General features: G+C 32.5%; 3 protein-coding genes across 5 annotated transcripts in view; 2 read left to right on the top strand and 1 right to left on the bottom strand.

Annotated features, from left to right (window-relative positions):
• Nucleotides 1–14,575: 14,575 nt before the first annotated feature.
• Nucleotides 14,576–17,292, top strand: LOC112805795 (uncharacterized). The gene is made up of 6 exons (XM_025848126.1): nucleotides 14,576–14,600; nucleotides 14,715–15,062; nucleotides 15,313–16,437; nucleotides 16,662–16,860; nucleotides 16,981–17,102; nucleotides 17,186–17,292. The coding sequence occupies exons 1-6, from the start codon at nucleotides 14,576–14,578 to the stop codon at nucleotides 17,290–17,292; spliced, it is 1,926 nt and encodes a 641-aa protein (XP_025703911.1).
• A 28,111-nt stretch (nucleotides 17,293–45,403) lies between these two features.
• Nucleotides 45,404–48,807, bottom strand: LOC112697130 (uncharacterized). 3 transcript variants are annotated; one of them, XM_025750165.2, is made up of 2 exons: nucleotides 47,953–48,807; nucleotides 45,404–45,799 (listed from the first exon to the last, which is right to left on the bottom strand). In XM_025750165.2, the coding sequence occupies exon 1, from the start codon at nucleotides 48,590–48,592 to the stop codon at nucleotides 47,963–47,965; it is 630 nt and encodes a 209-aa protein (XP_025605950.1). In that variant the 5' UTR covers nucleotides 48,593–48,807; the 3' UTR covers nucleotides 45,404–45,799; nucleotides 47,953–47,962. The 3 variants fall into 3 exon arrangements, with proteins under 3 accessions (XP_025605950.1, XP_025605952.1, XP_025605951.1); XM_025750167.3 differs by lacking the exon at nucleotides 45,404–45,799 and adding an exon at nucleotides 46,230–47,807 and having other exon boundaries at nucleotides 47,953–48,796; XM_025750166.3 differs by lacking the exon at nucleotides 45,404–45,799 and adding an exon at nucleotides 46,230–46,492 and having other exon boundaries at nucleotides 47,953–48,796.
• Nucleotides 48,808–71,134: 22,327 nt separating this feature from the next.
• The window catches only part of LOC112697129 (long chain base biosynthesis protein 2a), a 5,363-nt gene continuing 4,408 nt past the window's right edge, over nucleotides 71,135–72,089 (top strand). Inside the window, exon 1 of the mRNA XM_025750164.3 lies at nucleotides 71,135–71,615. Coding sequence (XP_025605949.1) covers nucleotides 71,424–71,615 — 192 coding nt within the window. The 5' untranslated portion in view covers nucleotides 71,135–71,423. The remainder of the gene's footprint in view (nucleotides 71,616–72,089) is intronic.

Below are 72,089 nucleotides of genomic sequence, written 5' to 3'. Positions count from 1 at the left end.
AATCACAGGAAACACACTCACAAACAAATATGCACAAACAAGTATGATGCATGTCTATTCCTATCGCAGGTAATGAGCTCATTTGTCGGTTTCGACCCGCACCCGATGCAATTCGACTCGCAAGTCAGCTAAGGCATTCCAGCGGCATAACCTCTACAAGTTTCTACTTCTTGCAGGCGCTAAATCTCCAGCTGAAATATGCCAAACATGACCTCTGCAAGAACTTGCAGGCGCTGATTCTCCAGCTGAAGCATGTGCCCATTTCTCCTGAAAGCCATTCCATACACACGGGCATTCCTGCACAATCATTCACAAACAAAGCCCACGACTTAACATTTTCACATCGACACCATAACTATTTACTTTCTGTCACCCTCTCGTGACCTTTCAATCATTCTCATAATGCCGATTTATCTTCTCTTTTTCTTTTAAAACTAAAATAACATCTTTGTGATATTTTTCAAAACTTTTAAAATAATTAATAATCCAATCACTTCCAAAATAAAATCGACTCCAGCAGCAAAATCATTTCTTTAATAATTCAAAATCAGTTAATATAATTCTTAAAACTTTTGAAAATTTCATTTTTACTCCTAAAATAATCAAAACACCCAACTAGTTGTTCATACATAAATGAATCAAAATCTCAAGCAAATAACAAGAATTCAACATAAACTTATTCGAATTCAAGCAATAATCAACCAAATCAACGTTCACTTATCAAACTCACATTTAATTATTATAAAGTTACCAAATTCTACCTTTGTGCATAAATCACAACAAAAGAGCCTCCAGAAAAGCTTTTTGACTGAACTGTTAAAGAAGAAAACGTCAAAAATTGTCTGTGTCTCTTAAAACTCCAATTGACTGAACTCAAAAAAAAAGAAAAACTACGTCATTATCAATTTTTATCGAACAAAACTAACGCCAACATATAAAAAAAAAGACATAAATATTTTTATCGGATTAAACTTTTAACTGGAGTTACGAATTATAAGAAATCAAAATCGAAAGTTTCAAGGGTTTCACGGTTTTTTCTTTCTCTGTCCCACGGTCATTTTTCAAGAATAATGAATACTGACAAGGTGTCCAATTATTAAGTAAAGGAACATTTAACCATTATATAGTTTGGCTTTCTTAATCTTTCTTTCTTTCTTTACTATATATATATATATATATATATATATATAGAATAGTGTATACGTGTATCTCTTGGCCGAATAATAATAATAATAATAATAATAATAATAATAATAATAATCAATTTAATTATAGTTTTATTCAAAATAATTTTTAATAAATAATTTAAATTAATAGAATAAATTATAATTAAACTAAACTATAATAATTATAAAATTTTATTTAATTATTTTTGTTATAAATTATTTTTTAAAAATAAAATCTCAATATAATATAATAACTCATAAATAACTAATTATTTAATTTTCAAAAATACAGGATGTTACATCTTACTTCACTTATAAAAATTTTCGTTTTTGAAAATTAGCATATTACACAAACATTACGTAATTTTAACACTTTATATATATATATATATTGAAATACCTTATAAAAAACAAAAAGTTTCAACTCATATTGATACATATATAGTTTTAAATACTTGAGTTTCATATGACATAAAGATGATAGAGTTGAAGTGTGGTTGCAAAGTAGAAGTTACAAAGTAGGCTTGATATCTCAAGAAAAGTGGATATCTCAGGAAATTCGATCGAACATATGCAGTTTAAGATCGAATGAAAAATGCATATGAACAAGGAATAGGATTGGAGAATAATTAGTCCACTTTTTCAAGAAAGAAATCTCAGACAACACTTAAAGACAAACCATGGAGGGACAAGATATGTAACCGAGCAACCCCGAGACACAACTGCTAACGCTTCCAAAACCCACAATTTGCGTTATCTATTACTTCTGTTTCGTCCATGATAACTTATTAGTGTTCTCGTATACACAAATCATCAGTATTAAGTTAGCCAGACTTAATACCATGAGAAATGCAATGGTCAACTAACAGCATTAATCAATAGATATTCATGCATCTAAAACTCAAAATCTTGTTATTAGGACAAGTCCTATTGCATGACAGACACTCAGAGTATGCAATGAAGCATAGTCAGTCCATCCCCAAGGCTCTAACAGGAACGAACTACTCTGATACCATAATGTAACACCCTAACTTTTAACACATCATGATTGCGCTAAAAGTTCGAGCGCTACTTACCTCAATTTCTTTAATTATATACTATGTTTATTTAATATTGAACTTTCGTGAATACGAATTGAAACTTCAGTTAAGAAAACGAAAATTTTTCACTTTAATTACTTGATCACAAAGATATATATTCACATAACATTATTTACATAGACTTATTTCAAGATACTCAAATACAAGTCCTACCCCCTCTAAAACTAAAAACAATAAACGACGAGGGAAAAAATAAAATCTAAGAACTTAATTTGCAAATATAATCTTCTATGTTCCTGTAATTTCGCACTAAGCCTTCGCACCTGTAGCTGAAAGAGGTGGAGATAGGGAGTAAGAACTGGGGAGTTCTTAGTAGGGTCGGAGTTCGAAGTTAAGTTCATTTTATATATACTTGGTTAGTAATAGCAGTCAACAAGAGACAATTCAATTCAACAATTATAGAACACATAATTCAAACAGCCATTTAGCACACCGACAATTACAGGAAACACACTCCCAAACAAATATGCGCAAACAAGTATGATGCATGTCTATTCCTATCACAGGTAATGATCTCATTTGTCGGTTTCAACCCGCACCCAACGCAATCCGACTCGCAAGTCAGATAAAGCATTCCAGTAGCATAACCTCTGCAAGTTTCTACTTCTTGCAGGCGCTGATTCTCCAGCTGAAGTATACCAAATATGATCTCTGCAAGTACTTGCAGGTGCTGATTCTCCAGTTGAAGCATGTGCCCCTTTCTCCTTGAAGCCATTTCATACACACGGGCATCCCCGCACAATCATTCACAAACAAAGCCCATGACATAACATTTTCACATCAGCACCATAACTATTTACTTTCCGTCACCCTCTCGTGACCTTTCAATTATTCTCATAACCACACGTGCCGATTTATCTTCTCTTTTTCTTTTAAAAATAAAGCCATATCTTTGTGATATTCTCCAAAACCTTTAAAACAATTAATATAATCCAACCGCTTCCAAAATCAAATCAACTCCAGCAGCAAAATCATTTCTTTAATAATTCAAAATCAGTTAATATAATTTTTAAAGTTTTTGAAAATTCTATTTTTACTCCCAAAAAATAATCAAAACACCTCAATTAGTTGTTCATATATAACTAAATCAAAATCTCAAGCAAACAACAATAATTTAACATACACTCATTCAAATTTAAGTAATAATCAACCAAATCAACATTTACTTATTCAAACTCACTTATTAGATGGTGAAGAATAATAAATGCTGACAAGGTGTCCAATTACCATTATATATGTATTTATGCACGGCAGCCACGTTTCAGCCACGTTTCTATATATATATATATATATATATATATATATATATATATATATATATATCCTGCATTAGCAATGTCAGGCCTCAATTTGGCTTTGATTTTGCTTCTTTTGTGGTGTTTAGGCATTAGTGACTAGCTTCTATTTGTAGTAATTATACTAGTATCTTCAGAATAATTGTGTGGATTTTGTAGAGTTCGATGTCGCGGTTGCGTGACCGCAAACGGTGCATCAATCAGAATTCCAGATTAAAAGTTGTGTTCAATTGAAGGTTGAATTGATTTGAAATATGCATATCTGGGTGCCAACAACACTTACCCAATGATCATAAATTCAAGTCTGAATATAGAACAAGAAGAGAAACATATCCAAGTGCTGAGACAACACAAGGATGCCTATGAATAAGTATATGAAAAATTGATAAAATCCGCTCAATTAAGCACAAGATAAACTATATATAAATATATATATATATATATATATATCTTGCCAAATAATAATAATAATAATAATAATAATAATAATAAATTTAATTTTTTATTCAAAATAATTTTTAATAAATAATTTAAATTAATAAAATAAATCATAATTAAACTAAACTTCAATAATTATAAAATTTTATTTAATTATTTTTTTATAAATAATTTTTTGAAAATAAAATCTAAATATAATATAATAACTCATAAATAACTAATTATTTAATTTTAAAAAATACGGGGTGTTACAGAATGCTTATGTGGGTAGATTGTGTGATGAGCTTAATGTTGTCCAAGAACAACTTGGAAGATTGAAAGACAATATGAAAAACCAATGTAAAATGTAATATATATTGTTTATGTTTTTGATAGTCCTAGTAATTACAATGTGGTTTGTAAGGGTTTAAAATTACTTGTGTTGTATAAGGTATTATTCTAATATAAGGGATTCTATAACTTCAATCCAATTACTGTTAATTATATTTAGTTTGATTAAATTTTACATTAATGTCTTCTGTTGTATAAGGTATTTTTTAAAATGGTAGAGTGCATCTGGTTTTATATGCGACAAAAAGTACCTTTAAAACTTAAAGGTAAATTCTATCGCACCACTATAAGACCGGCTATACTTTATGGTACGGAGTGTTGGGTGGCCAAAAGGGAGCACGAACATAAGCTGAGTTGGCAGAGATGAAGATGTTAAGATGGATGAGTGATCATACACGATTGGATAAAATAAGGAACGAAGATATACGGGAAAGAGTTGGAGTAGCACCTATTATGGAAAAGATGGTTGAATCGCGTCTCAAGTGGTTTGGACATGTGAGAAGAAGACCGATAGAATACCCAGTCAGGAGGGTAGATAAGATGGAAGATGGACAATGGGCGAAAGGCATAAGAAGATCTAAGAAGACCATCTTTGAGGTGGTCAAACAAGATCTATATGTAAACGGTCTCTCTGTAGACATGATACATGACAGAGCACAATGGCGTCGTTTGATTCATGTAGCCGACTCCACCTAGTGGGACAAGGTTTTGTTGTTGTCGTTGTTGTCTTTTGTTTGAATATAACATAAAACAGAGTTGACGAAAACTTTAGAGTTCAATCTTTAAATTTAAACCATATATCCACAAGTTATACAAAATAAGTGACCATATAATATGTCACATATCTAGATAGTCATTAAATAATGGTCCTGTAAATCATATGTCTACAATATATCACAAAATAAATAGTCATATAATATGCCACATACCTAATCTAAAATAAAAGTCCAGTAAATGCGACATTTAAAAGTGATCCAACCATAAAACAAAATACCAAAATAATGGTCCTACCAATACCAAAACATTGGCCACAAAATTACAGCATAATCAATAAATTCTATACAATTCATCGTAACATATACTATTGAATAACAACCTCAACAACTCAATGGAATCATGCTTTATTCGTTAGTTAGGTCTATATGTAGGCTTGGTTGGCCTGTTGCCTTCCTCACTCCTAATTTGAGTCGTCCACTTTTTCTTACACCAAACACCTTTGTCTTTAGCAAGGCTTGAGAAGATACTCTAGGTAGTTACTGAGAATATGCAGCTGCAACAGATGTAAGAGGATGGGAGGATACAAAAATAGTAGGTAAGACAACTTATAAAGATCAAGGTGCTATGATAGGAACCTCAAAATCTCCAACACCAATAGTTGTGGTTGGAGGTTGAGAATCTGAAGTAGCAACTATGGGAGGTGGTTGAGAAGATGCAACAACAAGTGTGGTGGGTAGTGATTGTAAAGATGCAGCAGCAAAGGTTATTGTTGGTTGAGAAAATGCAGCAATAATCCTTCCTTTGCCCTTTTCTCTACCCCTGTCTATTTCAACTTGTCTTTTTCTCTCAGCTCTGCGAATATTTACATCAGATCTATTATCAGCAGTAGCAGCATCATTGTCAAAAGTAGCTCCATTAATCATATCACCCAAATCTCCCTCATAGCTATCAATATCTTCAGTTTCATAATCTTTAAAAATTTCTCCAACTTCAACATCCTCGTCAACAGTAGCATCATGAATAGCAACATCATCACTAACAGCTTGTATATTATCATCTTGGTTTAACGGGCCATTGAACCCCTTAAAAGCATTTGAAGCTCCAATATCATTTCCATCTTTAACCTCAAAACCAAAATTGTCCTCATGATCTCAATCATCGGCACTATCATCAAATCTATCCTCCTAACTAGATGGCTCTGATTCACCTTCAACTTCTACTTCTATTAAACTACTACCATTGTACTTAGCTTTAATTGGCACATAATCTTTATCATTTGAAATTATCTCAACACCATTACCTTCTCTACATCCATCAACAATGTACACCAAGTAGTGCTTAATATTTTGTGACACTAATAACTTACCAATTCTCATGGCATCTCCATCACTCATAAATTTTCTAAGAGTTGAGTTCAACTGACAGCCTAGTTCATAATACCATATCTTACCATAACCATTGTACCCTAACTTCTTTAACTCACTAACTATTTTTTGCAGACTCCATTTATCGAGCTCAAAATGCAAGTCTTTCAACACCCTTCTCCTCCCTTCCCCTACCAAAAAATACTCTAGATCGTGTCATGTATCATGAAACTTTCCACCATAATGTAGGTATATAGTGAAACCCAATTCCATCACTACAACAAAAAGAAAGAAAAAACACTAATAAACCAGCATCATCACAACAACAATCAACAATCAACAAAATTTATAATCAGTGAAACTAATTTAATAATTAACAAAATTCCTACATATTCATATTTATAAACCAATTCAAAAATCAATTCAAGATTTCAATTCAACCAGTGCCATTTTTTTTCCTAATTAGTTCATAAACCATTATATCAATAAATTCACATATGCTTAAAATAAAGGAATTAACCTTGAAAAAAATAGGAAAAAAATCAAATTATCACCAGATGTTGCAAAAGGAGAAGAACATGGGGATGAAGAGCAGCATTTAGACAGCAAGGGAGGGATGGAGGCGCAATGCAGCGAGAGAATGGGTTTAATGATTGCGGATGACCACTGATGACGAATGAGCAGTGGTGGCGGATGAGCCACGAACAAGACAAAGGGAGACGCGCACGGAAGGGACGATGAGTACGTCAGGGATGACGACCACATGATGGACGATGACCACGCTACGGATGAGGACCCCACGACAGATGACGAGCGGAGGAGACGCAGCTAGACAAGACAAAGCCATGGACCCGTTAAGAGCTCCGAGAAGAACTTAGGGCTAGGACTCTTTGACTTTGGGACAAAATGCCAATGGTTCTTTTAGTGTTTTGGAAATATAAAGATGTCCTCAATCAAGTCTCTAATAGTGAGAATATTTAACTTTTAATAGAATATTCTATTATTTCAAATATATTTGTTATGACAGAACTAAATTAAAATAAAATTATAGTATAAAAATTCAATTAAAAAAATATAAAAATTTAATTAAAATTTCGATAGAATTATAAAAACTTATAAAATAATTAAACTTTATTATTACTGTCAATATTATTTTTACTAATGTAACAATCATATTTGCCAATTTTTAAATCGATCAAAACAAAATCATTTAGAATAGCTCATGTAAGGATAACAATCCATGTCATGTCAAAGATGGTTAAATTAAATCATCAATGTACATTGCATTACGCTTGTATTAATAAAATAATATTGTCTCATGACATTATCAATACATAAAAAATACACTTTAGAATATATATATATATATATATATATATATATATATATATATATATATATAATCCGTGCATGGACTATATATGTTATGTTTTTATGGGCGACTAAATCTCTATTTTGGTATCTGAAATTCACGCAATTACTTATTTTGGTTTCCGAAATTTAAAATTACCTATACTGGTCCTCCAGATTTAAGTTTGGGCACCAATATGGTCCCTCGACTCTTTTCGGTGATGATTAGACAAATAGAGTGCTGAAATGACACCCTTCCTATCACATTAGACGCTGTAACAGCTAGTTGATGTGGCGAAAGTTGTATTTATATCCAATTTAGTCTCTTATTGTTAAAACTTTGTCATTATAACTCAGATAAATAATAAAATAATTAGAATTTTAGGGACTAAATTGGATTTAAATACAACTCTTGCCACGTCAATTAGCCGTTGTAGCGTCCAGCATGGTAGAGAAGGTGTCATCTTAGCACTTCGTTTGCCTTATCATCGTCGAAAATAGTCGAAGGACCACATTGGTGCCCGAACTTAAATCTAGAGGACCAATATAGTTAATTTTAAATTTCAAAAAACAAAATGAGCAATCGTATGAATCTCAGATACCAAAATAGAATTTAGTCTTCATGGACTATATATTATTTATTCAATAGTGTGTAACTAAATAGTCATATATTATGTATATATTTTTGTTCATCACTTCTTCAAATATGATTTCAAATATGTTCACTTCATACCTAACAAAAATCTATATGAAAATTATCGGTTAAGTTAGCACACTTTATAATTACAATTAAAGAATGTGTTTAATTAGTAACCTAGTATAAGATATAAATATAAGTATAAACTTAGATTACAAACAACTAAAAAATACTCGTCTAAAAAAAGATTGGATTTTACAAAGTAAAAGATATAAATCTGAGATCTAAAACGATGAACACTTGGAATTTCTTAGCAGCACTTTATTTTTTTCTTCTAGACTTCCTTTTAACTCATATGTAACGAGAGAGATTCATTATTCTTTCCCATTATCTATATTGTCATAAGTTGAAAGCTCAATGAAGTAGCCTATGTAAGTATCTATCACATCCTCAAGCTCGTATTATGTTGTGAAGCTTTTCTTCTCCGAAAGCGTAGATGGCTTGTTGCAGAATGATGCCATCTTTAGATGCTTTTGATTTTTCGTTTCTTTTTATTGGATAAATCACAAAAAATATATTCAAATAATTTTGTCGTTAACAAAAATATATTTAAATTTTTTTTAAATAATTTGAAAACAAAAACACTTAATATTAAATATGTAGTCTTAAAAAATGTTTTAAAAATTGAATTTTGATAAAATTATTTGTAAAAATAATTAGAAAAGTGAAATTTTTTATTCTTAAAATTTGGTAATTTTTGTTAAATATATATTTTTTGTGATTTTTTTATCAACAACTAATAATATTTTTAAAAATTAAAATAAAAATATAAAGATCAAATTTTTATTTTTTTTGTGTGTATTTTTTTAAACAAATATCTAAATATTCTTTTTAAATTTTAGATCAAATACATAAACGGTTTATTAAATATAAAAATCATTTGTCACTTAAAAATAATATTTTTTTAGACATTTTCTTCGTATTTTTAAATTATTTAAAAATATTTTTGTTGATAATATATTTTAAATTTATTTTTATTAATGACAACATTGTTTAAGTGATTTTTTTGTAATTTACCCCCCTTTTCTTTTGGATACTTTTACACTTTGTGGACGGATTGGAGACTCCATGCCAACATCTTCACTTGATCCAAACAACCATCAATCGCCAAGCCCATCGTATTGTGAACATTGTGGATTTGAGTCTTGGTTTCAGAAGCTGGGGGCATTGACCCAACAATACTTGAAGATATTGATAAGAAGCCTCCAAAATTTATTGCCACGTGTCATTCACCATGAAGAGATTGGGACTCTGGAAAAGTATGTTGGAGTTGCTCTTAAAACATAAGGAAGAGGGTGAAAACCCGCCAAAAAGTATGGTAATAATTGGCAAATGTTAGGGTAATTGATTCACACTCATAAATGGTTTTAACTTTAAAATTATATCAATATTTTATTTTAATTTTCGTTACATATATATCTCAAATAATTTTATGTAAATCGAAACAATCGAACTCGATTTATATTTTTTTACTATAAATCAAATTAATTGACGTTGATTTAGGGTGATACATGATAAATCGAATGATTTAATAGAAGAACAATTCATTCGATGTCAATTGATACCACTAGATTCAATTTACTGTACTTTCTTAATAAATCGAATCTAATTAATTCAATTACTACAGCACAACACATATACAGTAAATTAGGATTAATCTCTATGTACAAGTGTTTTGTGCTTATAAATTTTACAATTCTGAAGAAAACAAAATCCACTAAACACGCTGCTTATGTTACGTGCCTCTTTAACAGACTTTTAAATCAATTTAAATCAATTAATGCGTAAATATATAATTTTCATTTTTTAAAAGATTTCGTTTTTTTTCGAATTTCTTGCCAAATTTGTTGGAACTCCTTCTTGCTTCGTTTTTTTTCGATTTTCATGATTTCTGAAACCAAGCTTTGAAATTGTTTTGAAGATGATGGAACTTCAGAAATACACCCAAACGATTACAGAAATACCCTCAAATGATTACAGAAATACACCGAAATGGTTACAAAAAGGATTACAGAAATATACCCAAACGGCTACAAAAATACACCCAAAGGATTATAGAAATACACCCAAAGGATTTAAGAAATACACCCAAAACATGGGGGAGACAGTATATTTCTTCTTAAAATCTTTTAATGTTTTGCTGGTTAAGGATGATGCACATGGCAGAGACAATCTAGAAAAAAAAACTAAAAGAACAGTGAAACAGTACCTTGAATAATGTTTCTTCGTTTTTTCTTGTGATTTTTTATGGATATTTGTATCTTTTTTTTCTTGATTTCTTCTACTCTTCGCGAGGAGTTGGAACGTGTCTTTTGTTTCGAATATCGCTTGAATCTTGACGGTTTGCATTTTGATTGAGGAAGAAGAGGAATAGTGCGAATCTTGACGGTTTGCGTTTTGATTGAGGAAGAAGAGGAAGAGTGCGGCATAATGAACGTCGTGCGTTGGACGCTCGATTTTAAAGGAGTGGTGTGCCTGTTTTTTCTTGGATTTGGACCAACTTATATAACTTGTAAGTCAAAAAGACTTGTATGTATAGTAGGCCTCAGTAAATTAAATCAGTTTGATTCAATTTATATTTATATTATGTAGTGTTGAACAACAGTATTAAATTTTATTTATTTATGTTAAAAATTCTATTAACATCTTTTTTAACAATCATTGTAGCAAATATAATATTGCTATTTTCAGATATTAATATTATTTTTTATTTTTTTTATTTTTTGAGTTCAATTAGAAAATTAAAAATTTTAGTAAATACTAATCAATTTTTAATTATATTATTATTATAAAATTTAAATATTAAATTTTAAATTTAAATTTTAAATTTAAATTTTAAATTTTAATTTAAACTCTAAATTTAATCTCTAAAATTAGAGGATTAAAAAATAATTTTACAATCCAATTCTTCTTTATTATTTTGGGTACTTTTATCTATCAATTTAATTCTTTTAAGGGTTAAATACTTTTTTCATTCCTAAGGTCTGAGGTCAAAGTCAAAATCGTCTCCGACCTTTTTTTATTAAAATCATCCTCAACGTTATAAAATCGTCATTTTCTACCTTAATTTTATTTTCTTGACCAAATTACCCTTAATAATTACTAAAAATAATATTAAAAAGAAAAAACAAACCCCCACCCCATCCCACCCCACCTCCACCCTCACCCTCACCACCGTATCTCTTCACTTTCTTCTCTCCCGTCCCTTTCTTCCTACCCCTCTCTTCGGAACCCTCCCAACCACAACCCCAATTCTTCTTCTCTCTCTTTCCGCCACCGTACCATCTCCACTCCCACCTCCTTCTTCACCTTCTTCTCCCTATCCATCATCAACCTCAACCCTTTCTCCATTGACGTTGGCCTCACCTTCCTCATCTCCCACGACGACCACTTTCTCGACGATCCCGACCTCTCCTTAATCCTCAACGACAACCATGTCGGCATTGACCTCAACGACGTCATTTCAGCTCTGGCTATCGCCATCACGTCGTTTTCCATTACTGTCATTCCTATCCTCAACCACAGAAGCCATAGCGTCAGCAGCAATAGCTTCCCGCGCCGTTGTTCCTTCTCTTTTCCTCAACCGCGACAGTGACGGACGGTAACAACACCACCTCTCTTCTCTGAGTTCTTCTCTTCTCTCTTTTTTGCATTCTTCTCTCTTGAATTTTTTGTCTTGAATTTGAATTGGTGTTATTGTTGTTGATAGATTTTTTAATCTGAATATATTATTGTTGTTGATTCTGTGTTAGCTTTGTTTAATTTTTTTAAATTAAAAAAAAATAGTTGTTGTTGTTGAAGATTTGGGTGGAATATGAATATATTGTTGTTGATGTGGTGTTATTCTGTGTTAGCTTTGCTTGATTTTTTTGAAATTAAAAAAAATTAGTTGTTACTGTTGAAGATTTGAGTGGAATCTGAAAATATTGTTGTTGATGCTCGTTAGCTTTGTTTAATTTTTTGAAATAAAAAAATAGTTGTTATTGTTGAAGATTTGGGTGGAGAGAGTGGAGTAGGAAAGAGGGAGGAGGGAGGAGTTGAGGAGGGAGGCTGAGGTAAACAGAGGAGAATAAAGGAGAGAGATGATGATAAAAGATAATATAGTCCAAAAATTTGAAAAAATATGATTTTAAAACGTTCAGTAACGTTGAGGATGATTTTAATAAAAAAAAGTCAGGGACAATTTTGATTTTCACCTAAGATATTAGAGACAAAAAAAGTACTTAATTCTTCTTTTAATATAATAATCCAATAATACATCTTAAGTTCATAGTTTTAAACATTATTAGCTAATTAATAATAAAATGTTAATAAATTTTATTTACCATTTCTCCCAATGTATGTGAACTACTAAGAGATAAAAAAATTGGAAGCCAATCCAAAATTTTTGTTCTTATATGAACGCTCGTTAATTAAAAATATTTAACGAGTACTCATTAATTAAATCTTTTGATAAGTTACTCGTTAATTAAAAAAATTTAATGAAATTTTTTAACGAGTACTCATTAATTAAAAAGATTTAATAATTTTTTTAATCTTTTATTAGTTTACAAAAATTAAGAAATATTAAAAAATAAATAAAATTTATTATTTTTTGTTAGTAATTAGTTAACATTAACTATTACAATCCGGATGTTCAAGCTGGTTTAGAGGTCGGTTGGTGTTGGACTGGTATGACTTCAAGAGTTTATGACGCTCGTAATAATTATTTGTAGCTCAGTAAGATGTTTAGTTGGGAGGATATGGGGAATTGGCTTTGGCTTTGGCTTTGGCTTTTGCGTCAACATATTTCGGAAAAGCACAAATTCTTAGCCTGGCTATGTCTTTGGAGGCTCTTACTGCTGTTGTATTTCATTTTAGGAGGGGTATTTCGGAGCTGTCCACGATGTTTTTCGAGTTAGGAATCGATTTACATTGCATTCGAGATTGCTCAAAAGTCCAGCTAGTTTGGTAAGCTTTGGAAATTTCCTGTCAACCACTGGATTTGATGAGTTAGTTCTTAAATAATAGCAAACAGCACCCCTTTAGATTCTTTTCTGGTCTCTGGTGAATTTGGCGTTCGAGGAATAACGAGATCTTTCATCTCCACGAGCTTTGGACCATGGACAAGGTGACTGGTATGACTTTGTCCTTAGAAAAGGAGTTTCGAAATAGTTTTGAGTTATAACGAGTGTCTATCCCCTCCACCATTAGTGACTCTTGGATTCTTTCTCGGTGGGCACCTTTAAGATTCAAGGTCTGAAAACTGGACCGGACCGGCCGGTTCGACCAGTTTAACTGCGAACCGGTGATGCAAACAATCCGGTCCCCCTCTAAAAACCGCAGTAGGAAGAACTGCTGAAAAATCGGTGAACCGACCGGTTGGGCCGGACCGATGACCAGCCAGTTCTACTAAACGACGTTGTTTTTATTGTTTTAAAAAAATAAAAAATGTAACCCGACCCGACCCACTCGTGGATCACCCCACCCCCCTTTTTCCCTCGACCCCCATTCATTCATGATTCATCTCACTATCTTAGTCTCACAGTGAGTGAACCCTAGCCGCCCCTCTGAAGTCTGAACCCTAGCCGCCCAGTCGCCCTCCATCGTCGCCGCGGTCTCAGATCGTCAGCGCCACTACCGTCGCCTGGTCCTCAGCCTCAGTAGCCCTCCATCGTCGCCTGGTTCCCTGCCCAGTAGCTCTCCATCTCCATCGTCTTCATCTTCTCAACACCAGTAGCCCTCTCATCGTCTTCATCGTCGTGTGGTCCTCAACACCAGATGAGTGACTCGTCCTCTACTCATCTTCTTTGTTCTTCACCTATGCTCATCTTCTTTAGTATAAGAAACATGAAGAAACATGATGTTGATACTCTGTGAACTTAGATTTCTGTTCTTTTTCTGTGAACTTCGATTTCTATTCAATTTCTGTAAACTTCCTCTGTGAACTTTCTCTGCTTATCTTCTTCGTTCTTCGTTCCTCTGCTCAATTTCTGTTTGTTGGTTAGTATAAGAAATAAATAATCTGAAAATTAAATTAATTCTGGTCTTCTATTTTATTGTATTCCAATTGAAATTTCTGTTTGTTGGTTAGTAAGTTTTTTTATTGTATTCGAAATTCACCCTCTAATATAGAAACATGGAGACTATGAAGAGGGATACTGGTATTTTAGTGTTTTGCACTTTTGCTGTTTTGTAATTGTTGACTGGCTGAATGCTGTTTTGCACTTTTGCACTTTTACACTTACTCTGTTTGATATCTGTTTTATTAATTTCAGTTATAGAAAATAGTATTAATGAAGAAGCAACTGCTGATAACAATGCTTCTGTGAATAATAACATGTCTGTCGATACTGCTATTCTGAATGATGTTGCTAATCCTAATTCCCGTAGTGTTAACGATAGTCAGTCACAAGGTTCTTCTAACCTTAGGGGAAAAACAGAGTTAGCTTGGAAATATGTTGCTCTACAAATGGTGAATGGAAAACCACAATATCAATGTTTATTTTGTCTACAAATTTTCAATGGAGGTGGAATTCACAGGATGAAGAAACATCTAGCAAAGATGACTGGAGATGTGAAAAAATGTTCTAAAGTTCCATATGATGTGAAAAAACAGATGAAAAGTTTGTTGAAAGAAATTCAGACAAAAAAAAAAGAAAATAAAAGTAAGTTTTGGTGAAGAGGGTGGTGATGAGGTAGAAGATGCAATTGATGAGGCAATAGCTCAAGAAGAATAGGAACAGCAGCGTACCTCGAGTCAGCAAGGAGTTGGAGGCGATCCAAAGAAAAAAGCCAAAGTCATTCCTCTTATGTTTGCACCAAGAACAACTCCAGGAGCTTAACCAAGTATTAAAAGTGTTCTGCAAAACAAAGAGGCAATACATGAGGTTGATAAACGGTTTGCTCGGTGGCTTTTGGATTGTAAAATTCCATTTAATGCTGTGATGTCGCCATATTTTCAAAATATGTTGGATGGTGTTGCTGGTATTGGACCTGGTTACAAGGGGCCTTCTTATGATAAGTTAAGGGTTCATTTGTTGGCTGATCTTAAAAGAGAAAGTCAAATGTTAGTTGATAGTTATAGGAGTGCATGGAAGGAAACTGGATGTACCCTCATGGTTGATGGTTGGACAGATCAAAGACAAAGAACGTTAATTAATTTCTTGGTGTATTGTTCTAAAGGTTTGTGCTTCGTGAAATCAGTAGATGCTTCCAGTATGGTAAAAAATGCTTCACACTTGTGTAATTTGTTTTCTGATGTGATTGAATGGATTGGCCCTAATGATATTGTGCATGTTGTGACTGACAATGCGGCCAATTATGTTGCTGCTGGTAGGCTTATCAATAGAAAATATGATAATATCTATTGGTCACCATGTGATGCTCATTGCCTTAATCTTATTTTAAAAGATATAAGTAGCATGGCGCATATTTCTAACCTTACAACACGTGCTTCAAATATCACAGTATTTGTGTACAATCATACGGTTTTCCTATCTTGGCTAAGACAAAAACCTCATTGGAGAGAAATTGTACGTCCTGGTGCAACCTGTTTTGCAACTGTGTTTATCACATTGAAGAGCATCTTTGACCATAAAAAGGAGTTGCAAGCATTGGTTGTAGATTCAATTTTCACTGATCACAAATTAAGAAGGAGTGCTACTGGTAGATCTGTGAGTGCTATTATTATGGATTACAAATTTTGGGACGATTGCTTTACTGTATGTAAACTTGTGGGCCCTCTGATTTACTTGCTGAGGATTGTTGATGCTGATGACAAACCATCTTTGGGGTATGTTTATGAAGGAATGCTAAGAGCAGAAGATGCAATTAAGAAGATGTTTAGGCAATCCAAGACTGCATATCAGCCGTACACAGATATTATCAACTCAAGATGGGACAAGCATTTGAAGAAAGATCTTCATGCGGTAGCTTACTTCCTGAATCCTAAATTCTTTTTTAATGAAAATTATAAAGAAGCACCTGATGTTATGCGAGGTTTGCTTGATCTTGTTACCTTATATTGCAAGTGTAACAATTTGGATTCAGTTCAGGCAATGAAAGAAATACATTTATATAGAGATCGAAAGAAAAGTTTTGATAGACAAGAAGCTATTCGAGCTGAATATGGCTGAATATTTGTTTAGTTAATAGTAACTTGTTTTATGCTCCTATGATCTTAATTGATATCTTCTAATATGTTATGGTTTTATAATTGGTAGATGAATGGTGGAGGTTATTCGGAGGCTCTGCTCCATGTTTACAAAAGATAGTTGTTTGCATTCTTAGCCAAGCATCTGCTTCTTCTGGGTGTGAGAGAAATTGGAGTCTTTTTGACCAGATTCATACAAAAAGAAGAAATAGATTGGATAGACTGAATGGCATTGTTTATGTTACCTATAATTTGCGTCTTAAATCCAGGTAATATATGTTTCATGAAATACCATATTGTTTCATTTGTAATCTTTATCATAACAAATTTGTAAATTATTAAATCTTCATATATTGTATTTAACTTTTTAGGAAGGAAAAATAAAAAAGAAAGCAAAAGACACAATATGATCCAATTGATTATGAAAGCATAAGTCAAGTTGACTTTTGGGTGACTGAAGAGGTTGTAGAGAAAGAACCTGATCTTCCTAGTAATGTGGATGACTTATTGCGTGAGTATAGTATATTTAGTTTCTAATGATTTATTAGAATGTTGTTAGTTTATAATATAATGATAACATGTCTATTTTATTAGGTGAAATTGATGCTGATTTATATCAAAGTGGCGGTGGTAGTAGTGGTCTTTATGCTGCATCTCTTGCTTCTTCTGCTCAACAAGTTCTTGCAGATTTTGATGATTGATAAACCATGATGTTGGGATTTAATATTTAGATATGCTTTTATTACTATTTAACTTTTGAGTTTGGATTTTGATAAGATCATATGTATTTGGTTGATGACATTTTATGTAGTGTTTTAAATTTTGAAGATATTTTAAGATTTATATTAGACTATAATTATATTTTAGGATGTGTATTTATAATTTATTTATTATTCTATTCTAAAACGATTTTTCCGGTTGAACCATTGATTAGACCGGTTAGACCAGTGAACTAGTGAACCAGTGACTAGAGCGGTTTGATGACCGGTTCGATTTTCTGAACCTTGTTAAGATTAATTGTGATATTAGCTATCTTGACAATGGTACTCGAGATGGTTTTGCCTCTGTTAGCAGATATCGGAAGGAAAGGTGACAACGAGGCTGTTTGGGAACAATTGAAAGACATAGTATTCTGCAAGGAGAGTTGTTTGCTATTTAGAGAGGCTTTCTTTTAGCCTGGGACTCGGAGCAAAGAGATATTATATGTGAGACAGACTATGTGGAGACCTTTATTATGGTCATAATTTACAGGATTGCTCTGGTTTTATTGATCTTTTGGTATTGAAAATTCGAGATATTATGTCTTTGAAATGGCGTGCTGATCTCTAGTTGATCTTGAAAAATGCAAACATAGTAGCAGATCTCATGGCAAAGACTGTAATGAGAACCCTTTTTTCCTCAAGTAGAACTTCTGTTACCTTAGAAAAAGTTTGAAAGTAGTATTTATCGAGACTGTCTTTTTTAAATAGTTTCTTATTTGTTTTTTCTTTCTTTATTGTTGTTTATTTTTTTTTCAGTCACAAAAATAAAGTGTAAACTTAAAACGTATTATTGGATTATTATATTAAAAGAATTGGACTAATAAATAAAAATATCGATTAAAAAATAATAAAAAGTTAGATTATAAAATTACTTTTTAATTCTCTAATTTTGGAAATTGAATTTAGAGTTTAAATTAAAAATTAAAATTTAAAGTTTAATATTTAAATTTTATAATAATAATATAATTAAAAAAATTAATTAATATTTATTAAAAATTATTAATTTTTTAATTGAACTCAAAAAATAAAAGAAAATAAAAATATGACATTAATATCCTAAATTGGCAATATTATACTTGTTACAACCAGTGTGAAGAAGGGTGTCCATAAAATTTTCGATGAAGGTAAATAGAATTTAATAATATTATTCTACACTATATATAATGTGAGTGTAAATTGAATTAATCCTGTATATGTAAATCGAGTAAATAAATTCGATTTATTAAGAAAGTTATAGTAAATAGGAATTACTCGTTCACTAAATCAAATGCAATTTATTCGATTTATTATATATCACTTTAAATTGACGTCAATTGATTCGATTTACATTAAAAAAAATATAAATTGAGTTTAATTATTTCGATTTACATAAAATCATTCAAAACATACCTGTAATGTAACGAAAATAATTAAAATAGGACATTAATATAATTTTAAAGCTGAAATTATTTATAAATGTGAATTATCCCATATTTTATATATACAATGCGTATCCCCATCTCATAAAAAGAATCCATTTATGTGTTCACGTTTGGCTATAAATTAATTATGAATCTGATTTATATGTTATCTATTAAATTTTGGTAATAAATATAAATTTAGTTTGTATTTTTCGGAAATCATAAGTCATTTCATTTCTGGTATAAAATGCCTTATTGTGACTAATTTTATAGTATTCAATTATTTATTTAGTATTTTTATTGGTAAATATTTATCTATAGTTATTTTTATATAAAATTAATAATAAAAAATTATTAAAAATTTAATATATTTAATTAGATAATTATCTAAAAATTAATAATTTACGTAAAAATAATTGAGCATGAGTTTTTACTTTTTATTATTTATACAAGTATTCTTTAAATTTAGGACATGCCCTAATTTTAATGAGATGGCCAATAACAAACTTAATCATTAAAAAATAAATAAATAAATAATCGAAATTGGACGGTCAAGACGAGAATGGAGGAGCATGCGGTATCATAACGCATGACGAATGCATGGTGGTCCTGCTTCTATGAAGTTCGATGATTAAACTATTGAATTGGATAATACTCCACTCACTTCCGAAGGGGAAAAGAAAAGAATAACCCAAATAAAGTCCCCACCTTTTGTTGCTCCAAAATGTTACCCCCAATAAATACATGCAATTTTTCTTTTTCTTTTATGGGTAAAAATGCATTCAATCTTGCAAAGGGTAATCCCCCAAAAGGCCAACAAATGCAATTGCAGGGCATAGTCGTTTCATGAGAGTGAACTGTAACGACTCTTTAGTCAAATAGTGTAAAAGCTTGAAGAAGTGTTATGGCCTATGAGGATAAAATTTTAAGTTTAAAAAGGGATAAAGCAGGTTGGATTTAGAGTTTCTGTTTTTTTTTTTTTTTTTTAATCTGTTGACTACATTTGAATTAGTGCTATTTAGAAGTATTATTTTGAGAACAATCATGGTAAGTAATCAATCACAAAAAAAAAAAAATTATGGTAAGTAATTAATAATACTTCAACCAATGGACCAAAAAATTTTATTATGGATTTATTTTTGGTGTTATCTTTGAAGATTGAAATATAGAGTGTTGGATCGGGAGTGGTGAGCTCTGTAACATCTTACCATACAGAGTCTTATACTTAAGTCGTAAAATAGAGATGGCGAGATATTATGATCTCTAAAAGTAAAATAGGTACATAAGTATAGTTGAAAGAATTTTGTAACTAGGAGCCTTGAAGAAGAAGTTAAGTAAAAACAAAAACAGAAAATCGTGTCACACTCGTACAAATAAGCATAAAACAAATAGGAAAGATCAAAAGAAGACTCAAAACATAATATACAGATCAGAGTTCCAAAACACATATATCAAACTCTAGACTTGACTTGCGAAACTAAGGCCGGCCAGAATATACATACATATATATACACAACCCAAAGTTTTTCCTAAAACATAAATAAAACACATGCTTCTCCAAAAGCAACCTCTAAGAGGGCAAAATACGAAATATACATGCGGAGACTCTATATACATATATACATAGCCTAAAATAAAATATAACAACTCAAAAGACAGTTCTTCGCTTGTAAGGAGGGTCTCCAGACGCTCAATGAGGTACTTTTCGACTTGCATTTGAAAAACAACATAAATATGTATGGAATGAGAACCAGTGGTTCTCAGCATGGTAAAGGTGTCCGCATAGTTAATATAAAAGGTCCCAAGAAAGTCAGAGGCATTCCTAGAACTCCGACACTCAGATTTCAACTTAAAGATTCAACTAAACTAGAAATTAAATAAGTTATCTAAAGTATTCAAGTTCTAAATCTAACTTTAACCTAATACTTCACTTTCTGTCTCCTTCAATCCTCTGAATCACCGATAGAACAACCCCTCCTCACACCTCCTCTAAGAGGGGTCTCTCAGAAAACATACACATACAATTCAAGCAAAAAAAACACAGATAGAGGTACAATTACAACAAGTAGAACAAGTCGCAAATAAGCAGAGTTAAGCAATTAAGCAAACTAAAACAATGCATACTCAAGAAAAACATACAAATGCACATGATGTATATCTGTCTTATAGCTGATGAGTCTCATCTATAGGTTATATAGCCAACTCGACATATCCTGGTAGCTAACCATTGGACAGTCCCTCTATGTGCGCATCCCAAAGCTCAAAAATAATATTCCATGGAGTTAAACTCCAAGTTTAATAATATAATATTCCATGGGAAAATCCTAAGATCAAATTTATATATATGCATGTCCATGGAGGAATCCGGGAAGTTTAAGTACTCGGTCACATCTTGCGACAGAGGATCAACAATTAGTCTCAATGTCATCATCGTTCATAAAAAATTCATATTTAAAACTTAATTCATTCTTTTCTAAATAAATCAAACTCAAAACGTAATCGTTTTCTTAATAACTCAAAATCAAATAATAAAATCCCTAAACCTAAATCATTCTAAATAACCACTTCAAATGAAGCCTCCAATTTTTACAAAAATTTCGACAGTATCTCCTCTAAAACTTAGGCTTTTGTCACCCTTCAATAATCCCAACCACCAAACCAAATACCTCTCAGTCATTCAAATCATTTCCAGTATCAAATTGTTTCAAAATCAAACCAATTTCAATATTAAATATTTTCCAAAAACCTACCAACTTCACTAGCAACCTGTTTACAAAATCGAATCACATATCTCTCAACTAATCCATTCAATTCAATTTTCCAAACTCTTCATCAATCCTCAACACATCAACAATCATAATTATTTTATACCCATCAAAGTCATAACCCAACACATACAAATTCGTTCATCCTTTATACATACATCATAAACCATATACACAATCCATCAATAATTCATTCAGTTCATTCATATCTTAAGGTCTTCTAACCTAAATTTTCACGTGACATTAAACGTTAACTACGAGAAATCAAAACCATACATTGGACTATTCCTTCCTAAGTTCGGAACACTTCAAAAAACTCTCCTTTCACAAGCTCCAAGCTTCCAAACGTCAATTCCTCAAGTTTAACCACCTGGATTTCGTTCCAAACATCCCAATTGAACTCCAAATCAACAAAAACGCAATCTAATTCACACAATATCACTATAATCATCATAAGGCTCACTAACTCAATGATTCACAAGGGTTCAACACTTTCTTACCTTACTCACGGATTAATTGGACAAAATCCAGTGATTTTTCGCTGCTAGAATTTACCTAAATCATCAAAATCATTCAATTCCTTAATACCCAAACTCAAAACCCATGAAATTGCAGAGGGAAAGAACTGGATGAGAAATACAAATTTCTTACCACTTTCTTTGGATAGAATTAAAGAGAATTCTAAGACAAACACGTGGTCGCTGATGACTTGTCAATCAGAATTCTGGATTGAAATTTACGTGGAATTGAAATGTTTGATGAGGGTTTGGGTTTTTTCTACGTTAATCCTCTCTTCTCAATGAGGATTTTCAGGAAATAATGAAGAAGAATACTCGTTTTAGGATTTTTTTAAATAAAATAAAAAATTATTATTTTTCCAAACACCCTTTTTCAACTTTAATTCTCTGGTTTTTTTTTGTTCATAGCAAGTTCGCCGCATTTTCGGCGAACTCTAAAATTTTTATAGAGTTCGTCTAATCCTTGGCAAACTCCAATTAAATTTTTTAAAAAATGACAAACTCAAATTTTTAACCTTCACAATAGATAATGGTAACCATTATCATCATCTCCAGAATATATAGGAATAAGTCATATTTTTATTGGAGAAATAATGATTTTTTTTTATTTGTAATGAAAAAAATTCTTGTTAAATATGACGTATTTCCATGCATCTACGTATTTTCGGAGACAATAAAAATGGTTGCCATTACCGCCAACAATGTTGAAGAAGCCATACTTATTGTGTGTGTATTTTTATGTACTCCTAGGCAGTGTTTGGTTAGTGTCTTTTATATATAAAAGCAGAGACATAAATACACAGAGATACATAGACACAAAATACACAAATTTTTTATTATGTTTGGTCATAGTGTACAAGATACACTTATCTAAATCAAATATCATTTTTGTTTCTATACTGTATCCACCGCTACATCACTTCCACCACTGCAATCTTTGCTTTCCACCACCACCATTAATTTTTCTACAATCCAAATTACTATCATCAACGTCTCTAATTCATAATCAATTCAATAATTAAAAAAAATTGGACAGAAAATCAAACATGAAAAGAAGATGAGAAGGAAGCAGGAAAGAGAAGAGTTCTAATGTCTAATTAGACTTTCTTGTTTTCCATTACCATTATTATGAAACACAAATTTTTAAGAAAAAAGTGGTGGCACATCCCAAATACTCAAGTCATGCTTCCCTTCAAAAAAATAAACTCAGATTTTGTTTTGAACATGATTTTTTTCTTAAATAAAAAAATTAAAATTTTTGAGAAAAAATATTTAATAAACTAATATTCGAACAATGCTTCATCCAAATTTATTGTCATTACGGCTGGAGAAGAGGCAGATCTAAAGGCGGCGCGATCTGAAAAACACGAAGGCGGAAACACATGGAAGAAACAGATAGGAGAGCACATACAAATCTGAAGAAGTGAGGGAGGCATCGACACGAAGATCAGATCTGCCCTTTAGGGGGTGAAAAAGAAAATGATTGGTAGAAGAAGAAGGAAGAACAGAAGAGAGAAGAGAAAAAGATGATGATGATGATTAAATCTTTCATTTGGAGCATGAAGAGGAAGATGAAGGGGTAGAAGAAGATGAAAGAAGAACAAAAAGAGAGAAGAAAAAAAAAGGATCAGAAAAGAAGAGAGAGGGTGTTAATAGTATAGGATAATTATGGAATTTTTAAAAAATAATAAGAATAGAATTGTCTAAAACTATAATTCAATCTGTGTCTCATGCCACAAATCCGTTTCTCAACATTTTGGAAAGACACAAAATACACATTTTTGTGAGTAACTGTATGTAATCGTGTCTTAAAAATTGTGTCTCAACAAATAAACGGTGAACATGTACCACCGTGTCCATGTCTCTTACGGACATGGCCAATAACCAAACGGTGCCTACGTACTTTTGGATACGATGATAATGCCTTAAAAATTTGAGTTTCGTGTATTTAAAAAAATTGAAGTGAAGTTCGCCGTGGGGTGCGGCGAACTCACCCTAAATAAAAAAAAAATCGTATTTGAAAAATTAAAGTTGAAAAATGGGGTTTTGGAAAATAATAATTTTTTTCATTTTATTTCAGTGAAAAATCCTCGTTTTAGTGGTTTTATAGGTTGGGCTTGGGTCCGATTTGAGCCCGGGTTAACCGGTAAGTCTATTGGCCTGGTTTTAGACTAAAATCTTTAAAATTAGTATTAGAATTCGTATTTTTAATATTTTTATTCCTCTAAATTATAAAAATTTATTTTTTAAATTTGTTGAATAATAATTAATTTATTGACTAATTATTTATTAATTTTTGTGGGATTTACAGGCTTACTCTTTTCGCATACTGCAAGATACTCAAATTTTTTTAAATGTTGAACTGCAAGAATATTTTTTTATTTTTAAAAAAAAATTGAAAAAAGATTCTTATCAACAACGAGAAGCATTTTAGAACTTTCTTTTTAAGTTTAAAAATAATTTTGTGGATAATGAGAAGGTTTTCTATTTTTTTAAATAGATGATTAGACATTTTTTATTTTTCGTATACTACAAAAAACTACTTTTATCAGATTAAATTGGACCAACTTAATCTCTAATTTCGCGTAAAATATTAATAATTTAATATTATTTTAAATAAATCTTATTATTTTGTAAAAAAAAAAATAAAAATTAATTTTTATTTCAATATAAATAAGTTAGCCCCACATAAATGAGTTACATATTCATTCACTCTTTTTTTACTTCTGTATTCTTGTGAATTCACTTTTAAAGTTCAGAAAATTCATTATTTTTTCTACACTTTTTGTTTTTAGTTGTGTTTTTTTTCTTATATTCTTATTTGTGATTTTTTTAAGGTTTTAGAATGTGATTGTATTAGAGATATGAAATTTTTTTAAAAGCAATGGAAACTAATATGTGTTTGTTGGTATATTTTAATAGTAATATTATACCATATATAAATTAGGGTGTAAAATTTATCTGTATGAGTCTAATATCTTTTATTATTTCTTGCACGATGTCGTTTGTAAAATTACAAAGTGTATTATGTCAACACATGCACGGTAATTTTTTAAAAAGAGTCAATAGTATTTTATACAAAAAGTTCGTGTTAGTTTTGGATGGCGTAATAAATTTTCAAGTAATGAACGTGACGGATAAAGCCACCATGATATAGATGTTAATATTCTATTGACAAAATTAAGCTCATGTGTCATGATTGAATTGTATGTTAAATTCGAAGAGTTGGATATTAGTCATGAAATGGACGAACCTTTATAAATGAATGGGATCACACATATTCGGAAAAAGAAAACAACAGTGACCATGAAGAGGAGTTCTTAACCAATAATGATATGTTGGAAGAAAACAAAAAAGAAAACGAGAGCATGGACACGAAAGTTCAGGCTATAATAAACACGGTAGGAAGCCAACATCCTTTTGGTGTATCATCTTTCATGCATACTTTGGATCTCGAAGCTATGAACGTACCGAAATTTTCTGTGTTGGCAAACCAAGGTATACCATTTTTTATTTTTTTTCATGACAATTTTACTTTTAATCTTTAAATTACAATTATACGTTTTAATTTTAAAATTATTTAAAATATAATTGTTGAAAGTACATCGTTTATTAATTTAGTTAAGGTACCCATTAAATACAACTAAATATACTTTTATATAACTTAAAAATTTATATTCTTCGTACATAGTTGTTCTTTCTGTATAAGATGGTGAGTTTGCTATTGGAATAGAATTTAGTTTCAGGAAAGTTGTAGTCACGATAATTAGGAATTACACCATTTCTAAGGGAGTCAAATACAAGGTCTTTGAGTTTGAGACTTTGACATTTTATACAAAATACTTGCAATATGGTAGAGGTTATGATTGGCTAATTCGGGCTAGTTTGATTCTGAGAAAATGTTGTTGGAAAATTAGACGATACAATGGAAATTATATCTGTACTATGAGTACAATTTTTCAAGATTATTCAAAACTGGATTTTTATACAATTGCGGATTCTACAAGACCTCTAGTAGAAGCCGACCCAACTATTAAGATCTGAGTCATGATTGCAGATGTTCTGTCTAAATTCAACTATATGATAAGCTATCGTAAAGCATGGTTGACAATAAAAAAATCGATTGCAAAAATCTTTGGAGGTTGAGAAGCCTCCTACCAGTGATTTTCAGCCTGGTGTATGGCAATGTGTGTGTAGAACCTAGGTTCTGTGGTTCGGGTCGATAATATACCACCATATCGTGGATCTGAGGTGGAGGAAGGTGTCAAGATAATGCGCCAAGTATTTTGGAGCTTCCATCTATGCATTAGAGCATTCCAAAATTGTAAACAATTCGTGTAGGTTGATGAAACACATCTGTATGGACGATACAGGGGAGCTCTTTTGGTTGCCGTATCTCAAGATGGAAACTAGAATATTGTGCCACTTGCTTTTGCTATTGTGGAAAGAGATACCGCTGACGCATGACATTTTTTTCTCGATAATCTACAGAGGAATGTTGTGAGGAGGAATGGTGTGGGTATTATTTCCGATCGGTACGACTCTATCAGTGCAACAATGGCTAAAAGTAATGGTGCGTGGAGTCCTCCTATAGCATTTCATCTATTCTATATTAGGCATATTGCGTCAAACTTTCTACGATGATTCAAGGGACCTTACTTGCAGAAACTCATCATAAATATGGGTAAGACATGTTCTTCATATATAGTTAAAATTTGTTGATTATAAATTTTTTAGGTTTAATTACTCTGTTGATCCCTATAGTTTCGCAAAATTTTCAATTAGGTCCTTATACTTTTTTTTTCCTTTTAATTGGGTCCCTGCACCAAATTTTTTTTCAATTGAGTCCTTATACTTTTTTTCCTTTTATTTGAGTCCCTGCACCAATTTTTTTTTTAGTTGGGTCCCTATACAATTAAGTCAATTACTACTAAGAGGGACCTAATTGAAAAAAAAATGGTGCAGGGACCCAATTAAAAGGAAAAAAGTATAGGAAACTAATTGAAAATTTTGCGAAACTATAGGGACCAACAAAGTAATTATATAAACCAATTTTTTTTATAAAGTCATTATTGGTATCATCTTGTAACAAGTTTTCCTGTAAGGTATTCTAAGACAAAGCAACAATACAATGAGCAGCACCAGCGGTTGCATGAGTGAGGAGAGGCATATACTCAATAGTGTGACAATATTGATCGTATGCAATGGGTGATGGATTTTGATGAAGGGCATTGTTGGGGTCATATAACAACCAACCTAGTCAAGTGCATAAATTCCATGTTGAAAGGTGAGCGTAACATCCCTGTCACAGCATTGATCAGAGCAACCTATTATCATTTGAATGAGCTTTTTACTCGGAAGAGAGCCGAGGCTCAGGAGCGGATCACTGCTGAACATGCTTTCTCAAAATTTGCCACTGCGAAGTTGCAGACAAATTTACATGCATCGAGGAGCATACAAGTGTATCGATTTGATAAACGAAACGAAGTATTTGAGATTCGTGAGATGCCTAGTGATGTTGAATACACCATTGACTTCAGGAACATAGTATGCGGTTGTGGTAACTTTCAGTGACTCGACTTCCATGTCGCCATGTTTTTGCGTCTTGTGCCAACCAGCGTCTCATCTGGTGAACTTATGTTCATGATGTCTACAAGATGGATAAAATTCGTAGAGTTTACCAGCACGAGTTTGTACCAGTAGGGGATCCAAGTACATGGCCAGCTGACACTGGACCACGGTTGATTCCTAACCCTGTACTCAGGTGAGGTGGTAAAGGTAGACCAAAATCAACCTGATATTTGAACAAAATGGATGCTCGCTAAATGCGTGGTCTACGACAATGCAACCTCTGTGGGGGTCGAAGGTCATAACTGCAGTCAATGCCCTCATCGTCTCGGATCAAGTTCAAGGGGTGCAAGTCTTGCTCTATAATGATTAATTCACATGTTAAGTTTGTCTTTGGTGTAATATTGTGGTTGTTGTTAGACTATCCTTGTGAAGGGATAAAAAAGTAACAAAACTTAAGAAAATGAAATCGAACGGTTAACTACGAAAAATTATGAAATCGAACAATTAATTATGAAAAAATACATTGCATAATACACAAGATAGTTGGTACCATAGGAGTTCAACACAAAAATCCTACACATCAAAACATACACATCAAAGTTCCTCTATATGAGTACGCTACACTAAAACATTACGTAGAGTTCATTTTTTCTTCCTTTTCCCTAGCCAACTTGGTTTGCCTGTAACAAACTTCTTTACCTTCTTAAGCATTTTCATGAATGGCGATGTGCTGAGTTTATCTAGTGGTACTACATGAGTCTAAAGAAAATATGCCCTCTCATGTCCACTATTGCATTGTTGGAGGTCGACTACACTACCACGCGGGGAGTCATCATCTTCTTCATCACTATTGTCACTCTCACCCATTCTTGCATCCTCGGATCCCTCGTCATCATCTTTGTTAAAGTCGATACATGTGTCTTTGCTACGCATTTGCCAAGCTTGTTCGTTCAAGCGTGTATCATCCCTTTCATGCGTGTAGCCGAAGCTGACGTCAGGGAAACTACTCTTGGAATCCATAGACATTCACGCATCAAATTTGCCACCATGGCTAGGACCACGACAAGCACAACCATCTAGTGACATGAGACCAGATTTTGCTTGACTCCGAACGAAACCTGCATGGTATTCCTTGTTAGGCTGTGGTTGCCGTTGCTGAGCACTACTTGTCACTGGTGTGGTAGGATTCCAAAATAGAAATCGAAACTGATCCGGTCCAAACTCAAACAACCGAGATACGGAGGAACTTCCAACATTCATTTTTTTGTTGTTGCTGCGAATGAAGTTGTTGAGGTTGATAATAGGACGGCGGTGGAGGATAATATGGTGGAAGAGGTGTATACGTAGCAGAAGTGGGTAGTGCGGTGGATACTGTGGTGGAGGTGGATACTGTAGTTGTTGTTGACACTGTGGTGGCAGAGGTCGATACTGTCGTGGCGGTAGATACTGTGGTGGTAGTGACTGTCGTGGTGGGGGTGGTTGTTGCCGTGGTAGGGATTGTTGTTGTGCATCAAACAGATCGACCCAAACTTTGTCGCATACAATCAAATGACCACCAAACTCTCATCTATACCAATTATTGTACTCAACCATAGGTGAATAAGGATCCGCATGAAAACCATCAATAGTATATTGATATCGATTTACTTCTCACCTACTGAACCATTCGATGTGGAACTTTCTACCGTCCATGTTCTGTTCACCGTGCAACCCGACGTTGTGATGCTCCTCCAATTTTTCTCCCATACCTGGTAGAGGCTGTGGATAGCCAAATTGCCGACAAACTCGATTAGCTAGCTTCCATTCTATGGTCTCAACATCAATCAATGGGCCAACGATGATCCATATCTTGTGATGAGTATATACATCTTGAGGCACATCATGATGGCTATAGACATACGGAAGCCACAGAAACTGCAATATAATGTTATACCAAATAGAGTAGATGGTAACAACAACAAGGATAATAATTGTCATTATAAAACAATATTTCTAGTTATTACCTGGTCAGCTTGCATATCATCAAACATCTTCTTAAGATGTGTTACCTTCATTGCTCTATGGTTTTGGCGTTGCCTCCAATTATTCCACCTGAAAATTTTAAACTATCTAATTAGAAACATAACAAAATTGACTTAACATAATGATATACAATTCTATCTTGCACATGAGAATACGATTTTACCTTTATGCCAACGGAAACATTCCACCTGGAAAGACAGGTGCGGGAATCGGAACTAGCCAAGGCATTTGCTCCTATGTCCAGACGTGCTACAGTACTAGTGGATCATTCATCTCCTTTGTATCATAATGCAAGGCCAAACAGAAAGACTTATATAAATATGCCAAACATGTCGATCTCCAACTGTAAGATCTGATTTCTGAAAAATTCCTCAACAAGGGCAAGTACAAAGATTCTGGAGTGTCCAATGCCTCCGCATCATGGATTTGCCTGATCCATGAGACCATGACAACTTGATCACACTAGATACATGATCATTTTCGATTGGTGGTATCCCAAAGTTGGCAACGTATTCGTCGACCAAGTGGGCAAAACTACTATCTGTTCTTCCATTTACGGCATGACCATCGGTTGGGAGATCATAGATGTGTGCCATATCTTCCAGTGTGATTGTGCATTCACCGATTGAAAGATGAAATGTATGTATTTCCGACTGTCGCGTGTCTATTAATGACGTCATTAAATCTGAATTACATTTCACTCCTCCTAATTGAAATACATGATAAAATCTAGTTTTTCGTAATGCATCGGTCACCAAGTAGCTATATCATTCTGGTAGAACAAATTTTCTCAGTCTTAAAACTCTCGTAGCATGAATACAAATAAAGATAAAAAAAATTGATTAACATGCTCGAAATTTACAGAATTTATATTCATAATTAAAAACAATATATATAGGGTAAATATTAACCTTAATCCATTAACCTTAATATTAATTATATATTATTATTATTAGAGATAAATATTATTTTGCCCCCTAATATTTAAGGTCAAAATCAAAACCATGCCTAACGTAGTTTTCGATTTAAAATCATCTTTATTGTTTTATTTGCTATTAAAATTGTCCTTTTAAATAAATTTTTTTTCTAAATGACAAAAATATCCATTTTTCCACCATTTCATTCTTCTTCTTCTTCTTCTTCCAAAAGAACAAATTCTTCTTCTATTAACAAAACTCAAAACTTCAAATCTTTAAATACAGTTAACAAAATTCAATTATAAGAATTAAAAATACTTAGATTCATCTCCAATTACAAAAAATAAAAAATCTATAAATTTAATTACCAAGAACAATCAAATACAAGAACAATAAAAAAAATTAAGGAGAAACAAGAAATTCAAAAACAAAAAAAAGCAATAGCAATCCAGAAATCCAAAAATAAGAACAAAAACAAAATCAACAATAAAAATTAGAGAATTAGGAATTGTGATGAACAACATTAAATTCTTCAAATCTAACAACAACAACATATTTTAATTTTTTTAAAACAAAAAGAATGAAACTATATCTTATAAAAAAGTATGAAAGTCACTCCTATTGCTCTTGGAGGTCGCCATTGGGGTGGAGGTTGTCGTTGGACGCTGCTGCTCTTGGAGGTCACTGCGCTGTCGAGGTGAAGATCGTCGTTGGCCGCTGCTGCGCCTGGAGGTCACCGCGCCGTCGAGGTGAAGTGTGTGTGGCGATTGTGTGTGATGGAGAAGAAGAAGAAGAGAAGAAGAAAGAGGTGTGTGATGGTTGTGTGTGAAGAAGAAGGTGTGGTGGTTGTGTGTGTTGGAGAAGAAGAAGAAGAAGAAGAAAAGGAGGTGTATGATAATTGTGTGTGAAGAAGAAGAAGAAGAAGAGCTGTGTGTGTTCTGTGCTGTGACGATGGAGTGGAGAAGATAGGATTTGGAATTAGAGAGGTGAGAGAGTATAAAGATAAAATGGCCAAAAAAGACAATTTTAATACCAAATAAAATGTTAGGAACGATTTTAAATCCAAAATATGATCAAAAGCAATTTTTATTTTGACCCTAAACTTTAGAAACCAAAACAATACTTACCCCCTTAATGTTTATGGTATTATAATACTATATTTATTAATAATATATTTATTTACGTACCCTACATATTTTCTTTAACAACATATGCTAATGCTTAGCATTAACACAATAATATTCGCATATATGAATACTAATATAATATTGATTTAACATATGATTATTAATATATAATATTTAGTATCAATACAATAATATCCTACATACAATAATTTTTATATTCGATAATGATTATCTATTATTAAAAAAATATGAATATGAATATAAATATCAATATATAATATTGATTTAAAATATATACTAACATTCAACATTCGTGATCTTAATATTAATATCAGTTTTTAAACTAAAAATAATCTATAATTTCTAGATTATTACACAAGATATGTCATATTTTTAAATTTAATAATAATATACAATTCTCAAATTATTACACATATTTATATTACTAAAAATAACAATCAACAACAAAAAAAAATATAAAAATTATTTACATATACTAAAAAAATTATACATGATTAATATATATTTTTCTGTGTTTTACATTCTAATATTAATATTCAGACACTATCTTAATATTAATATTACTAATTAAATTGTTTAACATTATCACTTAAAATGATAACAATATTAATAATTAGAAAAACACAATACTAACAATAAAATAAATATATTCATATAAATAAATTGATAAAATAATAATTTACATATTGAGAATAATTTAGATGTACCACAGTATGTTCTTTTAAAAGAGTTAAATTTCATACTATTTTTTTTAAATAATTTACGGACATTCACTCTTTTCCTCGGTTTTCATTTATAGTGACCCTAATTTTGATTTCACTCCACCACTACTACTTCTACTATTATAAACCACTACCATTAATCTATCTTTAATATTTTATCACTACTCTATCTTCGATTTTTTCGAAGACCACGAAAAGAAAAAGGAAGGAGTTTTATAGAGGGTGACCAGGTAGTGGACAATTACATTTCATGTATGCAAGACGCATGGCATCCTATCTCTTTCTCGTTGTCTATCAGATACAAAGCTGTAAGAGAGCAGCGTTAAAGTCGGGCCTTAGATGCATGTCGCCACCCCAGCATCTTGCCATCGCCGAAAAAGAACTGCCAGCATCTCGCCATGTTTGAGAAACCCTCGCCACCACCAATGGGTCCAACTCCTGTTTGGCCTACACAGCTGTACATCAGCAAATTGGAAGCAATATATAAAATAATTTTTTGTCAATCAGCATCAATTAATAATTTATTGAGTCGCAGACAAGTTCATAAACGAAAAATTTAAAATAACTCATTTAAAAAAAAAAACTAAATAACCAACCTAATACCCATTCACAATTTTTTTTATAATTATTATTTAATCTTTTTTTTCCGTTCCTCCTAACACCTTACCAACCATCCCAAACCAGCTACCTCCATCACCAGCCACCGTTGCCGTTAGCGACTTTTTTAGTAATTGCCGCCAGCCACCCGCCATTGGTATACATTAATAAACACTAAAAAATATCCAAAAATATAGAAAAAAGAAACATCCAAAATAAAATAGAAATATATGTATTCATATTTGTGAAAATTAAAATATTTGTAAGAAACATCCAAAAGTATTGTTAGTGAAAATGAAGAGTTGATTTGCAAAAATAGTTAGTTGGTTACGTAGAGTTGTTGTTGAGCTTTCCGTTTTTGGGGGTAAAATCTATTTTTTGTTCTTACGAATTTTATTCTTATAGCCAGCACTACTATATGTGTATATGTATGTGGCTTTAGTAAGTAGAGTATGTGGCCCTAATATTCATTCAATTTTGCATATTATACATTTTGTTTTTTTACACACTAGCTCTCTCAAATACATTATCTTTAGTTTTCTTTTACTGTCAAGAAAATCTTGTGTACTCTAGTTCCTTTATGGTATCAAGAGCATAGTTCTTGAATATAAGCCATGACTTCCAGTGCTGCAAATTCAAATCCTTCTGTACCTTTTTTCTCATTTTTCTCTTCTAATTCTGGCTTTAATCTTCAATCTTTTGATCATCCCATAAGTGACAAGCTTAACGAGAACAACCATAGGACCTGGCAGGCTTTGGCTGCCATCTTTGGTTAAGATCTGGAAGATCATCTACATCCTAAAAGAATTCCTGTTCAACATGCTACTGAAGACGATCGTGCTGCTGGTGTTCTTTCCACTGTATACAAGAGATGCAGACAAGAAGATTACAATATTATATCCTGGCTTCTTGATTCCATGGATGAAACCTTCAAGACCAAAATGGTTGGTTGTGTTTTTGTTTATGATATCTGGAATAAAATTGAAGATTATTTTTCAAACTATGTTAGATAAAAAGTCAAGCAATTAAAAGATCAATTGAAGAATATAAAGAAGCAAGGTCTTACAGCTACTAAGTATGTTTCGAAGATCAAGAAAATTGTTAATTATTTAGTATTTCTAGGTTTTTCTTTAATTACTGACGAGCATATTGATGCTCTTTTAAAGGGTCTTAATGAAGATTTTCAAAATCTTATCACTACTCTCTTGATTAAGCTAGAATTGCATTCCCTACAAGAAGTTGAGACATTAATTCTGTCACATGATGACATGACTGAGAAATTTCGTAAACCTGATTCTCTTCATTCTCAAGCACACCTCACTTAATCTATTTTTCATTTTCATCATTTTCTAGAAGAGGTTTTGATGGTTGGTACACGAAATTGACTCCGCAATATTTGCACAGATAGACCAGTAAGTGCACCGGGTCGTCCAAGTAATACCTCAGGTGAGTGAGGGTCGATCCCATGGAGATTGTTGGTTTGAGCAAGAAATGGCTATCTTGCATATCTTAGTTAGGCGGATAGAAAATATAGTTGTCACGAAAAACGCATAAAACAAAATTACTTAATTGGTGTGAAATCAGTGATGAGAGAACGGTTGAGGCTTTGGAGATGCTTCTTCCTTCTGGATCAACTTTTCTCACCATCTACTCTAACTTCTGATTGATTCATTCCATGGCAGGCTGTAAATGATTAACACCGGGTTAGCGGTCATAATCTCCTCTGTTTCAGATTAAATGCTGGGTCAGCGGTCATCCAATCTGAACGAGGGTGAAGCTCTAGTAGTCCATTCCCCTGGTGATCCTACTCAGAGCACCACAGATAAGGTCGGATCTTCCGAATCAGAGAACGCTGCTCCAATAATTCTAGCCTATACCACAAAGGCCCTAATCGCCCCGTACCTCGGCTGTACTGATGTCTCCAAGTACCCAACGAAGTCGTGGATTAGCCGTCTAAGAGATGTACAATCAAGCTTATGGTTCAGTACTATCCCGTCAAGGACTCGCAAGAACCCATGTAGAATAGGGATGAAGGTTAAGTTACACTCTCAATTCATTAGGATGAAGAACGAAGACACATCTTAGAATCGAATCAAGCATAGATTGAAATAGAATAATGATATTATTAATCCATAAGAATCAGCAGAGCTCCTAACCTTAACCTAGGAGGTTTAGTTGCTCATAACTTACAGAAAAGTAATGTAAAACGTGTGGAGTGGCCAAGAGCTCCTAGCAAGAGTGAACTCTTGTCTATAAATACTAATATAATAACTAAGAATTATAGAAATAAGATAAACTAGTCTTGTAGTGCAAAAATCCACTTTTCGGGCCCACTTGGTGAGTGTTTAGGCTGAGCTAAGGTGAAGCCACGAGTTGGAACTCCCTCTAGGGTGTTGAACGCCAGCTTGGGACTCCTGTTTGGGCGTTGGACGCCAGCTGCTCCCTTTTGGGCGTCCAACATCAGGAAGGGGGTGAAGAACTGGCGTTGAATGTCAGTTTTGGACCTTTATTTCCAGAGCAAAGTATGAACTATTATATATTTCTGGAAAGCCTTGGATGTTAGCTTTCCATAGTCATTGAGAGTGCGCCATTTGGACCTCTGTAGCTCCAGAAATTCTCCTTCGAGTGCATGGAGATCAGATCCTGACATCATCTGCAGTCCTTTCTCTGTCTCTGAATCAAACTTTTTTCAAAACTCCTCAATTTCTGCCAGAAAATACCTGAAATCATCATAAACACAAAAACTCAAAGTAGAATCCAAAAATATGAATTTTTCACTAAATCCTATGAAAATAGAATAAAACTTAAACAAAACATAATGAAAACTATATGAAAATGATGTCAAAAAGCATATAAAATATCCGCTCATCAGTGGTCGAAGAGCCCGTGGTGGAAGATTTACACGTGGTGGTCATTTTTTTTGTCCAATAACAGGCCACAATGTCAAGTTTATGGACATTTTAGCCACACAGCTTTGAATTGTTTTCAAAGATTCAATCAAGAACAACCTCCACCATCTCAAAATTCAAGATATGCACAAACCAATACATCTTTTTCATCTTCTCCCTCCTCTACCACTCTAGCAACTCCACCACCAGCACCATCCTCTTTTCATAATCCTTTAGCCTATATGGCAGTGCCATCTTCAGTTTCTAATCCAACTTGGTTTCCAAATACAGGAGCATCCATCACATTACTCCTCATCAATCTAATTTGCTTTCCTGTTCTGAATACATAGGCCCTAAACAGATTTATGTAGGTAATAGGACAGATATGCATATTAAACACATTGGCACTTCTTATTTACATGCTCTTGATTTGAATAGATGTTTTGAATTGCAATCTTTAATTCATGCCCTTGAAATAACAAAAAAAATAGTGAGTGTTTCGAAATTTGCCAAAGATAATGCTATTTTCTTTGAATTTCATGATGATTTTTGTTTTGTGAAGTGCAAGCATATCAAGAAGATTCTTCTTCAAGATTTTAACAATGGAGGACTCTATCAATTTTACAATGTTGTAGTTTCAAGATCTGAACTAGCATCACAACCTGTCTTATTTTCTGTTTCTTGTTCTAATTTTTAATTATGGCATAAAAGACTTGGCCATGCTACATCTAAGACTGTTAAATCTGCTCTTGAATAGTGTAATTTTTAATATTCTTCTAAAAAAGATGCTGATTCTATTCTCTTATTGTGTGAAAGTTGTGCCTGTGCTAAGATGCATAAGTTATCTTTTTCAGATTCTTTTACACAATATACTTCTCCTTTGCAACTCATTTATTCAGATGTTTGGGGATCTAGTTCTATAATTTCACATTTAGGTTATAGATATTACATTATTTTCATTGATGCATTCTCACGATATATCTGCCTCTATTTGTTAGTTAATAAGTCTCAAGTATATCAAGCTTTTGTTCAATATAAAGCATACATAAAAAAATTTAACAACCTGCTCTATTAAGTGTTTACAATCTAATAATGGTAAAGAGTATGTAAATAATGCTTTTTCTTCTCTGCTGTATCAAGAAGGCATTCAACATTAATTTTCATGCCCTTACGTCCATGAACAGAATGAAAGGGCAGAAAGAAAGCGTCACCATCTTACTGCTCATATGCCTTTGACATATTGGGATGAAGTAGTTTTAACCGTTACCTATCTTATAAATAGATTGCCTACTTTCATTTTAGACAATAAATCACCATATGAAATTCTCTTTTATCGTAAACTTGATTATAATCACTTAAAAATTGTTGGTAGCTAATGCTATTCCAATCTAAGACCTTATAACAACAATAAATTTAGTTATAGAACTTCATCAATGTGTGTTTTTAGGTTATACTCAAAATTATAAAGGATATAAATGTTTATCTCTTACCTAAAAAGTATATATTTCTAGGAATATTTTGTTTGATGAAAATACCTTTCCATATTCTTCTTTATTTGTTCATACTTCATTGCCTTTAACAACTACTAATTCTTCAGTGAGTAACGAATTTGTTTCTAGATCTTTGTCTCTAAAACTTGTTAGTATTAATTTTTCACATGCTTTAAATAATAATTTACAAAATAAAAATGCTATTTCAGAATTTTCAAGTACTCCATTCTGTTGTACCTGCTACCAACACTACCACTTTTCATACCCTTGTATTCACAGATCCTCCGTCAAAGAATACTCATAAAATGGTAACCAGATCCAAGGTAGGTATTCATAAAATCAATAAGAACGACAATATATTAATGAGATACAAATAAAAAAGACAAGAACATAAAGAAGGATGTGAGACATTGGACTCTTTTTTTATATATATAAGAATAATAAACATAGATTAATAAAGACTAATTTAATACTTGAATTCTGATACCAAATAATAAAAAATAAAAAATAACAAGAAGATAAGAATTTAAAATGAATAAAAAGATATATTAAAATTGAAATAAAATAAAAAAATAAATTAAAATTAAATACAAAAAAGCACTCTACTTTCTATAAAAAACAATTGATAAAAAAACAAAAAATATAAAAAAATATTTTATATATAAATATATTATTTTATTATATTCAATCAAATCTAATTTTTTAATCTTGTAAACAAAATGAAATGGAGCCCAGAAGATTAGAATAAACTTTCATTGTTTGGATTAATAATATAATAATAAAATGAAAGGGTTAATGATATAAGTCAACAAAACGTTATAATATTATTTTCAACAAAAATGTTATGGGAGGGGAGAGGGGAGAGACAAGAGTTTGTTTTAATTTTTTAATATTATTTTTATTAATAATAAAGGATAATATAGTAAAAAAATAAAATTAAAGTGAAAAAAGATAATTTTATAACGTTTTTTAATGTTGAGGATGATTTTAATAACAAAAAAATGTCAGAAACGATTTTAATTTTTATTTCAGACCTTAAGGACGATTTCAATACTTAACCCTATATTTTATTTAAAAAGATTCATATTTTTTGTTGCTCTCAATTTGGAGCATTTAGGATGAAATGATGCCTTCTCCAAACAATAGAGTGAAATTCTAAACTCTATTCCTTTAAACTCCATTCCACTCCTTTAATTTCTATTCACTATTTCACTGTACTTTTTTACACACGAATTTAAATTTTTTAAATTTTAAATTTTATTTTAAAAAATAAAATGTAATTTTTTATTTTTAAATAATTTTTTTATATTTTTTTAATTTTATTTATAAAATAAATAATAAAAAATTATAATTTATTTTCTAAAATAAAATTTAAAATTTAGAAATTCAAACTCTTTATACACTATTAAAAAGTAAAGCAAGGTTATGATGGAAAATGAATGGATAGGACGAGGGAGTACAGAGGACCACACAAATGGTCTAGTGATGTCACCCACTTAACCATTTTTGTAGGAAAAAAAATAAAAAATAAAATAAATAAAAAACAGAGAAAGAAAAGTTGTCGCAAAAGCTTTTCATTGGAGATATCATTGGCTTCGCTTTTCATTTCAGCATTGAGGAATTTCAACATGCTTGAAAAAAATAAAATAAAATAAAATAACTTAAAATTCAGTCTCTTATTCATTTTAATGATGAGAATGCCAATTTTAATAATAGTTTTCTCTCGTAGAATATATTACTATCTCTTAATTTCTTTCTTGATGAGATGAATGGAGATATCTAGTTTAATATATGAACTGAATAAATTCATCTCTAAATAGCCCTTCAATTTTAAGAGGGTAATATTATATGTACCTATTTTTTGGTATACTATACCTTTTTAAAATGTTAAATTGAATTAGTGTAGATGTCGCATCCTATTCAATAATTAAGAGACATGTATTAACTCAATGTATTAGGAAAAAAAAGGATAAATTATTAAAATAGAACCAAAATTTTGTACTGCTCACCAAAGTATTTCTAAAACATACGAAGAGTAAATAAGCTTTGGAGATCTAAATTAGATATTAAATATTTTTTAAATTTAAAATTAAATTTTGATACGATTTTTTATAAATATAAGTAAAAAAATAAAATTTTTGTATCTTTAAATTTTAATAATTTCATCTCAAGTGAAGTTTTTGTGATTTTTATGTGAATTATCAAAATTTTTTAAAAAGAATAAAAGAGAGATTTAGAGATATAATTTTGTTTTGATTTTTAGCATGCATCTTCTAAATAATTATTCAAATATTTTTACAAAAATTTGGATAATATGTTTAAACGTTTTGTCAAAACAAAATTATTTGTAATTTATCGAATTTATCTTTTTTGTAATATTTTAAAATTTTTTAAAAAATTATTTGTCATAATTTTTGGCGTTATTTTTGTAAATAAGGAAAAGTTTTTTTTGTACCATTTCGAGTTTTTGACGGTTGAGAAAAAGAAAGAAGACGAGTACAGGAACTGAGGAACAGTAGAACAATTCTTTTTGGAAAAGCCTAAGGACATGTCTCCCATTTGTTTTTCAGTGCTTTGTAACCTAGCGGAGCTTAAGAATTTCCCATTTGAATTTTTGACTGTACGATGTTTCACAATCTCATGGTCAAACATCGAATATCAAACAGATAGAAAGATACTTTGGGTCCACACAAAGGCCTATATCAAATGGGCTTTTGAGGGTTAAAAACTTTGCTTTACAATGAGACTTGTTTCAATTAAACTTTGCTTTAACCATTAACCCCCTTTAAGTAACAAGGGTAGGGTAGGCCTACCTCAAAGAGCCATTCAACTGCACCAAACACTGTTTACAAAACAAAATTACGCGACCAAAATGAGAAGAGTAAATCTGGTGCCTGCAAGTGCTAACAAAAATAAAAAACAGACCATGAAAATCCAATTTCGAGAGGAAATGGGTCACATATTAAACCAAATTTGTGTAGGCACAAGACAAAGTGTAGAATATAAGTGTTTAGTGGCAAGCAACTTTAACCCTTTATGGAAAAGGGTACCTTATAATTATAAAAATTATAAGAACAAAATTATTGTTAAGAACCTATACTGCAATCAGATAAGTGTTAGTCTGATAGGCAGTTTAAATGAACTAAGCGTGAAATTGTTCTTGTGGTCTTAGAGTTTGGACAAATAGTTTAATTAAGTTATTTTTTAAAAAATAGTTTAAATAATAAATAACTATATTAAAAATAGTTTATAAATAAATTATTTTATATTTAAATTTTTAGTTTTGAAAGTACTTATTTGATAGAAATATGATAAAAAAAATAGTAGTATTATGAGAACAGTTATTTTTTTATTTTTTTATAAATTTTTAAATAGTTTTTTAAAAAACTGTAATTTAATTTTGAAAATTACACCGGACATTAATATTACTATTTTTTATAAATTAAAAACTCAAAAAAATTACTTTTAAATCTTTCTAAACCAAGTCAATTATTGTTGTTCATTTTGGGGGGTGCGGGGGTTTCAATTATTGTTCCAATATATTGTATTTTGATATTAATATGTACGAATCAATGTTGCAAAATTTGTTGGGGCTCTTAACGTATTGTTATCCTTCCAAAATGTCTCGATCTAGAATTATTAAAGCATTAGGGGTGAGCACGGGTAGCGGGTAACCGATTACCCACCCGAACCCGAACCAAACCAATCAAATTGGTTCTAGAACCGACGGGTAATCAAGTCCAACCCGAACCAAACCAATGACATTTGCTGATGATTGGTTCGGGTATCGGTTTTGGGGGTGCGGAACCCGAACCAACCCGTATACCCGATCATATATATATATATGACTTTTTATGTGTTTTCTAACTCATAACGCTAATCCTATCTCACTAGTGTTTAGATTTTAATGTGTTTTGGTTTTAGCTTCTTTCAAAGATTATTCACTAGACTTTTGTATTTAACTTCTAATATTTCTATTGCACTTTTATATTTTCATTAGACAAGATTATTTACTATTAATATGTTTGGATTTTGATGAGTTTAGTTTTTAATGTATTTCGTATTTAATATGTTTGCATTATTTCTGTTGATGTTACATGTTTATTGTATTTCTTAAATTTTTAAGATAAAAATTTGCCAATTTAGTTTTTTTTTTTTATGAATTTCAAAGTCATCGGGTACCCGCTACCCGAACCGAACCAATCCGCTCTTAATCGGTTTGGTTTGGTTCGGGTACAAGCACAAAAAAACGCAAATCCAAACCAAACCAAACCAATTACTTTTTGATCGGTTCGGTTCTAATTTTACCTTGAACCCGAACCAAACCGACCCGTGCTCACCCTTATAAAGCATGGTGTGACGTTTAATAAGAAAACCGAAAACCAACAAAATGAGGTTGCAACTTGCTACATAGCCCATCATCAGCTAGTCGAGAAACCTTTCTAAATTGTGCCGAGTGACATGTTTGTTTTATCTTCTTAAAAGTTAATTAAAAATGACTGAAAGACTTAATTTATTCTAATTATTCTTTTAAGTTTTAAATAAATAAATTTTATTTATTTTAATATTTTTTTAAAAATAACATAGATATCTAAATTTTATTCATTTAAATATCAGAGATAATTCCAAAAAGGAATTGAAACTTCCAATCATTACTCAATAAAAATAGTAGACTTGCTCTTATGTTGTACTTGTTTCCTCCACTCCAAAAAAAAAAAAATACAAAAAAATACACACACGCAAAATTGTATCACTAAAAATAAAGGAATCACATTAGAAATTAACACAGATAAATAAAAGTTTGTATCTCTTAACTATCTCTCTTCAGTTTAATTTATTTTAGAGGATGGTAATGAATTTTTTTTGGTAGTTAAAACAGCGCCTAAAAGCCCAGAGATGGTAATGAAATTTGTTCATTAAGAAAGGTCGGCTATTTTATACTTCTGTAATATCCAAAGAATTAGTCAGGTGAATATCCCAGTGCAAACAAAAAAACAAGAGTTTTTAGAAACCACTTTTCTTAGGTTCCACAAAAAGGAAAAAAAAAACTATGAACATCATTATGACACGGAAATAAGGTAGATATGTACGAATAATATATATTTTTCTAGCATGCAATTTGTTCTATATATATATATATATATATATATATATATATATATATATATCATCATAGGTTAAAAAAAATTGAAAATCCATTATTATAACAAAAAATTCTTAGAAGATAATTAATTTTAACAAAAATGACTAGTCGTGAATTGAGTTAACAGAAATTAATATTAACGTTAAATACTGACGTGACAATTAACAATTATTATAATTACAAAAATTACTAATGTTTCTAATTTTTATAATTTTAAAAGCATTCCAATTTTATATTTTTTTAAATTATAATTTCTTTTTTCTAAAAGATGTAGATATCATATCGGTATCCAAAAGATTCTGGCGTCGACAAAATAGTACTTGATTTTTGTTATTGACAAAATAGTCCTTAAAAGAATTTAAAAGTTGGCAAGCGTATTCCCAAGTTTGCCAGAGCAAATCTCTAGCGAGCACAACATTGATGTGGCCATCGTGTTTTAGTGACCCTGCAAACCACCCCCCCCCCCAAATCCCCCTCCTCAACACACACTCCCTCCCCTTCCCTCTCCCTCCCCGTTGCAGCCCCCATCCCCAACGCACACTTTTCTCCATCGCAGCCCCCGCCCCATCACAACCCCTCCCCAACGCACACTCCCCTTTCCTCCTTCAACATCACCACTCGCAGAAACAATAATCTTAACATCAACAGCAACAACAATCTCCATCACTCTCCTTTCCCAACGCACACTACTCCTCCCTCCCTCAAACAGCAACAACCTCAACATCAATAACAATAGTAATCTCCACCACTCCTCCTTCTTCAACGCACACTCTCCTCTCCCTCCCTTCACCACCACTCGCAGCAACAACAATCTCAACATCAACTGCAACCTCCATCACTCCCCCTCCACACTCGCAGCAAAAACAACTTCAACAATCAAGGATCACTGCCACCACCATCGTAGCCACAAGAAGGTCTGGCAACGAAAATCATAAATGAAGCAATGTTTTTAATTGGATAGTGAGGTCCATAGATCCTGGCAACGAAGAACGAAAAACTGTTAGTGGAAGCAACAGTGTTGGCCTGAGACTGAGCGGCGACCGCGTCCTACAGCGTATGCAACGAGAGAAAGGAGGAGAAGTATGATGGAGAGGAATGTGGAAGAAGGAGCCGATCCAGTGAGATCTGGCACTGATGATGCGCAAATCGCAGATTCCAACCAGGGCACCAGGTTTTAGGTACTTGTGGAAGTTGTGGTGGCGTTGACGGGTGTGCGTTGGGGAGAGAGCTGCGATAGGAAGGGGTTTGCAATGGGAGGGAGAGGGAGAGGGAGTGTGTGTGGGGGGGGGGAGGGGGGATTGCGATGGGGAGAGAGAGAAGGGGGAGTGTGTATTGGGAAGGGGGCTTTGGGAGTGGTTTGCCAGGTCACCAAACACGGTGGTCACATCAGCATTGTGCTTGTCGGAGATTTGCTCCGGCAAGTTCGGAGACACGCTTGTCAAATTTTAAAATCTTAGGGATTATTTTATCAATAATAAAAGTCATGTACCATTTTGTGCCAGAATCGATACTGATTTCGTATTTACCTCTTTCTAAAATTCTCATCTCTTCATCATCATCTACCAATTTCTTCATCTCCAATATCTTCACACCCCCAATCTTCTTAACCATCTACCTCCTCCTTATTCATTTACAACAACAAATTCAAATTCAACCGGTTGAGGGATGGAGGATTCGACAACGGCTAGCACTGGCGTCGAAAATAATGGCGTGGACGGGGTCGAAGATGGAAGGCGGTGGTTAAGGAGTTGGTCAGAAGAGAAGGAGGAAGAAGAGGAAGGCATTGACAGCGGCGACAAAGGGAAATGAAGAGGATGGACATATTTAATTTGAAGGTTGTAAGTGAAGGAGAAAAAGGCACTTAGTGCAGAAAATTGGAGGTGTGAAGAAATTGAAAAAGAAAAAGAAAAAAACATTGGTGAATGGTGATGAAAAGAGTTTTAGAGAAAGGGATTAAGATTTTTTTCAAAAAAATAGAATATTTTTATATTATAAAAATTAAAAGTATGAATAACTTTTGTAATTATAATAATTACTAATTGTCACATCAATATTTAATGTCAACTTCTATTTACTCAATGGACGGTTTATCATTTTTGTCAAAATTAATAATTTTTTTTAATTGTCAATAACATCTTTCGAGATTTTATTTGTTAGCGTCTAAAATTTTCATATACCAAGTTTAGTTATCTCTTATGATACTAATCCATGACGAATACTTGCAATATCAACTCTCAACTGGCTTTTTATCTGGACAGTTACGAAGAGGATTTATTTGAATCTCATCTTGATTTACTTGCGAAGAAATTTATAATTTCATCAATTTTTTTATGGTTATCTCAGAATAAATTGGGATTCAGAGAAGCTTAAAACCCCAGAAAACTCCCTAGGTTTCGAACCCACCAACCCTAAGGTAAAACTTGTTATTAAAGCTTACTACTATATATATGGTATTTAACTATTAATCTACTATTATTACAACTAACCATTTTTCGTTATCGATAACTGAATCCAACTTGTCACTTTGACACACCTTTTGGTTTCATACCAAAGTAGTGCTCTATTTTTTCAAATAACAAGTTAAAAGGGGTTATTGCTGTAGAAATTGTAACAATTTCATTCCAGCTTCCTATTTGAAGGCACTTTGGGCGTTTGCAACACTTCTCTATACATGCATTCTAATTCCGAGCTGGAAATGATCGTTTGATTTGAATGCTCCTAAGCTAGAAAATTCACCAAATCATGCTGTAAGTTTTGTCCACCCGAGGTCATTATTAAATTTCATTAGAACCTAGATTGATGATCTGAACAAAAATCCAAATATTGGGAATCAAATATCTAATTCGAGGAAAAAAAAATAACAGACAAAATCAAACAAAAAACATCAACCTACAGTTATGAAAAAATCAACCTTAATCATGTACACAATTTCATTTTGGAAATAGAAAGCAGTGAAATTGTTTAAACCCTAACCCTTGAACTACTAACTAATGGCTAGAACAAATTCGTTAACGCTACTAACTTTTGATGTTTATATATTAGAGGTAAAACGGCATTGAAAATGTGTCAGGTCTTGCAAAATGCTAACATTTTGTTATATACTGAACATAAAACCAATGATTTTTTAGGGGTTTAGCCCCACTCCATCTCAAAAATGAAACATACCCTGGTGCAGAAGCCATGCCAACGCATTGTCAAAATCAACAAAGTTCCACAAACTTGGGCAAATCTTCTTCTTTGCATACCTTTGTCGAATGGACAGGATTCTAGCGATTACATGAATAGAGATGTCCAAAACCAAAAGAGAGAAAAATAAAAATAAAAATAAGTACCTAATGTGAAAAAAAAGGATAAAAAAAGGAAAAAAAAAAAGAAATCATTTTGCAGCAGAACAGTCAAATATGGTGGGGTAGTAGCTGTAGTTAAAATATTAAAGTAGCATCCCTTTCAGGTTCCAACACAGGCAAACCCTAATGAATTAACATCATTCACCTTCTCACCAAAATCCATCATAGGCCAGAGCCACGAGGGCTATAGATATTATATAAAACAATATGAGATAGACGAATTCACTAACTAGTATTCATAAATTCACAATTAAACAATCCTAGTGAACAAGGTTGTGTATAGTCACTTAGTTAGTAGCAATAGAACAACCAAACAAGCAGGACAACCACATGAAATGCGATGTGAGAATGATGAATAAAGTATTGCTTGCTATTCACTAACCAAATCATGAAAGTTTCTTGTCATTATAGTAATTAGAACAATCAAACAAGCACAGAGTCAGACAGTTGCTTAAGCAACAATGCAAACCTCACAATCCTAAATCTACAAAACATGTATTTTCCATGGAATCAGTATATAGCTACATTCTCAGCCTAAGGAGAAACAAGGCAAATGTAACCCGTTGTCGAAAGGTCTAGTCTGCACTCCTCAGCTGCCACAAAATGATGGATCTGATAAAAACATAAGAGATCACATATATATAACCAATCACATGTCGGCAGAGGCATGAAATATATGCATTGATACATTAGCCTTGCTGTGAAAATTATGTTTTTTCAAGAATTAACAGGTAGTCCACTGTGACTTTGTGATCATTCGTTCAAGGTGGGGGAACAAACTCTAGTTTATGGGAGTATTAATATTTATAATCCCAACTCAAAACCCTCAAAAATAAAAGCACACAATAAAAGGCAACAGGCTATACACTATTTTACTTCTAAACCAGAAAAGCAATGATTTAATGCTTCTATTAACTATGATTTCAAAATCACTTAAAAGCACTTTCTGTACATTTTATTTAAGAAAAACTCAAGACAAAATAGGTCTTCTTCCTTATACACTAAAAGAAACTTTAGTTGATTTCACAACACAGCCAATAAAGATCTAAGTACTTCATCCTTCAAATATCTATTCAATACCAAAACATTTTGCTCATTAAACAAGTTATATGAAAATTTAAACAAATCTGTCTTCAATAGTTCAATCATAAATGAACAGTACATTCATGAGTATTACTATAAAACAAAAAGCTTGTAATTGTAAAAATTGAAAGTATGGAAAAGAAATAAATGATTAAGTCAGTATTTCTCATGAATTTATTCATTTAAGCCTCCAATGGCATATCATCCACTAATCAGTTTTTCCAAGCACAAGATGTAATCAGCAATATGTTCAATTTCGGATATAAAATGCTTCATACAGTGAACTTGAATCGACAAGAACCATGTTAACAAAAATTTGACCACGGAAGAACTAGCCTTGCAGTTTCACTTAATCAGTACCCACAAGAACTGTTTTCAAAGTATATAATTGGTGCTTCAATAAGTAAAATCTTACACCAATGAGCACAAAAATTGTTAAGAGACATTTAGACTCATTTTCAACAATACAAGTACAAACCGGCAAAAAGCCCAGTGAAAAGTAAGTTCTTGCAAGATTGATGAACAAAATTAGAACTTTATGGCATGAAATTTCATTCAAGCACACCACAACTAAATGGCACCTCAGGTTCTTCAACAACAATAACAACAAAAACTCAAACATCAAGGATCATCTATTCCGAGACACCGAGCCATCTTCATCTCAAATTCTTTTCTTTTTCGTTTTTTCTTTCTCTCTCTCTCTCAAGGAATTAGGCAAAATCAGTTGTTCGTACGAAATTGGCGAGTAGTCAAACAGACACATAACCCTTAAAAAAGCCTCACTGGCCATAGTTTCCATTAACACTCCCTCTCTCAATTGACACTTCAATTGGCAAAAGACCACCTAGTGAACAAGCACAAATAGATCAAAACATAAAGGGGGGAAAACTGGGGCTTTCTTCTTAAAAATTTTAGTAATATCCCAAATCAAACAACTAAAAAGGATTTTAGAAACAAAAACAGAATTTGAAGCTGAAAATCTCACTAACCTGCCAAGCTTCATGCGTCGCTGTCGTCATCATCGTCATCATCAGCAGCAGCGGCAAAATCAACGGGTTTACTGGGAATGTGCAATCCAGGTTGAAACGTCCGCCGCCGAGTCCTTGACGGAAGAATGTTATTCAAATCAACCTCCGCAAGCGGATCATCGGAAAAATCACTGTCATCACCGGAAATGCCGTCTACGTCCGAATCATCATCACTGTCATCATCGTCGTCGTCGTCATCATCTTCTTCTTCTACTATCAATTTCCCTTTGCCCTTGTCGTCACGCAAAACCCCCTTTCCCTTCCGGTCCACCTCAGCCTCCACATTATCATCCTCATCGTCTTCGTCGTCGTCGTCATCATACTCCTCTTCTTCTACCACGTGTTCCTTATCATTGTCGACAACGTCATTTCGAAGCTTAGTGTCGCCGTTCCCAGCTTCCTTATCTAGAACGACATCGGTTTCTGATTTCTCCTTCTCGGCGAGAGGTTCGGAATCGGTGAGGTGATTGATTGAGTTGTTGTTGCAGTCGAAAGTTGAGAGCTTTGGGGTTTTGATGAGGGGTTCTTGGGGAATTGGATCATCGGGCTTGCGCTTTGAGGGGAATGTGGCGGGTTCCTGCGGGTCGTTGAGTTTGGCCATGACAGAAAGGGGATTAAGTTAGGGTTTTCGGGGGAGAATACCAAGCAGCAGAAGCACCACTCGGTTTCTACTTTAGATACTGTTTTACACGCAATCAAGTAGTAGTTACCACTTACCACGGTGTTTAATCCGTTTGGTTCGTGTTCACGTCTCTACGAGAGATATGGATACAGGGGAACGGATCCTCACCAAGGGGAAAAAAATTGACACTGTTTAAACTTTAATGTTTAATCACAACCCTTAATAAAATCAACCGTTTTATAATTATCATTCTGATTTTATTTTATTTTTCTGATATTTGAGAAAGTATAGGAATCAATGAATTTAGTATACAAACATCAAATGATAAATAAATAATTAATTTTTAATAATTACTAATTTGAAATTCAAAATAAATAAGGATTTGTAATATTTACGTGACTTCAAAAACAGCCTCCTTCTCTCTCTTTTGATGTGATTGTCTTCTCATCCAATATCTTCCTCCCTCATCAGTGTTGTGCCGCCACAGACCAGCCGTCGTTGCCTATAGCTCATGCCGACGTGCGCACCACGAACGCCCAGTAGCACCGTCGCGTAGTTTGCGTCGTTCCCGCATCGCGCCAGTCATGCAGCTCCTCTCCCGCACTGGCGGTTTCTCCCTCTCAACGTCGTCATTGGCCACGTCTAGGGACACACAAGTGTGTTGTTTTTATACGTCTATCACGCCTCGCAAGATCGTAAATGGAGACACTCCCTTCGCACACGTTGCGTCCGTCGCGCAACTCAAGATCGCCATGGCCGCCGCCGCCTTCAACGATGTCGCCTCCCCCTACATAGGTATAGGTCCAAGATCAACATAGGATAGCACAATAATAATTGTACAAGTAATTAGTTTAGTACATGATGCGCCCGTTTTTGTACATGCAAATGTAGTCTTGCGCGGCCAACTTGGCTTTTTTGGATTTCACTTCCCTTACGTCTTCACGGTATATACATCAACGGACGAATTTAGATGCTCAATTTACTAGGTATGTAGATGGTTATTTTGTTTAACTCAATTTAAGTATATACAATTAACAAATGACTAGATAGTCGGATGATTATTTTAATAACTACGTGGATGGTTGTTTGATGGACGGTGAGGGAGCTTCTAACGCTGGAGAGGTGGGATTATTGATGAGGATGGGGTAGCAGACATTGAGGGAGAGGGTGTTTGGATAAATTCTATTGGTAAATTAAGGTTTGTATGGTTAATTTTTTAAAAGATTTGTTTAGGTTTAATTTTTTTTTCTTATATTGAGCCAAATTTAAAATCCATTGTACACATTGTCAATATTCTTCATTGTCTCCCTAAGAGAATTTTTTCGAATTTTAACTTTTTCTACTTTTATTATCTTCTCATGCTTATTGCTTTTTCATCATCTTTTTTAAAAAATTAAATTTTTATTATATTTTTCTCTTCAAACCGTTGATTTTTTTTTAATGATGTCTTGTGATGCCAATAGAAGATTATGAGAATAACACTCTTTCTTCTTCGACATTGAAATTTTGTGCTTTTATTTTCATTTTCTTTTATCTAATTTCCTTACTCTTGTCTTCTTTCTCAATAATTTGATAACCCGTTCAATTTGGTATTTAATTTTTTTCAAGTTATAATTTTCTAATTGAAAATTAATAATTGTGTTTTATGAGTACTTTTTTTTTGCAATAATCATGATCTTATAATTGAATCTTTAAATTAGTTTTTTGTTATAATTTTACAAAAAAAAAATATCTTTTTAAATTTTTTTTATTATTCTTGTTTTTATTTTAGGATGCACAATAATTTTACTATTTTTTTAATGTCCAAAATATAGAGGTAGAATTTGATTAACTACCTAAATTGGACAAAATTTTTAGTACTGTACAAAAGGCATGGTAATTTTGGATTGACTATGGTAGGAGGATGGAATTTGGTGTCTACAAATAATATTCTAACAAAAAAGCAGATAAAAAATTCTAAGTCTTAGATTCATCTGTGTCAAAGAAGGTATTCATAAATCAAACAAAAGAGATTCTTTGACAGTCATTCTTAGACTTGAAACAAGGACTAATTGTTTGGTAAAATTGTAGAACCTATGCACAATTACTCAAGAGGGAGGGTGAATTGAGTATTGCAACAACAATGAATCTTTTTGCGAAATTTAAAGACAATATACAAAAGTGTTATTGTACTAGTATTTTTCCAAGAGCTTAACTCAATTGCTAAGCATTTATAAGGAGCTTTTACTTTCCAATAGACACCAACTCAAATAAATTGATCAAGCTTTTCACCAATCGGACTTAAGCTACTCCTTAAGTACTTACGAAGCTACTTTTCGATCACAATTTATTTGCTCAAAGGTAAAAGACAATAATATTGAAGAGATGAGTTTGGAGAGATGCAAACGCTATTTAGAGTGGTTCGGCACAATCCTTGTCCTACGTCCACTTTCTTTCTCAATCGCAATTGAGAAGTTCCACTATTGCCAAGCTTCAAGGTGCTCGCGCAAAACCTTTTACAATCCGAGTCCTTAGTTTCTAACACCTCACGGTATATGATCACCACTCGTATACTAACCCACTCCACTTAGAGATACCTTCTCTAAGATTTGCCTAGAGTACTTAGTATACCTCTTTGGTATCCTCACCGACTATAGTGTTTATAACTCTTGACTCAACCTTGGAGATCACACTCCAATTTACAAGGTGTACAAGAAAACAATTCTCAGAGAATTGTTGAGATGAAATGAGTACTCTCTAGAAGAGTGTATGATTACAAGTTTAGCACTATTGAACCAATTGATATTACTCTCTCAAATTGTGTATTATAACACCTTAAAAAAGTGTAGAATGAAATAATATGAACAAGATAGTTTTCAAAAATTCAAGTCAGTGAAATAAGGCTTCAATCCATCTATTTATAGATTCCCCAAACCTTAGAAACGTTGGGGAATTAATGGGATGGAGCCTTTATGTCAAAACTAGCCGTTTTTTATGTTTTTGAATTATTTGCATCGATGCATAACACTTTGCATCGATGCAAATGTGTCTTTGACGCTGAAATTTGAATTTTCAGCTAGGTTGCATCGATGCAAACATCTTTGCATCGATGCAACAAGTCGTTGCATGCTTTGCATCGATGCAAGATGAGTGTGCATCGATGCAAACCTTAAAGAATGGCTTAAAATCACTTCAAAATACTTAGGATTGATCTCAAACTTGTTGGAGTCAATTCCTATGCTTTTGTACCTTTGAAAACAAGTTTTAAACCATTTGGCTAGCATCGAATTGCAAGATGTGCATATGATATGATAATCAAAACATTTTGTGAGTGTGTGTTGAGAGATTTAGCAATTGGTTCTTAACAAGAAGTTACCTAAGTCCTAAGACACTATACTTGTCTTCAAATGTTGTGGACTTGAGTTTCTTGTTGTTGTTGTGTTGCTTTCAACTCTTCATTCCTCAACGTTGAATGTTGGTTGATCTTTCAATCATGCTTGTTCATTCAAGTTGTTTGTTGGTTTGTCTTTCATGTCGTTTGTTGGTTTGTCATTCATCAAAACCTATGAATACAAACTTCACATACAAGCAACATGATTTACAATTTCCCCCTTTTTGATAATGACAAACCAATTTTGAGGATATGTATTTATAAATGATTTTGAAAGCAACAATAATGCACTTTGTTTTATAGAAAGCTTTGGACACAAAAAAAAAATTTGCAGGAGTTCCCCCTAAATATGTGTATTTGTTCCCTTAAAGGGCGTTTATCAAAGAAAACGATTTAGATATCAAAGTTTTTGCTTAGCGGAAGTCTTTTTGAAATCATTGTTTCGTAAACTTATTTCTTCTTTTCAAATCCTCAAACTTCTTCTTTTTCAAAAGTTCAAAACTGCAAATATCCTCAAACTTCTCTTACCCCTTTTGACATTATCAAAAAGAAAGGAGTTTGAAATGTGTCATAGAAGCATGCATAAAACAATGAATTTTTTTAAGTTCAATTTCTCTATTAATCTCAAGGATGAGATATTCCTCCTTTCAAAAAGAATTTGATTTCCTCTTTTTATATATAACAAGCATGCATAATTTCCCCTAAAGAAGTGAAATATATCAAAGCATGCACATTAACTTAAAATAGGGGTACCAAGCCTATTTTGAGTTATTCACCAAACAAGCATACAAGCATTAATCATTAAACAAAATTATGAAGGAAATATCAAAGTATTTAAACCATAATAGAAATCCTTAGCTTACTAGGAGTTAGTTTAACAATTCAAATAATCAAATAAACATAAAGCAATAAAAAGTGACTTGATGAAGAGGAGACAATCAATCTTGGTCTTCATCATCACCAGTATCCTCTTCATATGGTAGGTGGATGCCGAAATGCTCATATAAGTCATCAATACGACGATCCAAGCGACCCGTGCGATGATCTACACGAGACACACGATGATTAAGTGCTTCAAGTTGCCTACCATGCTCTACTTCAATCCTTTGGATGTTTTGGTTGATGGATTGTAATTCTCTCATTACATCAACCAAGGAGGGTGGTTCTTGAGCTTGAGGTGCTTGTGGAGGAGCTTGCTCTTGAGGACCTTCTTCATCAACATTTCTTCTTCCCATTTTGTTGAGAAGATGAGTGTTGATACAAGATTGAGGTGGTACTTCCTTGGCAATCTCGTTTGATACATCAATACCAACATAATCAAAGACTTTAGACCATAGGCAAAGGAATCCTAATCCACCATTCCTATCCTTCATCTTGAGCCTAATCTTGTACTATAAAGTATGGCCAATTAATCTTAATCCCATTTATCATAGCCCACATGACAATCAAATCTTCATCATTTACATTCGCATGCCCGGATATTCTAGGTTGCAATACATAGGTGACTAGATATAACAAAGTTCTATGTTCCGCACTCATTGAATTGCAACTAATTTTGGAGTGAGCTCCTTGTACAAGGTTGAACAAATGCATGGCATTGTCCTTTGAATAACCCCATTCATCAATTGGGGTTTTACCACCTTGAAACAAGTCACCTTGATTTGGCAACTCCCAAATGGTGGCTAACTCATCACCATCTAGCCTATAATCCTTTCTTCCTATCTTGAAGAATAATGTGAAATTTGATTCATCTTCCTCATCAATCTCAATCATGAGTGTACTATAGGCTATGGTAACTAAATCCGGATAATATTTACTCTTAATTTGAACAAAATTCATGAGGCCTTGTTGAACTAGAATAGCCTTAAGAGTATCAAATTTATGAATGACAAGAAGGGTCGGATCCAAATACCTCGGAGGAATTTCCTTTCTTCCGGCGAGCCTTGCCTCATAGAATTGAAGATCTTCATTAGAAGCAAAGTACCTTGCCAAAGGATGATTATTTGGAGGTGGAACCACACTTGAAGAGCCTTTTGACTTCTTCATGGTTCTCTTGATTCTAGGCATTGTGGATGATTTTGTTTTATGGGTTTTGTAGAGGAGAATGTGGGGACTTCAAATATGTAGTTTGTTTGTAGTGGGTATCAAAGTTTTGTGAGTTGTATGAAGCTATATGTGAGCTTGTTTTGGAGGTTATGGAGGTTTGAATTTGGGGATATGAGTTGTGAGGTTGAAGATGATGAAAAAGTGGGGTTTTGTTGCTCAAAAATGCCAAATTCACGTGTTTTTGTGCAATTTGGTCGTGTTTGCATCGATGCACATATCACGTCGTGTGCTTTGCATCGATGCAAAGCTTGGTTGCATCGATGCAACATGCCTCATTTTGCCCAAAGTCACCAAATTTTCATCCTTTGGTGGTTCTTTCTTCAATCCTTTGAGTTCCATCATGTATATACTCACTTAAACCATTATAAACTTCAATTTGTTGATCCTCCATTGTTTATAATCTTCAAATTCTTCAATCTACCTCAAGATTAATCACTCATTCATCAACTCATAAACCTACAAAACAATGGCTAATTGGATATCTCCAATGCTTAAGTTAGTAAGAGATACAAAAATAGCAATATAAATACAATGAATTCAAACAAATCATATTAGATTAGAATCCAAGATACCAAGTTCATTTCGGATGTTAAAAAAACTTTCTTTACATAAAGGTTTAGTGAAGATGTCCGCTAGTTGTTTACTAGTTTCGACAAATTCAATAACCACATCACCCTTTTCAACATGGTCTCTTATGAAGTGATGTCTAATCTCAATATGCTTGGTTCTTGAATGTTGAACCGGATTCTTGGTTAAATTTATTGCACTAGTATTATCACATTTGATAGGAATGTGATCAAGCATGAGTCCATAGTCCATAAGTTGTTGTTTCATCCATAAAATTTGGGCGCAACAACTACCGGCGGCTACATACTCGGCTTCGGCGGTAGACAAGGCTACACTTACTTGTTTCTTACTATGCCATGAAACAAGAGAGTTTCCTAGCAAGTGACAAGTGCCGCTAGTGCTTTTCCTATCCAATTTGCAACCGGCAAAATCGGAATCGGAATAACCAATCAAATCACAAGTGGATCCTTTCGGATACCACAATCCAACATTTAATGTTCCTATGAGATACTTCATAATCCTTTTTACCGCACTTAAGTGAGATTCCTTAGGATTAGCTTGGTATCTCGCACACATGCATACACTAAACATGATATCTGGCCTACTTGCCGTTAGATAAAGTAATGATCCTATCATGCCTCTATACTTCTTTACATCTATGCTTTTACCTTGTTCATCTTTGTCAAGGTAGCAAGTAGTGCTCATTGGTGTGTCCATTGCCTTAGCATTGTCCATTCCAAATCTTTTGAGCAGTTCCTTGCAATATTTGGTTTGGCTAACGAAAGTTCCTTCTTTTCCTTGTTTGATTTGCAGACCAAGGAAGAAGTTGAGTTCGCCCATCATGGACATTTCAAATTCACTTTGCATGAGGTTTGAGAAAAACTTGCAAAGTGATTCGTTAGTTGAACCAAATATTATGTCATCGACATAAACTTGTACCAAAAGGATATTTTTGTTTTCAATCAAGATAAATAAAGTTGTATCAACCTTCCCTCTTCTAAAACCCTTTTCTATTAAAAACTTGCTCAAACGTTCATACCAAGCTCTTGGAGCTTGTTTAAGACCATAAAGAGCTTTCTTGAGTTTAAAAACATGATTAGGATTTTCATAATCCTCAAAACCGGGAGGTTGTTCAACATATACTTCTTCTTTAATGAAACCATTAAGAAAGGCACTCTTAACATCCATTTGATAAAGTTTGAAGTTATAAGAGGATGCAAAAGCAAGTAACATCCTAATTGCTTCTAATCTAGCTACGGGAGCATAAGTTTCGTCATAATCAATGCCTTCCTCTTGATTATAACCTTTAGCTACTAATCTAGCTTTGTTTCTAACAATTGTACCATTTTCATCGAGTTTATTTCTAAAAACCCATTTTGTTCCTATAATTGTTTGATTACTTGGTTTAGGCACCAATTCCCAAACGTCATTTCGTTTGAATTGGTTAAGCTCCTCTTGCATTGCCATAGCCCAATGTTCATCATCAATTGCGGACTCAATGGTAGATGGTTCAATTTGAGAAACAAAAGCACTATATGCAAATAAATTTCTAAAAGTGGATCGAGTTGTTACCCCTTTCGAAATATCACCAATGACGTTGTCTAGAGGATGATCCTTTGAAGTACGCCAATCCTTTGGAAGTGCATTTATTTGTGCTTGTGATGGTTCAATTTCTTCAACTTGAACACTATCCTTTGTTGAGCTTGTAGAGGCTTCATTTAAATCTTTTTCTTTGTTTTCACCATTCAAATTTAGTGAATCAAAGTTTTCTACATTTTCATCAAAATCTTTTCTAGCACAACAACGGTTAGTTTCATCAAAGGCGACATGAATACTTTCTTCCATAGTCATGATGCGTTTATTATATACTCTAAAAGCTTTGCTAGTTAAAGAGTAGCCTAAGAAGATTCCTTCATCAGCCTTAGCATCAAATTTGCCTAAGTTATCTTTTCCATTATTTAGAATAAAGCATTTACAACCAAAGACGTGAAGGTGGGAAATATTTGGCTTTCTTCCTTTGTACAATTCGTACGGTGTTTTCTTAAGAATAGGTCGAATGATAATCCTATTCATAACATAACACGCGGTACTAACCGCATCCGCCCAAAAGTACTTAGGAATATTAGCCTCATTGAGCATAGTTCTCGCCATTTCTTCTAAATGACGATTTTTCCTTTCAACCACACCATTTTGTTGTGGTGTTCTAGGAGAGGAAAAATTATGCTCGATGCCATTTTCTTCACAAAAAGTTTCAAAAAGATTGTTTTCAAATTCTCCACCATGATCACTTCTAATAGATGATATATGCAAATTCTTTTCATTTTGAATAACTTTGGCTAATCTTTTGAATGCTCGAAATGCATCACTCTTGTTTGCTAGGAACAAGGTCCATGTAAATCGAGAGTAATCATCAACAATAACTAAAGCATAGTAATTGCCACCAAAGCTCATAGTCCTAGAAGGACCAAATAGATCCATGTGCAAAAGTTGTAATGGCCTTATTGTTGAAACAATGTTTTTGGATTTAAAGGAGGCCTTTACTTGTTTTCCCTTTTGACATGCGTCGCAAAGGACGTCTTTTTCAAAACGTAGCTTTGGTAAGCCAATTACTAACTCTTTAGAGACCAACTTGTTAAGATGGTCCATGTTAGCATGAGCTACTCTACGATGCCATAACCAAGTTTCATCATTTTTACTAACAAGGCATTTCACATCATTTGAGGAAACTTCATTTAGATTAATCATGTATACATTGTTAACACGGTGCCCAATTAGCACAATTTCATTAGTGTCTTGCCTTTTTATCAAACAATATTTTGAATCAAAGGTGACTAAGTTTCCTTTGTCACAAAGTTGGCTAACACTAATGAGATTATGTTTGAGACCTTTGACAAGTATAACATTATCTATGGAGGTAGAAGGATTTTTACCAACTTTTCCAACGCCGATTACTTTGCCGGTGTTGTTGTCTCCATAGATCACGTTTCCTCCGTTTGTATGCTCTATTGCGGTGAACTTTGATTCATCGCCGGTCATGTGTTTGGAGCATCCACTATCAACATACCAATTTGTATCCTTAGCTCCAACACGTACCTACAAAATAATTAAAATTGGGATTTAGGTACCCAAGTGAATTTGGGTCCTTGATGGTTAGTATGAGCATAATGCCCATAAGGTGCCCATCTCGTATCTTGACTACGAAAATTTATATGTTTAATTCTAGTAAAGCATACGGGTGCTATATGACCTACTTTATTACAATAATGACATATGACATTTGGATTATGCATCCTATGCATGTTTCTAAATGGTTGCCTAGGTTGTTTCCTAAATGCAACATCTTTTGATCTATATGCATTGTGATTATAATTTCTAAATGAAGCATGTTGAGGAAGATGTTTGAAGGCTTCATTCCTTTTAGGCATGCTTGCCTTTTGAGCTTGCGGTTGCCTAATAGGAGTTTTAGCATTTTTAAATTTTCCTTTTTCAAAACCTAAACCTTCCTTATTATGAACATGCTTTTGGTTTTTCAACATTTTATCTAGGTTTTTTGAAGATTCATTGAACTTAGCTAAAGTGTTCTTAAGATTTGTAATTTCATTTTCATGCATTTTGCAAGATTTGTATGGATCACTACTTGTGCTACACTTATCTTTTCCAAGATTGATATTCTCGTTTTTCAACATCTCATTTTGTTTTAAAAGATCCATATTCTTTTTCTTTAGCAGAGAATAATCTTGGGTAAGTTTTGTGTACACCTCAAGTAAGGCATCATATTCATCTTGTAAATTAAAAAAAGTGGAGTTGTCATCACTAACCTTTTCTTCGCTTGCCATTAAGCAAAGATTTGCAACCTCGTCGTCATCGGAGTCGGATTCATCCTCGTTCTCCCATGATATGTAGGCTTTCTCCTTCTTCTTAAATTTCTTGTTTTTGTCCTCCTTTTGAAGTTTTGGACAATTGGGTTTGATGTGTCCAACTTCTCCACACTCATAGCATTTTGGTACCTTTGTTTTTCTCTTGAAGTTTTTCTTCATTGCAAACTTATTGAATCTTTTTAATAAGAGTGCAAATTCTTCATCTCCTTCTTCTTCATTATCATCACTCTCTTCTTGCAGTGATGTTGTTTTAAGGGCGAGACTTTTCTTCTTGCTTTCTTCACCTTTTTGTCTATTTAGCATAGTCATTTCATAGGTGAGAAGATTACCTCGTAGTTGATCAAATGTAAGTTGATCATAGAGCCTTCCTTCCACAATGGCGTTCACTTTGGAGTTCCATTTTGGTGTAAGGCTTGTAAGCACCTTGGTCACAATTTGTTTATCATTGTATTTTGTGCCAAGCATGATTAGATTGTTGAAGATCTTGGAGAGTCTTTCAAGAGCTTCTTCAATGCTCTCTTCATCTTTCATTTTAAAATTTTCCCATTCATGAACCAACATAAATACCTTTGATTCTTTAACGTGGTCGGTTCCTTCGTAAGTGATTTGGAGTTTATCCCAAATCTCTTTAGCGGTGTCACATGTAGAGATCTTCATATAATCATGCTCGTTAAGTGCACAATGAATGAAGTTGATGGCTTTATCATTCATTGCCACTTTCTTCCAATCATCGTCACTATATTCATCTTCTCCTTTCGGTACTTGCTTTGAGACGGAGACTTCTCCTTCTTTAGCGCTTGTTGTCTTTGTTGGAATGTGATTTCCATTCTCAATCACTTTCCAAATTCTCACATCTTGAGAACGGATCCAAATTCTCATCTTATTTTTCCAATAAGAGTAATTTGTTCCGCTAAAAAGAGGAGGTCTAGCGGTTGAGTTACCTTCGCTAGTGTTGTTGTTGTTAAAGCCTGTGCTTGCCATGATCTTTTCCCTTAAACGGTTAAATCTTTCAAAGGGTTAAGCTCTGATGCCACTTGTAGAACCTATGCACAATTACTCAAGAGGGGGGGTGAATTGAGTATTGCAACAACAATGAATCTTTTTGCGAAATTTAAAGACAATATACAAAAGTGTTATTGTACTAGTATTTTTCCAAGAGCTTAACTCAATTGCTAAGCATTTATAAGGAGCTTTTACTTTCCAATAGACACCAACTCAAATAAATTGATCAAGCTTTTCACCAATCGGACTTAAGCTACTCCTTAAGTACTTACGAAGCTACTTTTCGATCACAATTTATTTGCTCAAAGGTAAAAGACAATAATATTGAAGAGATGAGTTTGGAGAGATGCAAACGCTATTTAGAGTGGTTCGGCACAATCCTTGTCCTACGTCCACTTTCTTTCTCAATCGCAATTGAGAAGTTCCACTATTGCCAAGTTTCAAGGTGCTCGCGCAAAACCTTTTACAATCCGAGTCCTTAGTTTCTAACACCTCACGGTATATGATCACCACTCGTATACTAACCCACTCCACTTAGAGATACCTTCTCTAAGATTTGCCTAGAGTACTTAGTATACCTCTTTGGTATCCTCACCGACTATAGTGTTTATAACTCTTGACTCAACCTTGGAGATCACACTCCAATTTACAAGGTGTACAAGAAAACAATTCTCAGAGAATTGTTGAGATGAAATGAGTACTCTCTAGAAGAGTGTATGATTACAAGTTTAGCACTATTGAACCAATTGATATTACTCTCTCAAATTGTGTATTATAACACCTTAAAAAAGTGTAGAATGAAATAATATGAACAAGATAGTTTTCAAAAATTCAAGTCAGTGAAATAAGGCTTCAATCCATCTATTTATAGATTCCCCAAACCTTAGAAACGTTGGGGAATTAATGGGATGGAGCCTTTATGTCAAAACTAGCCGTTTTTTATGTTTTTGAATTATTTGCATCGATGCATAACACTTTGCATCGATGCAAATGTGTCTTTGACGCTGAAATTTGAATTTTCAGCTAGGTTGCATCGATGCAACAAGTCGTTGCATGCTTTGCATCGATGCAAGATGAGTGTGCATCGATGCAAACCTTAAAGAATGGCTTAAAATCACTTCAAAATACTTAGGATTGATCTCAAACTTGTTGGAGTCAATTCCTATGCTTTTGTACCTTTGAAAACAAGTTTTAAACCATTTGGCTAGCATCGAATTGCAAGATGTGCATATGATATGATAATCAAAACATTTTGTGAGTGTGTGTTGAGAGATTTAGCAATTGGTTCTTAACAAGAAGTTACCTAAGTCCTAAGACACTATACTTGTCTTCAAATGTTGTGGACTTGAGTTTCTTGTTGTTGTTGTATTGCTTTCAACTCTTCATTCCTCAACGTTGAATGTTGGTTGATCTTTCAATCATGCTTGTTCATTCAAGTTGTTTGTTGGTTTGTCTTTCATGTCGTTTGTTGGTTTGTCATTCATCAAAACCTATGAATACAAACTTCACATACAAGCAACATGATTTACAAAAATTAGGAATCAAATATATTAAAGACATTGAAAAGTATGAAATTTATGATTTTATCAGTGAATATAATCTTCCTTTGCATCTTCCACAAATATGAGACAACTCACATATTAGCATGTCAGCAAAAAATATCTTAAGTTCAAGTTCGAGAAATTGAATTGGTAGATTACTCAAAAAATTACAGAACGGGCTTCATTTGAATTGAGGAGTAGACAAATTGGTGGAAGAAAAAATCTTGTTTATACACGTTTAGACTAAAAAAATTACCTCCGTACCAAAAGAATGAGAAGGATGGCATACGAAAAGGCAAGCATCTTATTAGCATATTTTCAACAAGAATCTCTAAAAAATCCATCATTCAATCATGATATTGAGTTAGATCTAGCCGAACAAATAACAAATAATTTTTGGACTAATGCAAAAATGATAATGGGTTATAAATACTTTGGTGATGTAGTTATTCTTGATAATAATGCTTGTAGGCCTTTGGGTGTGTTTGCAGGATTTAATCATTTTAGAAGGATAGTAATATTTGGAGCTACATTTTTTTATAATGAGAGTTTAGATTCAATTGAATGGTTGTTTAAAAAATTTTGGAAGACACACAAAAATAAGAAGCCTCAAACTATTTTTACAGATTAAGCTCCTGCAATGGCTAATGACTTGGCTAAGGTAATACCTGAAATATATCATGCTCTATGTTCTTGGCATTTGATACAAAATGGTATAAAACATCTTGGTAATTTGATGAAGAATAATTCTTATTTTTTGCAAGACTTTAAAGCATGTATGTATAAATATGTTGATGAAACTAATTTCAAAGGAATATAGGATAAATTATTAGATGACTATGATTTTAAAAGATACAATGAGCTATAAAGTGAATTTCAATCCAGACAAAAGTTACTTAGGTTGAAGATGGTAAGTTCACCACTATTGTAGCAGGTTTCAGAAGTATATCTCTTACCATTGTTTGATCTTTTTTAAGAGGAGTATGACAAATATTTTACAACTTACATAAGAAAAGTAAATGAAAGAGATTTTGTTTCTGAATATCTAGTTGCATTGTGCAATGAGAATAAAGAGTTTAAAGTAACATTTGATCCTTTCTTGAGTTCAATTTTATGTAATTGTAAAAAGTTTGAGATTTTTGCCATTTTATGTTGTCATGCAATCAAAGTTTTAGATGTTAAAGATATTAAATTACTGGCTGATCAATATATTTTGAAAAAGTGGACAAGAAGAACAATAAGTGGATTAGTAAAAAATATGCATGAAAGAATTATTGAAAAAGATACTTGTCTTACTAGCACATAATATGTTGAGTTTAAAGCTAAACAATAAATTAATTGATAATGACCAAACATTATTATTGGGATAAAAGTCAATTATATGTGTGATTAGTTTGCTTAAGTGTGCAGAAAATTAAAATAAAGCAAACTGTCTCAACAACAAGCTTCAGGCCTAAAAACTTCAAGGAATAAGTGGCTGAACACAAATTACACTCATGGCCTAAGAGAATATTTGTTACTATCACCAACAGTTTTCCATCAGAAACAAAAGCAAGCATCAGGCCAAAACCAAGAAAAACGGAAAGAAAGAATCTGACCCAAGAACAAACATATAACCCAACTAGTGATTCAAGTCCATTCACTTATTTGGTTGCTAACTAAACCATTCACTTATTTGATTTAATGTTCCTCTTCCAGGAATAACGATGCGGAGGATCTGGCAGGAGGCACGGCGATGGTGGCAAGTGTACGTTGGCGGTAAACGGAGGTAGGCTAAGCCGCTGAGATTAGCTTTGATGATGTCGTGATGTCTGGAGGTAAGCAATGAGCTCTCAATAATTTGTGAGAGATTTAGAGTAAGAGAGATTGGGGTGTGGGGTGTGTTTCAGAGAGATTGAGCCAGGTGTCAACTAAATGTGCCACATCATCTCTTCCGTGATGAAAATAGACGAAAGGGCCAATTTGAGTCACGTCTTAAAGTTTTAGGGTACAAATTGGGTAAATTGAAAATTGGAGGGCCAGATTGAGGCGAGAGTCAAATTTTAGGGGGCATTTTTTAGTATTAACTCATAAAGTTACACATAGATACATATAAAAGATATGTATTTAATGTATCTATTTTAAGTTGGGACACTAAAACACAATGTATGAGACATAGATTTTTTTTTAATTTTATCCCTGACTATTCTTTAAAAATTCAATTTTGTCCTTTATTCTAATCCTCATAATCCCCTTTTCTTTCTCCCATTGTCAGTTTCTTCTACTTTCCTACTTCTTTTCCTTCTTTTTTCTTTAGAGGAATGAAGCTTTTTTGGTTCATAGCTCATTGGATTCTCCATAACAAATACAAGGAGCTAGTAAACTATAGACGGAATTAAAAAGAAGACCTTATCTTTAACATAACTTTGTTTACAGAAGAAGTAAAGATTTGAAATAAAGAAATTTTCGGTCATATCATCCAAAAAAAAATTGTATTCTTCTTCATATGGAAGGCATTAATAAGAAGTTATCCTTTGGTTACAATCCATTCCTGGATAAGCTTCAAAAAAAATCTTTGAAAGGAGTATAAAGTCACTTTCATCCAGGAAGAAAGTTATTGGCAACAAATGTCTAGGTATAATACTATCAAGCTTGGAGACAAAAACACTAGATATTTTTATCAAAGAGTTAACGAGCGCAGAAGAAGAAATCACGTCACGTCCCTTATGGATAATCACGATTCATGGATTGAAGATCCTGTTTCATTAAAGAATATGGGAGTATCATTTTTTAAAAACTTGTATTCTTCTTATCAGATTTGCTTGCCTTTTTCCCTTGACAGGTTCTTTTCCTAGGCTTATGGAGGACGACATCGAAAAACTGGGGAAGGACATCTCAGAGGAGGAAGTTAAGAAAGATGTTTCCAATATGAAAGGTTGGAAAATCCTAGGGAGAGATGGGATTCCAGCTAAAATTTTCTAATTCTCCTGGGACACTATCAAGGATTCATTGGTTACTTGGGTTTGGTCTATCTTTTAGGAACCTAAGAATATCATGAATGTTAACCAGACTCTTTATATATATTATTCTTAAATTTTCTGCTCCTGAGAATTTTACTCATTTTAGGTCTATTAGTTTTTGTAATGTTGTCTACAAAATTATTATAAAAAGGCTAAAACTCCATATATATGTGTCTTGTCTTATTGGTAATAACCGAGCTAGTTTTGTTCCAAGAAAGGTTAGTACATATAATATTTTGGTAGCACAAGAAGTGATTCATTCTATGAGACTAAGAATAGCGGGAAAGGTTTTATGGCGATCAAGATTGACTTGGAGAAAACGTATGATAGGCTTAATTGGGACTTCATTTTACATACCCTCAGGGAGATGAGTTTACCAGAGAGCTTGATCAATATCATTGACTACTGCATAACTACGTCAATTATGAATCTTCTTTGGAATGGGCATCCATCAGAAGAGTTTCGTCTTTCTAGAGACATTAGACAGGGAGACTCCCTCTCATCTTACCTTTTTGTACTTTGAATTGAGATATTTTTCCACCTTATTAACTCTCAAGTTAACGATAGAAAGTGAAAACCTATCATGCTATGTAGAAATGGGCCTAAATTCTTTCATCTTTATTTTACAAATTATTTAGTTTTATTTACACAAGCTAGTAAAGAACAAGTGTAGATCATAAAGGAGACTCTTAAGTTTTTTGTGATAGCTCTGACCAAAGGGTGAACTTTTAAAAATTTTGTGTCTTCTTTTCAAAGAACGTGAATCACACTGTAAAGTAGGAACTCAGCCAACATCTAGGTATCAACTTAACTTGTAACTTAGAAAAATACCTTGTTGTTTTTTCTTATTTTGGAGAAGTACAACAAGCAACATTTTTAATTCATCATTGACAAAATGAAGGCTAAGATTTCTAGCTAAAATATAAAGTGCTCTCTTTTGTATGCATCCTTGTCCAATCAATCTTGGCGTCTATCCCTAGCAACATGTTGCAAACCGTGAAGATTTCAAAGGAAGTTTGTAATCAAATTGACAAAACTTGTAGAGACCTTTTTTGGGAAGAGACTGAAGCAAGCAAGAAGATCTATTTAATAAAATGAGATACTATTTGCAAGCCGAAAAGCATGGAAAAATTGGACATTTGAAAGATTGAAGATACTAACACTTTGCTTCTCATGAAACTAGCCTAGGGACTTATTCAGGATAATCAGTCCCTATGGGTCAGAATTATAAAAGGTAAATATAGAAGTGGAAAGCAGCTGATTCTTAAAGTTCTTTCCAAAGCTAGTAGCTCGAATGCTTGGAGAGGCATTATAAGGGTTGGAACCAATTCAACACAAATGTCATTTGGAGACTTACGAATGGTGAAAAGATATCCTTCTAGAATGATCATTGGGTTCCAGGCATAGGCTCGCTCAAAAGCTTTGCTATAAATCCTATTGACGGAGACAGAATTGATTATAAGGTGGCCGCTTATGCGAGATCAAAGAAAAATTGGGATTGGAATAGATTAAATCAAATCTTTTCGAGGGAGATCTTATAGTTAATTTAGATTGTAAAAGTCCCTCGTCCTGATTTAGGTGTTATCGATTAGATACCAGAATCCAAGGGTGAATTTAATATTAAAGCTGCATATGAAACTTATTTTTCTAATGGAAATAATACAGACAAAATCTTCAGAGATGTTTGAAAGCTCAATATGCCACAATGTCTTAAAGCATTTTCATGGCTTGTAATGCATGAGGCATTACTCACAAATTCCAAAAGAAAAATGATAGAGCTTACCAGTAATGAGAGTTGTCCCAGGTGCTCTGGTCAAGAAGAGACCCTGCTCCATGTTTTTCGAGATTATCACTATGTCCATGAAAATAAATAAGCAACATTGATAGCAGTCAATAAAGCGATTTCTTCAACCAAAACTTCCAAGACTGGTTCAGGAACAATCTATGTCTGACTTCTCGAAGGAAGGACGGGAATGTTTGGCCCACCTTATTTGTCACTACTTGTAATGCAATCTGGAGAAACTGAAATGAATTAATTTTTAACAATGGGAGCATCCATAGCTCGAATCTTCCCAGAATGGTTTAGAACCTAGCCAGACAATATTTGAGGTTCTACAAAAAATTTATAGAAGTAGAAAAGCCCTTATCTCGATCAGGATTATAGACATTGGTTGGTCCCCGTCGGAGGAAGGTGAGTATAAGCTAAATACTGATGGCTCGTTCTTCACGGACTTAAAAAACAATGCTTGTGGAGGACTTTTGAGAGGTGCAAAATGAAAATTCAAGGCTGGCTTTATGTTTAACAACGGTACCATCACCATAACCATGACTGAGCTCTAGGGAATTTATGTGGAACTAAAAGTCGCCATTAATTTGGGGCTGAGGATGATTGTTATTGAGATGGATTCATTTTGCGCCTTCAAACTTATTCACAGTACTTCTACTTTTCTCCATTCGAGTACCTCTCTGGTTAAGGCGATAAAAAAACTTCTAACAAAACCTGGAAATTTTCATATGAATCACATATTTCGGGAAGCTAATTTTGTAGTTGACGAGCGGGCAAAGCATGCACACATTTCTCCTCTTAGATTGAGTTGCTTTGAAGATGCCCCTTTTTCTTTCTTTTTCTTTAGACGCTGATTGTAGATGAATAAAATTTCCAAAAGTATGTTCTAATTAGTTATTTGCTTTGTCTTTTTCGTGTCTCATCAACAATTAATTCAAAACATTATCTTAAATAATCAAATTGTAATAAAATAATATATAAATGTCTTAAATAAATACACAAAAAATATAATTATATTTTAATATAAATTTTTAAAATATAAAAGTTAAAAATGCAACATCAATCAAAGTCTTATAATATCATATAAATATTATAGAAAGATATTCTTCTATTTTCATTAAAATAAGTGTCATTGTAAATATAATACAAAAATTAAATTAAAAAAAATCTAAATATATATCTAATACCAACGTTAATATTTATCATAAATCATTAAAATTCACAAAAACTTGTTAGAGATTTGTTTCATTAATATTATCTTCATCTTCATTTCCATTTTTCATCATCTTAACTTGAAGAATAAAAAAATATGTAGCACAAAATATACTGTTACCACCACTTTGATGAATATCAACATCAACATTATCTAAAATGTACGTGTTACTAATGTTTCTCTTGTGCTATTGCTTTATGAATTCGGTCTTCAATTTTATCACCAAAGTTTACTTCCCATTTATTTTTACCTTTCTGAATTAACAAGCCTTTTCTTTTCTTTTTTTTTTTTCGTCATAAAGAACTTTATAACATTTTTTAATGTCTCCACTCATTTTTTTCAAATGTTTTTTTTTTATCTTAGTAATGTTTTTTCCACTAAAAGTACGCAAACAAAACAAATATTGTCATTGTATCTTTTCATTCATAACATATCTCTAATTGAATGTGTGTGTGTGTTTTTTTTTATAACATTAGAGGAGGATTGTGATTGACTAGTAAGTGTTGGAGTAAGAAAAATGACTTGTCAAATTTTTGTCCGCAAATACATTGCTATTCTTAGATATTTCTTGATTAGTATTATTGTTGATACTTTAAAAATCATAATTAGTTTAAAGTTTATTCTAATGACCAACACTAAAATAACCAATAACAAAAACAATTAATCTAACTAATATAGCAATAATAATAACATAGTTAAAAGAAATTCAACAAGAAGAACAAATAAAGTATAAGTGAGTTTGGATAATTTGATTATTTGATCGAAATTAATCAATTCAATTTAATCATTCAATCCAATAAATAATTGAGTATAATCAGATAAAACTCATTTAGACTCGTTCTCAATTGAGTCGGATATCCGATTAGTCTTTCCAAAAATAAATCCAACTCAATTACTCTATATTATCGTATTAATCTATCATGTTAATTTGTAGATTTCATCTATTATAATATTTTATGGTGTTGATTTCTGAAAATTTAATCTATTTTTTTAAATTTTTAAATCATTTTTGTCATATAATTTTTAATTAATTATTTACTTGTTATTTCAGTTGGCTATCTGTTTTTAATTGAATTTAAAGTTATATCGGAGTTTGAATTAAAAAAATGATGAACTTGATTCAAACCAATTCAATTATATTTTAATTAGTTCGGATATATTTTTCGCTTAAATCCGAACCAACCCAATCCTATTACAGTCCTAAGAATAAATGAACAATGTGAGGCAGAATAAACATTAACAAGAATAATTAATCCAAAACAATAAGAACTTAGTTAAAATAAGGCGACAAGAGAAGAACAAGTAAACAGTAATAACTATTAACCAAAAGAATTAATCTAGCAACAATAACAACATAGTTAAATAAAATTAAGAAGAAGAACAAGTGATTAGTGTAAGTCAACAATAATTATTAGCGAGTTATATTTTATATTAATTTTTTTAATATTAAAAATAGTCCTAATAATAAACTTTTAGATGTCAATAAATCAAATGATTATTTTTAATAAATTTTAAGAAATCAATAATAATTTTGTTTTAAATTAATAAACTTGTAAAAATGTAAAATTTTTAAAATTTGACTAAATCAGCTACTAAATCTTCTATTATATATTGGTGTATAAATATATATTTTAATTAATTCAATTTTAATGTATATTTTATATTTTAATATATACACTATTGATATTTATATTTTAAAATTAAAAAAAAATAAATAAATGATTAACTTGGTTGTTAAGCTGATTTATTCCTATCATATTTTTTTTTTATCAATTTCACCGTTAGCAAAAAAAAAAAAAAATTGCATTGTTTCTTAATTTCTAGCCTCCATAATTAAACTGCCTGCAAATTTGGGATATCATACATAAAATCGTAATTTCCTTCTACTATCACTTAAAGGATAAATTATCAAAAGTCAACTTTTTTTCACTTTTTTAAATACTGAAAAAATAATCTCAATTTTTGTTAATGATAAAGATATTTTTAAAATATTTAAAAAAACAAAAATTATCTAAAATATATATTCATGTTTTATAAGTATGATTAAAATAAATAAGGTATTATTATTCTTAAAATTTTATTATTTTACATTAAGTAATTTTTTGTCAATGACAAAAAATCATTTTAGAAAATGAAAAAATTATGGATACTAAATTTTTATCTGAGTTTTCATATGCATTTTTAAAATAATTAGCTAAATATTTTTATAAAATTTTATAAATTATATAAGCAATTTGTCAAATATAAATATTATTTTTTAATTATAAATTTTTTTTTTGAGTAAAACCTTTTTCGTTTTCTATTTTTTTATAATTTAGACAATATATACCTTAACGATCGAAAAAAAGTAAATACTCAATCTGATCTTTATCTATTTTTACGAAGGATAAAGCGTCTAGAACACTCGATTCTCAACCTTTTCATTTTAGAATAATATGACTTATCTGTTAAAAAATTCATTAAATAGTAATGAAAATTAGTTTTGTGGGAGTTCTATTTGTAATTTGTGGAGATTTTAAACTCCCACAAATTATTAGTAAATTTATTTTTAAAAAATTCTTTTACCAGTGGTGGTTAAGTGAAGAAAGACCGTTGCCGAAAATGATGTTGTAGGAAAAAAAGTAATTGTAGCACTAAAACCTTTTAAAGGGAACAAAATAGCATCGAACAAGAAATGAAATAGGATAACATTAATATTGATGATATTTGTATTGATGATGATGATAGTAGAAGAGATAACAATAGTGATAAAATATGGTTACACAATACAAATAATAGAGATAAAAGTGATTATGACAAGGATGAAGAAGGTGGTGGCAGTAGTGGTCATAGTTGGTTATATTATTGAGAAGAACTTTGTGAGAGGTTTAAAACCCTCACAAATTATAAATAAAACCCACAAAACTAATTTTTGTTACTATTTAACTGATTTTTTAACAAAGGAACCATATTATCTTAAAATGAAAAAATTGAAGGCCAAAGTGTCCTTTTTTTTTGGACAAGGGGCGCCTTATCTTTCATGAAGATGGAAAAGGGTTGGGTTGAGTCTTTACTCATTGAAAGATGACAATCTGCCTCTTATCCTTCGTTTTCATTAAACGCAGTCCCTTATGTGAAAATTTTCGCAAAGGATTCATCAGTCTTACGTGAATGATAAGAATTTGACTAGAACTGTTTTAACTTCTGCATAATTATCAAAGTAATGTCTCAATCAAATAGTTATCATTTTTCTGTAACGTTATTTTAATGACTGTATAAGCAATAAACAGTCACAGTCCTATGGTTATCATCCATGTAGAATAGGTGAAGGTTAAATTATACAAACTAATATCACATGTAAGCATTGTCCGTCACTTTTTTTTTTGGAGATTTTCATACAAGAGCTCATACGTCTAACAACAGAGCGAAAGAATAGGAGTGAATTGTCATTTTTCAATCGTTAAGACTACGTTTGTTTACAGAGATAGGATACTGAGACAGAGACACCGACACACAAAATCGTGTTCGACAGAAGAGACATGAATAGAGACAAAGTGTCCAAAAATACTGAATTAGTGTATTTTTTATCCATCTTGATAAGAAAGATATTGAGATACTAAAAAGGGACAAAACTTATTTTTTATTTTTTCTTTCATTATTCTTATTATTTTTTCATAATGATATTTTTTATTATTATATTTTTCATCTTAAATTTTTTGAATGAAAAAAATGAGAATAAATTAAATTTTCATAATTTGTTCTAATTTATCACTAAATAGAATATAAATTTATTCTTTATGTCTTGTTCTCAATATCTTGTCTTATCCTATTCTTAGAAACAAACGCAGTATAAAACATGAATGATCTAAATTAAAAAAATAAAGACCGAAAAATTTTTTTACCCAAATATTTTTTATTTTTTATTACGTTTTAAACATTTTTCATTATAAAAAATGGATAATACTTTAATCAGCATATTAAAAAACCGAAGGTTATTTTGAAAGTTTCCTGCACTTAAATTTGAAAATATGAAAATCTTTTTTATTTAGATGAAAAACCAAGTTGTTTATTACTTTATTTATCTTCCACTGAAATTAACCGGTCAAATGGAGTTGCTAGAAAAAATAAAAAAAGAAAAGAAATCCGCGAAAGACAACTAAACAAGCTGGGGAGCGAGAGCTGGTTTGGATTTGATTTTTCCATTTGTCACTTTTCATTCATTCATTCATTCATTCATACTACACACAAACGAAAAAACAGATCCTTCCTTCCTCTCTCACCTTATTCTTCTTCTTCTTCTTCCTTCTCTCCCTTCAGAGATACACACTGATAGATCTGATAGGATTGGAATTTTGATAAAGAAAGAAAGATGATAGCGATTCCGTACCTGACCGCTCTAACCACATACTTCAGCTATGGCCTTCTCTTCGCTTTCGGTCAATTCAGAGATTTCTTCCGCAAACTCATTGATTGGTCCAAAGCTAACACCCTTCAAGGTTACGCTCCGATCTGCTTAGGCCTCGAGGATTTCTATATCCGCCGTTTGTACCTCCGTATTCAGGTTCCATTCTCTTCGTTCCATTTCTCATTAAACTTGAAATGAAATTCAACAGTTATTATTATTCAGAAGACTCTAATTTACAGAAACTTATCTTTTTGTTTGTGTGCCTAATCGATTCTAGACGTGGATCCAGAATTTTAGGCAATTCAATGAATTATTGTATTCATGCATTGAAATTCAGATACATAATGATAAGATAAAGATGCAATGACATGGGTTAACTTATCTCACTCACCGATCCGTTATATTTGGGCAAAAATAAAACTAGAATGTTATAAATGACAAAAGCCTATTGCCTACTAATATTGGTAAAGGGGTAGCATGTGTCCCCACTCCTTCAAAGTGAATCTTTGTCCTCTTCTTTACGTGTGCTTGAATTAGTTTACTTTGTGTCCAAGGTAGCTAGCTACTAGTATAAATGTATAGCCTCATTGAGACAACATTTTAATCATTACCATTAATCAAACATGACTT

Source organism: Arachis hypogaea, chromosome 6, assembly GCF_003086295.3.
Source record: "Arachis hypogaea cultivar Tifrunner chromosome 6, arahy.Tifrunner.gnm2.J5K5, whole genome shotgun sequence".
Lineage (NCBI taxonomy): Eukaryota > Viridiplantae > Streptophyta > Magnoliopsida > Fabales > Fabaceae > Arachis > Arachis hypogaea.
Note: the sequence above shows the minus strand (reverse complement) of the source record. Positions and strands in the feature narration are given on the sequence as shown.

What these genes read in the sequence shown, in the direction of transcription:
- LOC112805795 (XM_025848126.1), top strand. Translation starts at nt 14,576, where the DNA reads ATGGAGACTATGAAGAGGGATACTG. An exon ending in AGCACCTGATGTTATGCGAG is followed by an intron (nt 16,438 to 16,661) that starts GTTTGCTTGATC and finishes TATAATTGGTAG; the next exon opens with ATGAATGGTGGAGGTTATTC. An exon ending in AATTTGCGTCTTAAATCCAG is followed by an intron (nt 16,861 to 16,980) that starts GTAATATATGTT and finishes AAAATAAAAAAG; the next exon opens with AAAGCAAAAGACACAATATG.
- LOC112697130 (XM_025750165.2), bottom strand. Translation starts at nt 48,592, where the DNA reads ATGGCCAAACTCAACGACCCGCAGGAACCCGCCACATTCCCCTCAAAG.